Genomic DNA, 72,089 nt, shown 5'->3' with positions numbered 1-72,089 from the left:
TTTGATCAGACGATTTGGTAAAAAAAAAAGGGTGGGCGAGGAGGCCTAGTTACCCTCCAATTATTGGTTGCTTAAAAATGCAACTAGATTTTTTTATTTTTTACGAACGTTTTTGTTAATAATAAACATAGGTACCTTACGAATTAACTTACGTAACGAATTTCTATATTTGTGTGTTTTTATTACGTAAATGAGGGGGTTCACCCCCTCGTCAATACCTTGTTCTTAACGCTAAAGCTTGAGTTTTGTCCCAAATCTTTAAGAATGACCTCTGAATCACAAAGGCCTTAGAATAAACAGTTGAACTTACTAAAAATACTTTAGCGTAAAGAGCAAGGTATTGTGGAGGAGACGAACCCCCTTATATACGTAATATTTTATGTTTGTTTTAAGTTTTAATTCTGATCGTTACTTCCAGTTTTTAAAAAAAAAAATTTTCTCATTGTTTTTTTTTTTAATAATGCTAGAAAATCATGCGTCCCCTTCATAGAAATTCCCTTCCCTCATGAAAAATTCCTCCATGGAAAGATCCTCCCACGTGACCTCCTTGCTGCGATCCATCCCCACCCCAACGTGAAAAAGTCCCCCTGAAAATGTCTGTACACTTCATAATTAACAATTGGAATACGTAAACAATGGTGAAAGTTTGTAACTTGTAGCCCTCCCCCAGGGACTGGGGGGGGGATACGTCATCCTCAAAGACATATTTATTAGGTTTTTGACTGAGCTGGACAGAATGACTATCTCAAAATTTTGATCCGGTGACTTCGGGGGAAAATGTGCCGTGGGAGGGGGACTAAGTGCCCTCCAATTTTTGGGTCACTTAAAAGGACAGTAGAACTTTCAATTTCCGTCAGAATGAGTGCTCTTGCGAAACTCTAGGACAACTGGGTCGTTACGATAACCCCTGGGAAAAAAAATAAACACGCATCCGCGATTTGTCTTCTAGTAAAAAATACAAAATTCCACATTTTTGTTGATAGAAGCTTGAAACTCCTACAGTAGGGTTCTCTGATACACTGAATTTGATGGTGTGATTTTTGCTAATATTCTATGACTTTTAGGGGATGTGTCGCCCTATTTTCTAAAATGAGACAAATTTTCTCTAAAATGAGACAAAATTCTCGTAACTTTTGATGGGTAAGACTAAACTTGATGAAACTTGTATATTTAAAATCAGCATTAAATTATATTTCTTTGGATGTAATTATTGGTATCAAAACTCCATTTTTTAGAGTTTCGGTTACTATTGAACCGGGTCGCTCCTTACTACAGTTCGTTACCACGAACTGTTTGATATTTTTACATTTGATAATTACCTTAATACCCGTACTATTTTGAATGATACATCTAATCATTGTGTTGACGTTTCAGACTTCACTAGGTAAGGAATGGAACCTGAAAAGATACCAAATAAAAGTTACAAAGGGTAATTAACCAAAAGAAAATGAGATGAAAATAAAAATAGGAGATAAAAATTGGTCTGTTATCTTAAGATGACAGTAAGTCAGTTACTTTCGTGGTTTGATAAAGGTAGCTGCAAATTGCAAATGTAATTTTATATTAAATATTGTATGTAATTCTATTCTATATTTATTTTTTTAGTTGCGTTTTTAGTATTTTTTACGCCAAAGACGCCTTGTTATATATGGGCAAAATATTCGTTGGATTTTTGTTGTTTCTCTTCGGTTTTATTTACTGGCCATAAACCCTTTTGTCGTCATTACATGCATTTTTTTTTTGTTAATATATTTAAACATCAGATAACCCTATTGTAGAGGTTACGATGGTTTCAGCCACGTAGAAAATCTGAATTCACGAAAAATATCCATAAATATTACCAACAATACCCCTCTCCATTCAACTGAAATTCTGTAGTAAAAAAAAAACTATAAGGAACTTGTTTACCAAAACTACTGATCATTGGCAATTTCGACTAAATATTCAAATTTTCTCCAATATTTTAATTTATTAGTAGAACAACTGAAAAAGTGGAACACTACTAATCAACTCACAGTTGTTGATGTATACAATTAAACAGCAAGAAACCAGGGGTTATGGAGATAGTAGCCTACTACATATTTTGGTTAGGCCTGGACATTATTAGAAACGACCAGAAATTAAATTTTAAAAAGCAAATCGCATTTTTTCAATTGAAAGTAAGGAGCAACATTAAATTTTAAAACCAACAAAAATCAATCTGTAGGCTATATCAGGGAGCTGTCCCCTCCCCAACCCTTTGGTCTATACGCCAAAGTTTGACTTTTCGCCTCAATCATTTAAGAACAACTCGTAAAACTGGTTGGAACAAGGAAGCTTTTTAAAGAAACAAAAGGCTTTGAGGTAAAGAATGAGAGATTAGGGCAGGAGAGATCTCTTCGTATACAGAATAATTTAGGTTGATTTTAACTTTTAATGTTGTTCCTTACTTTCTGTTAAAAATTGTTTTTTTATACTGTTAAACTGTTATTTTGTTTTATATAGATATGTAAAAGCAATGTTTCCAGAGCTGCTTTAATTTTCCTTTTGATTGCGCAGTCTCACATCCTGATCATGTCTGACTGGAAACCTCAAAAGTATTGATTTAGTTCAAATGCAATGTAAGATCCTTGACTTACAAATAAACTAAAGAAGAAAGCATGGATACATTCCTTGTAATAATGTTATTTTCTTCCTTTGTTTTTGGTGATTTAAAAGTGTATGCTTCTAACTGGAGGAATGATCATAAAACAAGAGAATGTAAATCCCGGGCTGATATTCATGCTAGTACCATTATTCGCACAAAAGATAGTAAAGCGAATGGAGCAGTGTTTATAAATGAAACAGCGCTGAATATTAACAATCGTGACCAGTGCGTTGAGATTTGCTGTTTAACTCCACGCTGTACAGTTTCTGTTTACGAGGAAAAAGAAGGTGGAAATTGTTATTTATTTGACTGTGGCGAAGGTGAAGACTTTCGGTGCAGATTTACTGACCATTCCTATTACACTGTTGCAATATTACAAAAACCTATTGAAAATTCTGAAGAACGGGAGTTGTATTCCAATCGAATCATGCCTGTCGAGAGTCACGAGGATGACTTAATACAACTAAAAAAACAACGTACAGAGCAAACCCGAGAAAGATATTTTCCTCGACCTGTTCTTACTACAGGGAAGACTCCTACGACAAGAATATCAACGACGCAAAGACCTAAGTGTGGTCGCTTCCAGTTTTCCTGTCATAGTGATGGTGAGTGTATTGCTATTTACAATGTTTGTGATGGTATTCCTCAGTGTGAGGATCAAAGTGATGAAGACCCTAGGGGTTGTACAAACTTTATCTTGGCACCCAATCATAGACGGGAAGAGAGAGTTGATGAAGTAGCTCAGACGACATCGACATTAAGTACTGCCTTTTCTAGTCCATCAACTCTGGGTTCAACAACAGCTAATACTATTACAAAAGAAATTGAACTAAGTGCAACTGTTAGTGATCCGAAAATTGCGAAGGCTCGTTATGATGTGCTACATGTTGATTCGTCTAGAGTAAAGAAAATAATTGCACAACAAGCTCATGAAACAACAGGAGCCATATGGGCGCTAGCTCTTGGAATAAATGTTCTTGTTATATTCCTTATTGTGATTGTGTTTAGATTCAAAGCCTTAAGGAGAAAATCAGAGCTGTGGAGAAGCTTGCAAACAAACGAATGTGATAACGATGACGATGAAGACCAGTTCAGTGGTCTAAGGCTATAAAATTCAAGAATAATTTGAATTAGCATTCCCAAGTGCTGGTTTTTCTCCCTCCATTTAACGCATGTTAAAATCAATATCCAAACTATCCATGAAGCTGGTGTTGGTTATATTAAAGGAGTTTATACAAAAACTGCACAAAGTGAGATAAAGTCCCAAGATCAGCATGAAAAATTTAATCCAGCAGGAATTCGGTGAACCGACAATAATATGTGTGAAAAATCGTATAACTGATCCAAAATCACATTTTCCCCATGAGACCTACCTCTGAAAAGGAGGTCTGAGAAAGTTATTATTATATACCACTTAAAGGTTGACACTGTGTAAACCTGTTGTTATTTACCCTTGTTGTGTTTTAAATTTCATTTGTTTACATATTCACCCAAAATTTTTAGAATTGATGGGTTAGTTCGAACAAGGCCTATTTAGATTAATATGAAGTTTACTTGATTGGGTAGGTTTTTGTATGATGTAAATAAATAGTGCAAAAGCGCAAGAAAGAAAATTTTGTCACTTTAGTAACAGATAACTATAGCTCGTGTAATTAGACAAAACATGCTTGGATCCTGCAACCCCAGTCACCTTTTCCCCCAACTACTCAACTTCCTGTAAGTATGTTGCGTATTTTAGATCAGTAAACATGGTTTAAAGAAGGGTTCTAAATTGTTAGATGCTTATTATCAAAAGTAAATTATACTAATGGATTAATTACTTAGTTAGGTCCAGTCACAATGTCACGTTCGACCAAATTTAACTGTTTACAACCGTGCACCACCTCGCAACAGCATAGTGCTGTATAACGCTGTTGTTGCCCTTAAAGATGTTACCCTTAGAGATTGTATCTGATAGCTCTCCACTTCTGAGATAATTGCCAACGATCGCTTCTTAAGTTGATTAGCAGGCCAAGTTAACCAGTAGGGCTAAAATTTGACTCATCGCAAATAGCCCTGGAGATTCTCCTTTTGACTGTGAACTAGTAAATAGTTTTTTGGGAATTATCTCAGAAGTTTGGTCACCTTCAGGCGTGATAGTGACAATAAAAAGCTTCGCAACAGCTTTAAGCCGGTTGATTATTAGGCTATCTCTCTGTTTTCCTCATTTTGCTCAATTTCGGACGGTATGCAAAAAAGAAACAAGCAAAAATGGGGTTTTTGCGATAAAAATGTGGCTCTTCCATTTGTATTCTTTTGCCCTCGGATCCTTTAATTAGTGCAATAATTGACATTCTAGGGAGGGAGGGGGGTCACTTTTTTGAAGTTATTTTGGTCTGGATATGCTCACTTTACATGCTTAGTGATTGGTAAACAGCTGATAAAACTTGTTTAGGATGTCGAAACAATGCTTAAAAATGATTTAGGTTACAAAGAGGATAGCTTTACATTGAAGGGAAGTTTTCAAATCGCCATTTCAACCCTAGTACGTTTTAGGCCAAAGAAATATACTGAAAAACCGAGAACGAATATTTCAGTAGGATAACGGCCTCTCTTTTTCAGAGCGAAAAAAAAAATCATATTTAAGGAAATTGCCAAAAAGCAGACAAAGAAAAAAACTAAAAACAAACACATTGTTAATGTGAAAAAACAAAGCAATAAAACCAATAAAAAAACTAAATTAAAAGATGAGTAAAATTCAACAAAGGCCAAAATTAGAAGAATCAAAACCAAATGATGAATGACCAAAAAGTCATTCACCATTATCCACGATTTGCACAAAATCCAAAAACTCTTGAACTGCCATCAAGGGATACTAGCGAACGACTCTTTTTCATCAGTTTCATCTTTTTCAAATATGCTAGACCTGATCATTTTTTTTAATTGAGGTTTCTTGACTTTTGGGGTATTTCCCCCATTTTTTGAAAATCAGGCAAATTTTCTCAAGCCTGTAGCTTTTGTCATGTAACATAATATTTAATATATCAAGCTTGTAGCTTTTGTCATGTAATATAATATTTAATGACGTTTCAGACAGTTCGTGGTAACGAACTGTAGTAAGGAGCGACCCGGCTCAATAGTAAACGAAACTGTAAAAAACGGAATTTGATACAAAAAGATACATCAAAAGAATTGAATTTTTATGCTGATTTTAAATATATAGGTATTATCAAATTTAGTCTTACGCATCAAAAGTTACGAGCCTGAGAAAATTTGCCTTATTTTGGAAAATAGGGGCACATGCACCCCCTAAAAGTCATAGAATCTTAACGTTAATCACATCATCGCATTCAGCGCATCAGAGAACCCTATTGTAAAAATTTCAAGCTCTTATCTACAAAAATGTGGAACTGCGTATTAAAAAAATACGAATATAGAAGCATACGAATATAGAAGTTCGTTACGGAAGTTACGTATAACTTTTGACAGTAAAAACGTTTGTAAATATTAAAAGTTCTAGTTGCCTTTTTAAGTAATCGAAAAATTGGAGGGGAACAAGGACTCCTCCTTCACTCCTTTTTTCTCAAGGTCTTCCGATTAAATGCAATTAATTAATATGCAAATTTTGTTTTAATTATTTATCTACGGAGAGCCAAGATCAAAACATGCATTAATTCAAAATCGTCCAGAAATTAAATTTAAAAAAACAAGTTTTTTAAATGAAAGTAAGTCAAAACTTAAAACGAACAGAAATTACTCCGTATATGAAAGGGGCTTTTCCTCCTCAACGCCCCGCTCTTTATGCTAAAGTTTCTTACTGTTTAAAAAGTAGAGTTAAGAGAAAGAATCAAACTTTAGCGTAAAGAGCGGGGCGTTGAGGAGGAAAAGCCCCTTCCATATACGGAATATTAATTCTATTCGTTTTAAGTTTTAATGTTGCTCCTTACTTTCATTTAAAAAAAACTTGTTTTATTTGTTTAATTGCGATTAAAAACCTTAGTCCGTATTATTAAGGCCAAAAAAACACGGATTTTATTTCGTTTGAATGAATTTATCATCTCGCATCATTTTATTTATCAATCCTGGTTGAACTTTGTTTATGTGAGGATGCTAGGTTTTAGGTTTGTTTAAGTAATTTGTAATATTATTACAAATTGTTAGAACAAATACAAATCTTTTTTTGATCGGAGTCTATCACTATTAATATTAACAAGAGCTAAGAGCTCATATGGCACTTGTGACGAGGCGAGAAGAGCTAAGAGCCAAGAGATCATATGGTATGAGCTCTAACAAAATTCTATGAATCAATAGATTGATTTAAAACGGAAAATAAGAGGCTTAATGCCGGTCAAGATTTAAAATAAGAGCTCTGAGTCACAAAGTCCTTCTAAATATCAAAATTCATTAAGATCCGATCACCCACTCGTAAGTTATAAATACCTAATTTTTTCTAATTTTTCCTCTCCCTTTTACCCCCCAGATGGTCAAATCTGGGAAAACGACTTTATCAAGTCAAATTGTGCAGCTCCCTGGCACGCCTACCAATTTTCATCGCCCTAGCACGTCCAGAAGCACCGAACTCGCCAAATCACTGAACCCCTCCCCCCAACTCCCCAAAGAGAGCGAATCCAGTACGATTCTGTCAATCACGTATCAAGGACATTTGTTTATTCTATCCACCAAGCTTCATCCCGATTCCTACACTCCAAGTGTTTTTCCAAGATTTCCCCCTCCAAATCCCCACAATGTCAAAAGATCTGGTCGGGATTTAAAATAAGACCTCTGAGACATGAATTCCTTCTAAAAATCAAATTTCATTACGATCCGATCATCTATTCGTAAGATATAAATACTCCAATTTTCATGTTTTCCAAGAATTCCGGTTCCCCACTCCAACTCCCCCGAATGTCACAGGATCTGGTCGGAATTTGAAATTAGAACTTCAAAGCACAAGATCCTTCTAAATATCAAATTTCATTAAGATCTGGTCACCCTTTCGTAAGTTACAAATACATCAATTTTCAAAATTACCCCCCCCCCCAATTCCACCAAAGAGAGCAGATCCGGTCCAGTTATGTCAGTCACGTATCTTAGACAGGTTTCTATTTTCCCATCCAGTTTCATCCTGATCTTACCGCTTTAAGTATTTTCTAAGATTTCCGGTCCCCCCAACTGCCCCCCCCCCCATTACGTTCGATCCGGTTGAGATTTAAAATAAGATATCGGAGTTACGAAGTCCTTCTAAATATGAAGTTTCATGAAGATCCAATCACTCCTTCGTAAGTTAAAAATACGTCATTTTTCTTATTTTTCAGAATTACCCCCCTCCCCGCAATTGAGCAGATCCGTTCCAATTATGTAAATCACGTATGCAAGACTTCTGCTTATTTTTTCAACCAAGTTTCATCCCAATCCCTCCAATCTAAGCGTTTCCCATCATTTTAGGTCTCCCCACCCCAAACTTCCCCCAATGTCACCAGATCCGGTCAGGATTTAAAATAAGAGCTTTGAGACACGATATCCTTCTAAAAATCAAATTTCATGGAGATCCAATCTCCCGTTCGTAAGTTAAAAATACCTCATTTTTTCTAATTTTTCAGAATTAACCCCCCCCCCCCAACTACCCCAAAGAGAGCGGATCCGTTCTGGTTATGTCAATCATGTATCTAGGACTCGTGTTTTTTTCCACTAAGTTTCATCCCGATCCCTCCACTCGTTGGAGGTGTTTTCCAACTTTTAGGTTTCTCCCTCCCAACCCCCCCCCCCCCCCCCCCAATGTCACCAGATGCGGTCGGGTTTAAAATAAGAGCTCTGAGCCACGATATCCTTCTAAATATCAAATTTCATTGAGATCCGATCACCCGTTCGTAAGTTACAAATACCTCATTTTTTTCAGAAATAGCCCCCCCCCCAACTACCCAAAAGAGAGCGGATCCGTTCCGTTTATGTCAATCATCTATCTAGGACTTGTGTTTATTTTTCCCACCATGTTTCATCCCGATCCCTCCACTCTTATGTGTTTTCCTAGTTTTAGGTTTCCCCCTCCCAACTCCCCGCCCCCATCACCAGATCCGGTCGGGATTTAAAATATGAGCTCTAAGACACGATATCCTTCTAAACATCAAATTTCATTGAGATCCGATCACCCGTTCGTAAGTTGAAAATACCTCATTTTTCTAATTTTTAAGAATTACTCCCCCCCCCCCAACTACCCCAAAGAGATCAAATCAGTTCCGATTATGTCAATCATGTATCTGGGACTTGCGCTTATTTTTCCCATCAAGTTTCATCCCGATCCCTCTACTCTAAGTGTTTTCCAAGATTTTAGGTTTCCCCCCTCCAACTCCCCCCAATGTCATCAGACCCAGTCGGGATTTAAAAATAAGAGCTCTGAGACACAATATCATTCCAAACATCAAATTTCATTAAGATCCAATCACCCGCTCATAAGTTAAAAATACTTCATTTTTTCTATTTTTTCCGAATTAACCGGCCCCTACTCCCCCCCAGATCGTCAAATCGGGAAAACGACTATTTCTAATTTAATCTGGTCCGGTCCCTGATACGCTTGCCAAATTTCATCGTCCTAGCTTACCTGGAAGTGCCTAAAGTAGCAAAACCGGGAATTTAGGTTTTCCCCCTCCAACTCCCCCCAATGTCATCAGATCCGGTCGGGATTTAAAATAAGAGCTCTGAGACACAATATCATTCCAAACATCAAATTTTATTAAGATCCAATCACCCGCTGATAAGTTAAAAATACTTCATTTTTTCTATTTTTTGCGAATTAACCGGGCCCCCACTCCCCCCCCAGATGGTCAAATCGGGCAAACGACCATTTCTAATTTAATCTGGTCCGGTCCCTGATACGCTTGCCAAATTTCGTCGTCCTAGCTTACCTGGAAGTGCCTAAAGTAGCAAAACCGGGACCGACAGACCGACAGACCGACAGAATTGGCGACTGCTATATGTCACTTGGTTAATACCAAGTGCCATAAAAACTAAAATCAAAGCTCTGCTAATGAGTAAATATTAATTTGCGAGTAGCTCCCGGCCATTCAGCTATCGGATAAATAATGACAATAATTTTAATGAATGTTTTTATGGCAATTGGTATTAACCAAGTGACATATAGCAATCGCAAATTCTGTCGGTCTGTCGGTCCCGGTTTTGCTACTTTAGGCACTTCCAGGTAAGATAGGACGATGAAATTTGGCAGGCATATCAGGGAGCGGACCAGATTAAATTAGAAATAGTTGTTTTTCCGATTTGACCATCTAGGGGGAGTGGGGGGCCCGTTAATACGGAAAAATAGAAAAAAATTAGTATTTTTAACTTACGAACGGTTGATCAAATCTTAATGAAATTTAATGTTTGAAAGGATATCGTGTCTCAGAGCTGATATTTTAAATCTCGACCGGATCTGGTGACATTGGGGGGCATTGGGAGGGGAAAACCTAAAATCTTGGAAAACACTTAGAGTGGAGGGATCGGGATGAAACTTGGTGGGAAAAATAAGCACAAGTCCTAGATACAAGATTGACATAACCAGAACGGATCCGCTCTCTTTGGGATAGTTGAGGGGGGGGGCTTAATTCTGAAAAATTAGAAAAAATGAGGTATTTTTAACTTACGAACGGGTGATCGGATCTCAATGAAACTTGATATTTACAAGGATATCGTGTCTCAAAGCTATTATTTTAAATCCCGACCGGATTTGGTAGCATTGGGGGGAGTTTGGGGTGGGGGAACCTAAAATAATGAAAAACGCTTAGATTGGAGGGATCGGTTATGCAACTTGGTGGGGAAAATAAGCAGAAGTCTTAGATACGTGATTTACATAATTGGAACGGATCCGCTCTATTGGGGAGGGGTTAATTCTAAAAAATTAGAAAAAATGACGTATTTTTAACTTACGAAGGAGTGATCGGATCTCATGAAGGTTCATATTTAGAAGGACCTCGTAACTCAGATCTCTTAGTTTAAATCTCAACCGGATCCAGCGTCATTGAAGGGGGCCGGAAATCTTAGAAAATACTTAAAGCGGAGAGATCAGGATGAAACTGGATGGGAAGAATAAAAACTTGTCAAAATTCCGACCAGATCCTGTGACTGTGGGGGGAGTTGGAGGGGGAAACCGGATTTCTTGGAAATCGTGAAAATTGGAGTATTTTTATCTTACGAACGGGAGATCGGATCTTAATGAAATTTGATATTTAGAAGGAATTTATGTCTCAGAGCTGTTATTTCAAATCCCGACCAGATCTTTTGACATTGGGGGGAGTTGGAGGGGGAAATCTTGGATAACACTTGGAGTGGAGGAATCGGGATGAAGCTTGGTGGATAGAATAAGCAAATGTCCTTGATATGTGATTGACGTAACCGTACCGAATTCGCTCTCTTTGGGGGAGTTGGGGGGGTCAGTTATTTGGCGAGTTCGGTGCTTCTGGACGTGCTAGGACGATGAAAATTGGTAGGCGTGTCAGGGAGCTGCTCACATTGGACTTGATAAAGTCATTTCCCCAGATTCGACCATCTGGGGGGCTAAAGGGAGAGGAAAAACTAGGCATTTATAACTTACGAGTGGGTGATCGGGTCTTAGAGAGAGAGAAAGAGAGAGAGAGAGAGAGAGAGAGAGAGAGAGAGAGAGAGAGAGAGAGAGAGAGAGAGAGAGAGAGGAAGGACATCGTGACTCAGAGCTCTTATTTTAAATCCTGATCGGCCTTAAGCCTCTGATTTTCCTTTTAAATCAATTATTGATTCTTAGAATTTTGTTAGAGCTCATACCATATGGGCTGTTGGCTCTTAGCTCTTCTTGCCTCGTCACAAGTGCCATATAAGCTCTTAGCTCTTGTTTGGCATTTATTTTTTGGGTGTAAGATAAAGTTTGAAGTGTGATGACATCCGTTTCTTCAATCAATCAATCAATCAATCAATTTATTGATATTAAAATAAAAACTATTTTTTCTTTTTTAATTTTAAATAAATTATCTAATAAAAATAAAGCGGTTACTAGGCCCAAGAAGCTTTGCTTGTAATGGACCACAGAGATCAAAAATAAAACACTTATAAAATATATACAAAAAAAAGAACAATGGAACAAGACAAGGACATTGAACAGATAGAATATTTAACAGATAGAAGATTTAGAAGGAGATTTAACATATAACTGAAAATGATTTTAAAAGAAGTGAAGAGAGATACAAATTAGGAAAGAATTAATAAAGAGAGAGAAAAATTATTGAATTGGAAAGACCCGACGAAATAATGCCTTTGCAGAAAGAAAAAAAGGGACATCCGAAGGGATAGAGCTCCATAATAGAATTGATTGATATACAGGAGACCTCTGGGCTGCTGTAGAAGATCGTTTTGGTAAAATAAATCGTCGAGAAGAATTGCGTAAAGAAGAAAAGTACCTACCTGAGCCTATCTGTAAGAAAAACTGCTGTAGGGGCGGTGGGAGAGTACCTAGAAAAGCAGAATGCGCTAAATAAAGAGTACTTTTACCTATAATATGATCCAGCGGAGCTATTCCAGTATCATTATAAAGATCAGAGAAAGGGTAAAGCTGAGGGAGAAGAAAAGTAGCCTTCACTGCCCTATTTTGGGCTCTTTGAAGTGAGCAGAGAAGAGATTTATTAGTATCACCCCAGACAGAGCAGCAATAAGAAAGGTAAGGATAAATCAAAGCATAATAAAAAGAAACCATAATATCAGGAGGAAGAAATCAGTTAATCCAGTGCAACATTGAAGACTGGTGTAGGATTGAGGAACGGGTGTGAGTTATATGCGGTTTAAAAGAAAGAAAACAGTCAAGATACACACCAAGAAATTTCACCATAGTAGCTTGTGGTATAATATCGTTCCCAAAAGTCAGGGTAATTGGCTCCTGTACGTCTCTCATACGGTAAGGGGTCCTGAAGTTGACAATGGCACTCTTTCGGCTGTTAAGAGCCATACCATTTGACCAGCACCAATCCTTTACTTTATCAAGAAGACCTTGAGCTACAGAAGTGGCAGACGGCACGTCCACTGCAGCAATGAAAAAGTTACTGTCATCAGCAAAAAGAACAGGGTGAACATGGGGATGAAGACCATCAACAAGATCATTAATGTAAATTAGAAACAAAAGTGGTCCAAGCACAGAGCCTTGTGGGACACCTTTCAATACAGGCAAAGTAGAAGAAGAAGTACGGTTAACCAAAACATAATGAGATCTCTCTGAGAGGTAGGATCTAAACCATTCTAATGGGACTCCATGCACTCCAAATAAAGATAGTTTAGACAGAAGAACATTGTGGTCAACCATATCAAAGGTCTTTGAAAAGTCAAGCAATAGACCAAAAACACGCAAGCCCTTGTCCAGATTAACACGCACAAACTCTGTTGCATCAGAAAGTGCATGCAAGGTGGAGAATGAGGGACAAAAACCATACTGATTGTAAGTGATGAGAGAATTTCCATCTGTCAAATTAGTGCTAAATACAAATGAAGAGAGTCAATGATACACTATTTTTTCAACAACTTTTGAGATGACAGGAAGAAGAGAAATAGGTCTGTAGTTTGAAATTAGAGATGAATAACCTTTTTTATGCAAAGGTACAAGAGTGGCAACTTTAAATAAATGAGGGAAAATACCAGAAGAAAGAGAGAGATTAGTTATGTGTGAGATCGGATGAGAAACAAACTGACTGATTTTTTTAAGGACATTATTACTCAAACCAAAACTATCAACTGAACAACTGCTTGGAAGTTGAGAAATAATACTAGTATTCTCAGTAGTACTACATGGGGAAAGGAAAAAATACTTCTCTGTCAAAGGAAAACAACTTACTCTACTCGGGGGTGGAATAAGAACTGAAGGAAGTGTGGTGAAATACGAATTGAAGGCACTTGCTAAGGATTTTTTGTCCACAACAGATCCATCAGCTTTCCTATAAAGACACGGGGAAGATTGTTTGAGTTTCTTGCAGGAGAGAGCTACATTAATTACAGTTAAAACCTTGCGCAAATTCCCCTTACACCCATTCATTCGACGCGAAAAATACAGCTTTTTCGCTAAACGAACTGAAGAAGTGAGCACATTTTTGTTATGTTTATACTTCAGAAGAACATCCTGTGTCTTACTTTTACATGCAGCCTTGAACAAAGACGCCTTCGTATGGGTTGCATTGATCAGACCTCTAGACATCCATGGGCATTTAGGTGTAAAATTCCTTGGCCTCTTTCTAAGAGGAAAATGCCTATCCAACATTGTTCCCATATGACACAAAAATAATCTAGTTGCACAATCAGCATCATTAGCTTCAAGAACACTAGACCAATAATTACTCTGAAGACTATATATTAAATTAGAAATTTCTTAATCTGTAAAAGTTCTAAAAGAAGACTTGCCTTTTTCATCCACAGTAATCTCTGTTTTAGGCACAGATAGTGATAGATAAATAGGGAAGTGATCAGAAAAATCAGTGAAAATATTATCTATTAAAGTGGCAGAATTTCTTGAAGGGTCAACAGGAGAAGGAAAGAAAATTGAAGGAAGTAGCCCAGAAGAAGAAAATACATAAAAAAAGATGGTCACATTCATCATTTGATCCAACATTTAACAAATTACAATTAAAGTCTCCCAAAACACAAATCTGTTTTTTAGAGAAAGTTCCCACACCAGAAAGCTGATCAAGCAAATCACAGAACAATTGTATTGGAAAAGGAGGGGGCTTATACAACAAACAAACAGTATCACATGCAAACTGACTTTTCAGATCAATAACAAGATAAAGTGTCCTGCTATTAGACACCACCAATGTAAACAAGGATTCAAGGTCAGATCTTCTACAAAATTCAATACTAGATTTTGTAAACAAAGAAATACCCCCAGAACACTTTGTTACCATTCTAGGGACATGAATAGCAAAATAACCATGCATATCATAGGCTGTAAAATTATCACAATCAGATAACCATGTTTCCGTCAAGCCTATGACATCAAAAAGGGAAGAATAATCAGACCACAAATACAATTTAAGACTGTCCCACTTATCTCTTATCCCACGCACACCCAAACAAAAAACATTAAAGCAACTATTTGAAAAGAGTGAGGGCATAATGTTATCACAATAATCGATGGTGCTGTGATAATTACAGATAGAACTAACCGTAGATTCAAGGAGAGGGTCAAGAGAGTGTGCCTCTTGTTTACCAGCAATACTTGTTGATCGAATATAACTGAATTAAGAATAGAAGAATTCAAAAGGAAAGAGAAATCATCTATATTTATCTCACATAACAGGGGCATCCAATACCTTAACAAATGACACAATATCCATAGTGCACTTGAAGGTGATGGGATCATAAACAAAGATAAAGAAATATCAGTGGGATGGCAAATATTACCATATAAATATTTACAATATGGGACCAGTAAAATTTATGTGAGCTGTAAGTGTTCTGACATGACAAAAGTGTGATAGGAAAATAGCATACATGAAGGTGATAGCAACACAAACAAATATAAATAAATATCAATGGTATGACACACAATGTTCAAAGTATTAGACCAAAACAGATAAGGGCTATCAAAATTATGTGATCTGCATGTGAACACACAAAAAAAAGATATGGTAGAAGTAAGGCTAAATGAAGGTGATATGATCACAAACAGAAATAAGGAAATAATAGTGGGATGGCACATATTTATCAAAGTATTAGCCCAGAGTATAATGTGGAACCGGTCAAGATTATAAGAGCTGCAATTATGCTGACTTGACAAAAATAAGATAGAAATTAGCCTAGATGAAGGTGAGAGGGTCAAAAACAAAAATAAAAAAATTCCAGTAGGATGGCATATATTAATCATAATATTGACCAAAATATAATATGGGACCAGTCAAAATAACATGAGCTGCAAGTGTACAGACATGACAAGAACATTCTAGAAGCCAAGCAACATGATGGTGATAGGATCACAAACAAACATAAAGAATAATCAGTGAAAAGGCACATATTAATTAAAGGAGTGGCACAAATTATAATGTGTGTAGCCAGTTAAAATTATGTAAGCTATAAGTATGCTGACATGACAAGAGTATAACAGAAAGCAAGCTACATGAAGGTGGTAGAATCACAAACAAACATAGAGAAATATTAGTGGGAAGGGACATATCATCCAAGGTATTGCCCCAAAGTGTAATATAGCACAAGTCAAAATTATGTGAAGACAGTGAAGAGTGAAAGAGGAACAATGCAAGAACATAAAATAAATTCATACAGAAACAATTCAACATATTATAACAAAGTGAACTAAAATCCATCATTTTAATTCTCTGCATTTGCAGCAAACAAATCAATTTTATTCTGATCACTGAACTTAACCACTCTTCCAGACTGAGTTTTATACAGGATATCCTCTTTACTGGACCAAACATTACATAAACCAAGCTTTGACTTGGCATATGAGAGAAGCTGTAAGCGTGGTTTTGTAAGCATCTCAGAAAATAGTGTCCCAGATCCTTTCAAATCCTTCTTTTGTCTGAGAAGCAGTTGGCAAATTTGTAAATTACAAAATTCAACAACTGTGGGTCTGGGTTGTCTGCCAATTCTTTTGGCTGATACAACATTAGACTGGGTAATTGGTATGCCAGGAAATTTCCTAGCACATAGTGACATGAACTGACTTTGTATTTTCAATGGGGCATCTTCTTTCACCCAAAAGACAATAATTTGGTTGCCTAAGGCCTGCTATTCAAAATGGTCATTTAATCTTGCCAGGTTAGACTGAATAGGCTTGAAAGTGCTCTCAAGGTCTTCCATTGATGACTCTAGAGTAGTCAAAGAAGATTCAATTGAAAATATGTGTTTATTATAGCTTTCAAGGGTTTTATCAACTAGACTACTAAGATCTAGATTGAGGCCAGCATACACATCCTGCTTGATTGCATCCAGCTTATCTGAAGAAATAGTAACATCATGTTGCATGAATGCCTGTTCCTCTTTCATTTTGGTCACTCCCTCATCTACCTGGGTAGGGATCTTAGCCAATATGAGGTCATCAAGTAACCTTTTCACCAAAGATTTAAGTCTGTCAGGTTGCAGTGAATCTGCTAACATTTTGTGTTTGATTTTTATATTATTCATGTGGTTAGTCAGCATGAGTATTTGCTCTGAAACAGATTCTGATCCAGAGAATTGGAATGAGCTATCTGATCTAAGTTAATGGGGTGGCTTGATTTTACTTTTCATTACTTACTTGACATAAACAAAAAGAAAGGTACAGAGTAAGCAGTGGTATATGGCAGGTTGGGTATAAGGCAGGATATGGTTCATAATCTAGCTGCAAATTTCAAATAACAAAGCAGGAGAGTTTGACATTTGAAGAAAATAAAGCATTCAGCACAAAACATAAACAGTAGCAGTGGCATTAACCCATGGGTAGATTACTCTAGGTGATTTACAAGTTAAAAATTGCCATAGGTCTCACCTGATGAGTCCCCCCTTACACCCCAGGGATGGGGGCTGCTAATGCCTGCCCTTACCCACTGGTAGGCAGGCAAAACCAGTACTGCAGGCTGCTTAAAGCGTTGTTGGTTAAAACAAAAAAAGGAAATAGACAAGAAAACTTTAAATTAATCCAGTTAATATCCAGTTCCAAAAATTGTAGGGAGGTATATGGACTAACAACAAGTCCTTTCACCTCTTTGACTTCTTCTTCAGAAAAACTAGCTGCTGGAAGCGCTATTCTCCTCAAGTCTGCAAACAATGAATATATACAATTATGAACAATAATACACTGTTATTGATTGTGGGAAGTACGAGTACCTGAGCTACCTGTCCCCAGCAGTTTAAGGCACTAGGCTGGCCAGTACCAATACAGCTCTTCCTACTCATTCCCGCTCTCTTTTGCACAATCAAAAACTATGGATAAATCGCGTCCTTTTAAAAATTGACTTCTTCAAGCTTTAATCTTTATTAAACAATATTTCTCTTCTTTAAGGTATCAATTGCTGCTTTAAATATCTTACAATCAATTTCCCATGGCAGGTTAGAATCCAGGATAGCTGTATAAGTATTTGGAATCTTAGCCAAGGAGCAGAAACGCTTAAGAGCAACAGTCTCCTCACTCTGAGCCTGGCAATCAAATAAAATATGCTGGATTGTTTCCTCTGTTGAAAAGCAGATTCGGCATAAAGGGGAATAATGTAGCTTCCAATTAAATAACAAGCTATTTAGAAGTAGGGCACCTGATTTCAGCCGGTAATATAGCACTGTATTTAATCTTGTATGAAATGGAGATAACATTAACATACTGTGATTAACTTTGGATCTTTGTCTGATAATATCTTGTGAATTGAGGTCAGAGGAAGGACTAGGAGATAACATGGAAGCCTTTGCTGCTAGAGAATCAGCCATATCATTATATTTTATACCTTTATGACTAGGAACATGTTGAAAATAAACTTCATTTTCCTTGATCTTAAGATTAAGAAGCTGTCTTCTAATATTATATAAATCTTTGTCATTAGCAATTCTATTAATATTTTGGATCAGTAGTAATGCTGATTTAGAGTCGGAGAGACAGAGTATATTTTCAGATTCAATGTTATAATTTATAAGTGCATTCAAGGCCAGGCAGATGGCACATAATTCAGCAGACAAGATAGAAGATCCCAATGGGAGAGGAGAATAAATGTTCAGATTCAGGGATGGGATGCATGCTCCTGCTCCAGCTCTTTCCCTCTGGACGGATCCATCTGTATATATTTTTCTATAGTTGGGGTAAGCCTTAAAGATGTGTTCAGCCAAAATAGTCTGGATCTCATAATTAGGAATCAAATCTTTACTAATAGAGATAAGTTCTACTTGACAGCTTGGAGGAATCATTTCCCATGGGGGGGGGACTCAGTAAAGGGATATACATAAAGCAAATGTTGATTCCAGTTTGGGACCTCCAGTTGAAACTGATTCCATGATGAATGGGCATTGGGACACGCTGACTTCTCAGCAAAGGTATGTGCATATACAGCATGCTTGGCTCCATAAGCCTGGATTTGCGAGAAATACTTTATCCTTAGACCAGATGCTCTTTCACTTAGGGACACCAATCCCGACAGTGTTCTTAACTTTGACAGAGGAGTATGCTTATGCACACCCAAAGCTATTCGAATAGCAGAATTTTGTAAAGATTCAAGGATTTTGAATGAGGATGGGGACGAGCTGAGAGAATTTGAATCCCATATTCTATATTTGAACGAATATATAATTTGTAAAAATCCAAAATAATATTAACACATCTTTTCAATTTTTAAATTTCGAGTTTGTTTGTTTATATCAGTGTTGCCTGATTGTTAACGCAGAAAAACGACCTGGGGCTTACAAAACAAGCCCAAAAAAATTTTACCGAAATAATCCATTTCAGTAAATTTTTTTCACTTGTTTCACGAAGAATGCTACGTCTAGATGCAGAATTAATGCTTAATTTTCAGTCCAAATGCAATTCTCATCGTTTTTTCTTTAAACTTCAGGAGGAGTGTCAATTTTGTTGATCTCCCCTCAACACTTGCAGGGAAGAAGAATAAACATACCTGGCAGACGAGAATACTTGACATTTTTTGCTGCTTTTAAGTTTGAAATATAAAAGAATTACCTTAAGCTGTATGGCAGCCCATAGCTCTGGCCTCTCCTCATATCGAGTTAATCTTTTGTTTCTTTTTTAAGCTGTATGGCAGCTAAATATTTTGAACTCGTGTTTTTTTCTGACGCTAAGCTTTTGAATTGACAAACTTATGGTGCGAAAGTAAAACTGTTTGCTTGGCAACGAGTTCGTCCATGGAATTTTCAAACTCGAGACTTTTGAAATCAAAGATTATGTGTTCAGACTTAGGATCAAAGTTGGGCCATTTAATTGTGACTGCTGATATTTTAGATGAAAGCTAGATAAAAAAGAAAAAGTGGCCATTTCCCAGCCGAGCCCTCGAGGCGGATCATAATATATTATTATTCCATACAGTTTTAGTTTTCCCTCCGAATTTACACCTTTCAACAGAGTTGCCGCCTCTCCAGTCCCTTCCGAAAGCTATACCATATACAAATAAAGCCACTTCCCCATGTCCTACTGCCCTAATAAGTGATAATTTTTTTTATTTGTCACTAAATATTATATTTTCTTTATGTTTGTCTCTTTAGAAACCTATTTTGAAGCAAGATTATTTAATCTAAAAATTACCTTCAGCTACGTGGCAGCTAAATATTTTGAACTTTTATGATTATTTCGGATGTTAAGACTTTTCACTGAAAACCTTCTTTTTTTTCTTGTCACCTAGTTTTAATGGACGCGGTTCTCAGCTAATTCTTAGTGTATTGTCTTCGTAATACAACAAAAAAAAATCACAAGTAACAGAAAACGCAATTAGATCTCTTCAATAAGCAAAATAATTTTATAAACTTTATACCGTTTGTATTGTCACCGGGGATGTTATGCGAATAGTTTTAAATATATAAGGTCAAAGAATACTAAAGAACTAGGGCTGTTTCAAAACTTTTTTTTAAAACTTTTTTAGTTTTAAAGTTTGTCTTTTAATGTTAGTTATATATATATATATATTTATATATATATATATATATATATATATATATATATATATATATATATATATATATATATATATATATATATATATATATATATATATATATATATATATATATATATATATACCATTATGATAAAGACGGTCATTGAAAATGGAGCCAAAATATTCACTGAATTAAATTCCACTGACTTGAGAAATTTTCTCTATTGTTTCTAAGCTGTGTTTGTTTGGGGCATAACTTATTATCTTTACCCCCAGGCTCGGCGGGGTTAATATAACCCCGAAGTCATTGTTATACAACTTTTGAACTATTTTGAAAAAAATGGCTTTTTCTAATTATGATCGGAAGGGTTTGGAGAAAAGAGTGCGTGTGTGGAAGGGGGGGGGGTGCTAGTTATACTCCAATCTCTTTTGAATTTAAAAAAGGCTACTGAAACTATCAGTTGTCAGTCAAACAAACCCCTACCAAATTTTTCAAGACCACCCCTTCTATTAAAATCCTCATGTGCCAATGAAGCATAACTTACAATCATAGTAACTTAAAATGATTTAATTTTTGAGGTACCCATTTTGTTAAAAAAAAGTCCCAGCAACATATAACGATGCTTCCAGGGTTGACAAAGCCCCCTAGAGCCTGGGGTCATAGGGTTGTGATTTATTCTTTGGAGGGATAAGGGTTTTCATGGAATGGGTGTTCATAAAAACTTTGGACGGGGCGAAAAATTGGAAGTTCCAATGCCGTTTTGAAGATTCAAAAGTGATTAGAAGACAAACAATCCGCCCACACGCTCAAAATTTCCCAAAACACATCCCAAATCAAAATTTTGGTACACCTATTTTGCTCAACATCAAACAGTTCGTGGTAAAGAACTGTGGTAAGGAGCGACCAGGCTCAATAGTAGCCGTAACTCTAAAAAACTGATTTTTGATACCAATAGTTATATCAAAGAATTGCATTTTAGTCCTGATTTTAAGTATATAAGTTTCATCAAGTTTAATCTTACCACATCAAAAGTTACGAGCCTGAAAAAATTTGCCTTATTTTAGAAAATAGGGAAAAATAATGCCTAAAAGTCATAGACTCTTAACAAAAATTACACCATCAGATTTAGCGTATCAGAAAACCCAACTGTAAAGGTTTTAAGCTCCTATCTACAAAATGTGGAATTATATATTTTTGGCCAGAAGACACATCACGAGTACGTTTTTATTTGTTTGTTGTGTTTTTTTTCCAGAGGTGATCGTATCGACCCAATGGCTCTAAAATGTTTCCAGAGGGCTCATTCTAATGGAAGTTAAAAGTTCTAGTACCCTTTTTAAGAGACCAAAAAACCGGAGGGCACCTAGGCTCCCTCCCACGCACATTTTTTTCCGAGGCCATCGGATCCAAATTTTAAAGATAGCCATTCTGTTCAAATTAGTCGAAAACCTAATAACTATGTCTTTGGGGACGACTTAATCTCCCACATTCCCCGGGGGAAGAGCTGCAAGTTACAAACTTTGACCATTGTTTTAATATAATAATGGTTATTATGAAGTGTAAAGACGTTTTCAGGGGGAATTTTTCGCGTTAGGGTTTTATTTTATTTTTTTAAAGTAGAGTTGTGCAATTTAAAATTTAGCGTAAAGAGCGAGGTGTTGTGGAGGGGACAACCTCTTTCATTTACGGAGTAATTTCTGTTCGTTTTAAGTTTTAATGTCGCTCCTTACTTGCAGTTAAAAAAACATGTTTTTTTTTAATTAATTGTTCAAAGATATAGTAATTATTCCTATGAGGAAGTCAAATTTTCCACAAAAATCAGAAAAAGGTCTGTAAGGTAGGGAATTCGTGCATATTTAGCATATGGTATATGTTATTGCAAAAGCTGGCCATGTTTGACCTTTACTTTAATAAAATACGAAGAGCTTTCAGAAGTGCCTTCCACAGATTATTTAGAAAGTGTTAAACCAAATTAATACACGCTATTTGCATACGGTTTGAAAAAAGGGGGTAGCTCAGGAATCACTAAGTATGTTACTTTGGAACATTTAGGATATAAGAAGTGAGATTATCAATTGACCAAAAAGGCCATATTTACACCTACTAATACTACTACTACAACTACCAATACTACTACTGATATCAAAAGCACCATTAAATCTATCACGTCTGTAGCAAGTATTATCAAGGTTAAGAATATTGAAATAAACATTTAAGGTATTCTTCAGACTTATTTTATTTGCAATAAAATAACTCTAAGGAGTTATTATAATAAAATAACTCTAAGTCGGTTAAAATTCAAAATTCACATCAAGCCATAGAAACAGGTTTCAAATTCCCTGTGTATGTGTCCAGGAGGAAGTTTTTGGGGAATAGGATCCCTCTTCGGAAGGCCGTATTTATCTGCAGGCTTTATTAACCTAATATCACTCTATGTTTCCCAATGGATCATTTTTAATAGTTTTAGAGCTTTTAGGCCCTTCAAGTTTACTCCAAGAGTTTTTGAACAGGAAATTTATGGCCTCATTTTTAGATCATTATTTTAGAAACATGAATCCCTCTTTTTTTCGGACGGACAAATTTATCAACTGACACATCATAGCGAAAAGTTTAAAAGCTAAAAATGAGATTTTACAGGAAATACAAAATGCTGCTTCTGATTACCTTTTCAATGCTTGTTTTCGCTGTTTATGTGACTGTGAATATTAAAGCAGTAAAAAGATTTCTCAAATATTCTTTAAAAGTACCACGAGGTAAAATTGGTTGAATAGGCTTAGCTGTGCATAGCCTACTGTGGTAGCAGTTAATTACACTTAGGCTACTATGAAACATTGCTTTTTTGGTTCCTTACAATGACCAATCATATATTCGATTCTATAGAATATATAATTAGAATAAAATTCTAGTTTAGTGACTTCTTGCTATCTTGGAAAGGGGTTAGGTTAGGAAATTGAAACTTTCAGGGATGGATCTACAGGCTAAAGTGTGTCATGGAAGATATTTTAAAGTAACCAACTCCACTCCTTCTCCCTTTAGAGGGCCCTGAAATCTGCCTACATGACAGGTCTATACCTATTGAAGTTTTGACAAAACAACATTTTGCCTTAATTTTCAGTTAACAGTTGCTTTTTCTCTTCCTTTAGTTCTGAAAATGCAATTTCTGTTATTTGAGTAGAATTCTGAGCCAAATCAATGTTTTTAGGTAAAATTTTAGTTGATTGACTTCTTGCTATCTCAGAATGGGTTTAGGTTAGGAAAATAAAACTTTCAGGGATAGGTCTACATGCTAAAATACATCACGGGAAGGTATTTTAAAGTACCCAACTCCACTCCTTCTCCCTCTAGAGGGCCCTGAAATTTGCCCTCTGGCAGAGAAAAAGCAACTAGTAACTGAAAATTAAGGTAAAATGTTGTTTTGTCAAAATTTCAATAGGTATAGACCTGTCATGTTGCAAATTTCAGGGCCCTCTAGAGGGAGAAGGAGTCAAGGTGGGTTCTTTAAAATACCTTCCTGGGAAATACTATAGCCAGTATACCCATGCCTGAAAGTTTCATTTTTCTAACTTAAACCCATTCTGAGATAGCAAGAAGTCAATTAGCTAGAATATTACCCAATTTTGTTGTACTGCATTCAAGCAGAAAATATATTTTGCAAGATTTCACTTTTATAGAACACATATTTTTAAAGGTCATCAAAGGTTAGGACCCTCTAGAGGGAGAGGTAGTAGAGATAGGTACTTCAAAATATCTTCCTGGGACATTATTTAGCCTGTAGACCTGTCCATGAAAGTTTCATTATCCTAATAAAACCCCTTTCCAAGATAGCAAAAGTCACTAAACTAGAATTCTACCTCTAATTATTATAATTTTAGATGAGGGGATATTGAATTTCTTGGAAAGTAATTGAGGAAATTGAATGAAACTCAGGATGCAGGCTAATCCTAAGCACCAATAAATATGTTTGAAGATATTTAGAAAAATATATCTTCATGTCCTCTTCCTGTAACAGCCACAGACATTTTATGACCTTTTAGGCTACAATCTTTTTTTTGTAAATGCAGCCTAAGTAAAGTTGCTGATTATATCTCCAAAAGGATACATACTAAAACAAAAAGAGAGGCATTTTTAAATTGTTTTTTCTAATGCTCTTCTTCTATGGCTAAAATAACATATAAAGGAGTGTAACCTCACTTTTCAGTGGTCCCAGATAGAGCCTGGCCTTATGATATATTGGTAAATAAATAAAAAAAAATATGACAAGACAATGAAATTCTTACTTTGGAATGTACAACTGATTAACATTAATCAGATTATCAATTTTCTCCTAATATTATTCATAATGGCCTGCTTAATATAAAGTAGCATACTGGTTGATTTGTTTTCAACTTAATTTAATATACAATCAACCTAATTAACCTAGTTTTTGGCTATCTTGGGAAGGGGCGTGGTTAGGCAAATGAGACTTTCAGGGATGGTTCTACAGGCTAAAGTATTTCCTGGGAAGGTATTTTGAAGCACCTACCTCCATTCTTTCACCTTCAAGAGGGGCCTGACTTCAATGACCTTTAAAAGTCTGTCGGTTACAAAAGTGAAACATTGCAAAATAGATTTTCTGCTTAAATGTAGTACCAAACAATTGTTTTCAACTTCACAATTTTTGTCAGTCCTAATTTACAAGGTTTTAAAGATATGCAAATACATTTCCTAAATTTTGAAAAAAAACATTGATATGACTTGAAATTCTACTCTAATAACAGAAATTGCATTTTCAAAACTAAAGCCAGAGAAACAGAAACTGGTAACTGAAAATTAAGGTAAAATGTTGTCTTGTCAAAATTTCAATAGGTATTGACCTGTCATGTAGACAAATTTCAAGACCCTCAAGAGGGAGAAAGAGTGGAGGTTGGTACTGCCAAATACCTTCTGTCAACATATTTTAGCCATAGACCCATCCCTAAATGTTTCATTTTCCTAACCTAGCTCATTTCCATTATAGCTAAAAGTAGCTAAAGCAGAATTTCATCACATCCATCACTTGATGCCTTTTTTAATGATCTTTTATGTCTTGATAATTGCTTGTGGGGGAAATCATAAGCTATTTTGAATCCTCAATTGGACCCAAAGGCAAAACAGTCCATAGCAACCAAAAGTTAAAAAAAACATTAAAAAAAAACTGTCTGTTGAGGAAAAATTGGCATTTGTTGGTGGATTAGGAATAGCAATTGTTATTTTCCTTAGTTTTAATAGTAAAATGTTACTGTGCAAACAAATTTGTATGAATTTTTAAAAAGAGCCCAAAACCCCTTAAAAATGGTGTCACAGAAAACTGACATTGTTTAAGGGGTTTCAGACTCTTTTTAGCAATTTTAGAAAATTTGTTTTCATAATAACGTTTTACTAATGAGACTAATAAAAATAATTGCTACCATTTCTGAATCAGCTGCAAGTGACATTTTTTTCCCAACAGACAGTTTTTTTTTTTTTTACATATTTTTAATCTTTTGGTTACTATGCGTTGTTTGAGCCCTTTTAAGAACTCAAAATGTGATTACCCAAGAAGCATTTATTGAATTATAAAAGAGCAAAAAAAAATTTAGTGATGTATTACCTTTCATCTTACTATGTTATGTTGAAAACTGTAATTTTAGGCTGCTGTGTTTTTTATCCAATATATAGTAAACTTGAAGGTTTCAAAATAATTCTATTGGGATGAAAAAGAATACATCACTTGATGCCTTTTTATGCTCGTAATTCAATAATTGCTTTGGAAAAAATATATTTTGAGGCTTTAAAAAGACTAAAAGTGTGCAAAGTAGCCTTAAGTTACCAACAGTTCAAAAATATTACCCTAAAAAACTTGGCTATCAAGAAAAGTCGTTTTCTCTCTAGGGGTTTCATGCTCTTTTTAAAAATTAGGTTAGCTTATAGCCCCATTAAAGGCTGAAAATGTAATTTCTCCTTGAAGTAATTATTTAATTATGAAAGAGCATAAAAAAGGCATCAAGAGATGTGTTCACTTCTATCTTAGCTAAATTGTGCTGAAAACTGATATTCAGCATGATCACTCAGGCTAAACTAGATATCTTGGGTCTGTGCAGAAAAAAAACAGTTTTACAAAGGATCAATCAATTGAAAGAACAGCAAATATGTCCATCAGGGTGGAGAGTGGTGTGTATTTTCTGGGCCATGACTCAACTGCAGAAAGCATGAAATAAAGATTCCAATTGTAGCCTACCATTTTCATTTATTGTTAGTTTTATATATAGCCTGATGTTTATGTAGTTTTGTTGTTAATAGTTTATGTTGTTATTTGTTGTTATAACAGTTACTGGTTTATTATAATAGCTCATTGGTGGTGATGATACATGAATAAGATAAATTTTAAGTTGTTTTGATAAAGTTAAAAAAAATGTAGCCTTGTTTGGTAAGCAATCACCAGATCTTTTAGATTTCATGTTTTAATGACAAAGAATTGTAAATTTTAACTTTTCCTAACTAATTCACTAGCTAGTCTGGAAGAAAAATGTACCACTAAACACTTTCCAAGTTCTATTTTGAGTCCCAAAGTGACTCTTCAAATTTTCCTTCTTCCTTTTGTTGTTGCAAGTAGAAATAAGTAGAAACTGTCATTATATATATATATATATATATATATATATATATATATATATATATATATATATATATATATATATATATATATATATATATATATATATGTATATATATATATATATATATATATATATATATATATATATATATATATATATATATATATATATATATATATATATATATATATATCCATGGAATCAAATGGGGGTTCTGGAATCAATTTGTTGTGTTCTATCCATGGAATCAAATGAGGAGGGAAAACGCTCCTGGACTTATATTATGATGATTTAAGCATATTAGATGAAAGTACGAGCAAAATGAGTGAATTTTTAGAGGTTTTGCAAGTTCAGGGTGCTAAAATAGGATAGAAAATTAATTTAGGGTGTTTTTTCACAGTTAAAAAAAGTTTGGAGGAATAGAAAGATAAGTCTGCTAACCAAGATTAGAATACTGGAAGCTACAGTAATGACAGTGGTCAAATATGGCTCTGAAGCATGAGCAGTCCAAAAAGCAGATGAAAACTTACTAGATGTTTACCAGCGAAGTTGCCTATGGATTGTTCTGGGTACCTGGCTGACTGACCATATTTCAAACAGTAGTTTGTACAAAAAATGTGGTTCAATCCCACTTTCTAGGGCTATAATGAAAGAAAGGTTGAGATGGCTAGGCCACACTCTACAGATGAAGGATTACAGATTACTGAAGATTGTCCTTTTTGGCCAACCGGCTGGGGCTACATGGAAAGCAGGTCGTCCTTGTCTGGGTTGGGAGGATGTCACAAATAAAGATTTAAAAGAAATGGGAACTTCCTAGGAGGGTGTAAAGATTGAGGCTTTAAATAGATTAGGTTGGAGGAGGAGCGTGCGTAGCTATGTTGGCCTCAGGCGGCTTGGTGCTGCAGTGAGTTAGTAGTAGTAGTAGTAGTAATATATATATATATATATATATATATATATATATATATATATATATATATATATATATATATATATATATGTATATATATATATATATATATATATATATATATATATATTATATATATATATATATATATATATATATATATATATATATATATATATATATATATATATATATATATATATATATATATATATATATATGTTTTTTGTTTTTCTTTATGTGCTTTGTTTAATTTAACTTTGCTATATTTTTTTTTCCTGTTGATAAAAGCTCCCAGGCATTGAGTTGAAATATTTGGGTCTTGTTTAAATATTATACTCATTTTTCTCTATATATTTCCACTAATTAAATTCTGTAAATGTACTATTGTAGGGTGGAAACACTCAAAATGCTTATAATAGACAAAATAGGAGTAAGCAAATCATGATAAAATATGCTAATAAAGTAGTGCCAATAAAACGAAATAATAGTGTGGTGGTAACAGGCAGGGGCACATCATGTATTATTTGTCTGGGAAGGGGTATAAAGAATGTGCTGACAAAATTGTCCTGTGTGCCATCAAATATTGACACATATACTAAATTCCTTGGAGTTGGCACTTCACCCTGAGACCCTGGAATTTCAGAGGAAGTCTCTCTCCCTCCTTAGCTGCTCCCCTGGTAAGAGATACATTACCTTATGAGTACTTCTTTAATTCTGAGAATAATACCAGCATGACTTAATAGTCCTACTCAAATCATTGTAGTTCTGTTGGATTTTTTTGACAAAGCTGGAGCGGTTGAAACTTTTTTTGGCACAGTTAGAGCAGTTACAGTACATTCCCTCTATGCTGAATTATTTTTATTTTCTTTTTTTGTTTTCTTGTTGCTGTCAGGTAGCCAAACAACATGATTTTCACTTTTTTTTTTGATGGGAGACAAAGGCCATCAAATATTGACACATGTGCTAAATTCCTTGGAGTTGGCACTTCACCCTGAGACCCTGGAATTTCAGAGGAAGTCTCTCTCCCTCCTTAGCTGCTCCCCTGGTAAGAGATACATAACTTATGAGTACTTCTTTAATTCTGAGAATAATACCAGCATGACTTAATAGTCCTACTCAAATCATTGGAGTTCTGTTGGATTTTTTTTACAAAGCTGGAGCGGTTGAAACTTTTTTTGGCACAGTTAGAGCAGTTACAGTACATTCCCTCTATGCTGAATTATTTTAATTTACTTTTTTTTGTTTTCTTGTTGCTGTCAGGTAGCCAAACAACATGATTTTCACTTTTTTTTTGATGGGAGACAAAGGCTCTTACTATCCTTCAAATTTAAATTTGGGTGCTATATATCAGAAAACAGTGCTATATATACCAGTTAGTTTTCTATTTTGTAGAAATTAGAACTATATGACTAAAAAATATAATTTTGCCCAGTTATTTGGTTTCTGCTTGTCACTTTGTATGTACATATCATTGGTTTTTGTCAACAGATTGGCTTAAGAGCCAATGTGGATGTTGACAAATTATCAAATGTATTTGCTATTTCCATTGCATACATGAGGTATGTTTATGCTGTGTAAATATAAAGATACAGATCCATTGTCTTCAGTCCCTGAAAGTCATTTTGGTTTACAATTATGTTGTTTTGAAAGTTTATTTTTTTTATGCTCTGCTTTTTTTGTACATTTTGAATTGAAAATTTCTTTTCTTTATTTAACTCCCATAGCACTGCACTTTGCTATTGTCATTACTGTTGGCATGAATGCTCTAAATATTAACTTAATAGATTAAACCCATTGAGGCATGTCTTATGGGTGTGTGTGTGTTGTAGCTGATAATTAATTGCGTGACATGGATGCAAAACTAAAACAGTATCTTTGGGTGGCATTTTGTAATGATTGAGAAACAAATAATAAATCCTCTCAGTTGTGGAGTATTTACGACAACCAAATAAAATGCAGCAAAGCTGACTGAGCATGAAGACAATGTTGAACGTTTGTCCTCTGTGAATATTGGTTTTTCTACCATAAAAATGCATTTGCCCATTATTTACTCTCAGTCTTGAAATTTGGAGCCAAATTTAAAATTGCTGTGCATCTGCATCTCCTACTCCCCTGATTTGGCTCCTGTCAGTGTCGGCCTGTTTCCTAAATAAAAATTGTCTGAGAAGGATGAGGTTGGATGCACCCGATGTCATCCAGGCAAATGTGTAGAGAGTTCTTTATACCCTTATGGGAGACAATATTAAGAAATGCTTCCAGAAGTGGAAACAGAATTAGAATTGGTTTTTTCATTCAGCAGATGGGAATTTTGTAGAAGATCCATTGCGCTAGCTTCTAAGTACTGCCAGTTTTAAAATACACACCCAGTCTCAAAATTTTTTATTGCACCTTTTTATTTCTAATTGAGCTTTGTTTTTCCCTAGAAAATTTATCAACTGATAAATATACATACATTTTTATCCCCTTAATCTTAGTTTTGAGGTTTGGAATCAGTACCTTTTCTGTATGCTAGTGGTCCATCTCTGTTTAGATGATTGAGAAAACCACATATTACTTCAGATGCTCATTCCTCATATATGTTTTAATTTTCAAAATTATTGCATTATAAAAATTTTCAAAATATTTTTGTGTGGTTCTGATTTAGTGTGTCTTTTTTTCAGGACTACAAATTTTCCCTCCTGCTCCTAAAGCATCATCAAGTCAATCTATATTCATCTATAACAGAATACCCAAAACTGGATCAACAAGTTTTATGGGTCTTGTATATGATTTATGCGAGAAAAACAACTTCTATGTTTTGCATTTGAATCTATCAAAGAATTCTCATACATTTACTGCAGCTGATCAAGTAACTACATTTTTTTAATTTATATTTATGATCATCAACCATTTTTTGAACCATGTTTTATTAATTGATAATATTGAGGATAGCAATAGAAAATATTGTGTATATTAGTGTAATGCTTTATTAGAGTTTTTTTTATGATAAACGTGAATTCCTAAAGCTATTTTTTTTGTTGAAAAAAAGGCATAATTCAAAATTTATTCATATCTAACTGAACACATAAGGCAACTGATAAAACCGGAAATAAAAATAACGACAATTCTTTAGTGAAAGTTATAGTATTAGAAGGCAAATTTAAAGAATTAAGTTAAGGAAGCAAGTGTAAAAGCTGTTTTTGGGTATCTATCTGTTTATATTTGGTTGCCTATTTATTTTGTGGTAACTAATTTACATATATATATAACTTAACTACAACTAAACTTATTGGCATAGAAGCAGCAAACAGCTAGATTGGTTTGCTCTCAAAACAGAAAAAAAAAAAGCTGCTTCAAAATCTTGAATAAGAAAAATCAGAGTTCCCAAATCTAGCTAATGAAGCATCAATCTAGTTTCTAATCTTTGACAATAAAGCTGTATTTTCTCCATGGTCTGTGATTGATATCTATGTGCTGATGAACTCGATGTATAGTAAGATAGTCGTTTATTACAAACTTATATATATATATATATATATATATATATATATATATATATATATATATATATATATATATATATATATATATATGTATATATATATATATATATATATATATATATATATATATATATATATATATAAATAATGGAGTAGCCTACACCAAAGAATGTGCTTAGGGTTTTGCTGTAATCTACTGGAGCTACTATTAAAGACAAATTTTAAGCATAAATTTGTCTGTAAGTAAAATTTGATTATTCAATTAATGTCATTTTGTCAGGAATGGTAGCACTTATTCTGGACACTTATACTTTGAACATTCTTACCTTTGAACACTTATTCTGAAACCTAATTGAATTAATCAGTCAGACTAAATCAATGGCAAGAAGATTCGCACCTATCTTGTCAGGTTACGCGTATGTAACATCTATTATATTGATGGAAAATATCGAATAAAAAGGAGCGCGACTTTAAAGTCAGACAAATACATACGGAATGGTTATTTGGACTGTTGGTTCATTCATGTGGCTCCACCAAGAAGGTTATTACACTATACCACTACCATACTCTACATACTCTCAACAGTTATACATCATCCTAGATCAGCCACAGAAGAACAGATCACTATACTTTAGCAGTCTAATAGCACATTGTTGTATTAAAGTTATCATATGTCTTATTGATTTTTTTTTTCAAAATATAGTGGTTCTATATTTTTCTGTTGAGTGGTTCTATATATTCTTGTAACTCCTTTATGCTAAGACCTTTTTATAGTAAGCCGAAAAGACGGATCTCTTTTTTGAGCTATTGCTGCTTTGCTTCAAATGGGTTGTTTCTTTGGTGGCTAAAATGGTGAATATTAGGACTTTTCTGTTGTGTGATTTCTTTTTAGATCTATTCTCTAAAAGAATATTTATTCTGTTGTGTGATTTCTCTTTTCTGAGCTATTGCTGCTTTGCTTCATATGGGTTGTTTCTCTGGTGGCTAAAATGGTGAATATTAGGACTTTTCTGTTGTGTGATTTCTTTAGAGTCACTGCTGAATTTCAGTGACGCAATGCAAAAGTGAGCCAATTCTTAACTTATTAATTCTTAACGTCCTGTTTTTGTGCAACAACTAGTAAAATCCAAGCTGCAGAATTTCTATATCATGGCGAAAAAGTGAGCAGTTGTGTCTTTCCATGTGACTCGGTGCAGAAAGGAGTGACTTGGTAATAAAAAATGATTCAAGTTCATATTTGGTACAAAAGATGAGCTTATTTCAACCACAATCCATATTTTTTTGGGTGGAGGGAGGGTGGTGGTGCAAAGTTTTGACTCTATGCAAAAATGAACAAAGCCTAAGCTCTGGACTGACTCAGTAAAAAAAATGAGCCGAAACTCGGTGCAAAAGCAATCTAAGTTCTGATTTGGTGGGAAAACGATTTAAGCCTACACTTGTTGTAAAAGTAGCTCGAACCTGATTTTGGTAAGAGTAATTTGAGTTCAAGCTCTGGAGTTTCAATTAGGCATTGCAAAAATGTTTTCAGTTCTGTCTCAATCCCCAAAAAAGTCCAAGCTACACCTAGCCCTCAAGTAGGGATGCCTCAACATATGAGCCATTTTGAACGTAAACGCGATGTGAAGTGTCCGCTACCCTTTTGCATACTAAATATGGTAGAAAAGCGCTTTTGTTTATGCCCTTTAAATCATCACCCCCCACTTGGCTTGCTATCTGAAAACGTCTGAAAAAGCCTCAATAACACTTTTTGGAAAATTTTATGCCTTTAAAAATTTATACAAACGGCAATCATTTTGTTCATTTTCAGCGGGACATGTCAAGAATCTTTTACTTTGCTCACGAATGATGCATTAGGTCTACAGCACTTGATAAAACTTCAGATAAATTTTCTTCTTCTTTTTTTGGTGCTTTCAAAGTTTCAAAACTTTTAGAAGTTGAAGCTTGATCAGTGATATTTACTTTGAGTGGTCTTTCACGGTAGGGTTTATACTTATCGACGCGTCGAAGGGAATTTTGAAGCAGAATTAATTTTTAATAATCGGCAATATAAGTTTATCTTCAAAGTGTTCTTTTGGTGAAACAGTGAGCTCAGTTGACGTTAATTTGTAAGGTTTAGCCATTTGTAGAGAGAAGTGTTTACGATTCCCGTGATTATCGTGCGTAACCATGAAAAGATACTAGCACCTGCTTGAACAAACCGTTTTCTTTTAAAATCTTTTCCTTTCTTTTTGCATGCAAGTGAACAATGTTGCTTTGTCTTTTGTCTAACATCTTCTGGCAGTTGAACTTTGCCTTCAGTTAAATTTAAACAAATCCCAGATAGGATATTCGTGAATTCATTTTCAATACTGTTTTTGAGTATAGCCTACCTAAACTGTGGTTCTGAATTAGTTGGGGATGGAAAATAAATGTTTGTTTTCATATTGTTTCTTCAGCATCATGATGGTGACTAATGACCTTTTTACTTATCACGGGTACATATGCTGTAATATACTGACCAAGCGTAACTCTTCGGGGTTGTTTTGATTAAGATCCAATAGAATGTAACTATAGGGTTTATTAGTAGCTTGATTGTATGCCGAGAACAAAAATTTCTTTTCAACAGGATATATTTGCATGTTTAAGGTGATAAGTGAACTTGAATCGCGAACAACCCTAGATGATATAGTAAGTACACTGAAAGCAAGTGTTCGCATACATTTGCTCTGATGCAAGATATTATGGAGAACGACAGTTACAGGAATTTTTTAATGATGAGATTGGACCGTAAAAAATTGTAGCATCTCCTGAGACCATTCTTCAATAGATTCAGCTAAATCCTCAATAATCAACCACGAGTTTGGTTCAATAATATTTAGCACGTCAAGCCCTCGCATAAATTTTATGTCTATGCAATAGCCTTTATATTTTTTAATAGATATTTTCAGGTTTACAAAAAATATTTTATCACGATTTTGAATTATATTCGTTAAAAGTTTTGTTTTGACAGACATTGAACGTTCGCAAATCAATGATTTGAATGGGATTTTAAATTATTACGTACTCCCCCAATGTCAAAATACAATTAATCAAACCTAACCCCAATCGGTTGAATAAATAGTAAAAAAAAAAAAAAGAATACATGGTTTCTTTGAAACATAAATAAATGCATTACAAAACATATATACATAAGCACTTGGAAAAAAGCAACATAAAATAGGCACTTGAATATATTTACATGAACATTCAAATGCACTTGGGTATGCCCCATACTCCATACCCATCTCATATTCTAAAAGGAAACTCAAAGGCTTAATGCCGGTCGGGATTTAAAATAAGAGCTCTGAGACACGAGGTCCTTCTAAATATCAAAATTCATTAAGATCCGATCACCCACTCGTAAGTTAAAAATATCATATTTTTTTCTAATTATTCCTCTCCTTTCAGTCCCCCAGATGGTCGAATCGTGGAAAACGACTTTATCAAGTCAATTTGTGCAGGTCCCTGACCTGCCAACCAAATTTCATCGTGCGAGCGCGTCCAGAAGCACCAAACCCGCCAAAGCACTGGAGCCCCTAATTCCCCCAAAGAGAGCGGATCCAGTCCGGTTACGTCAATCACATACCGATATCTCCACTCTAAGTGTTTTCCAAGATTTCCGGTTTCCTTCTCCAACTCTCCCCAATGTCACCTGGTTTGGTCGGGATTTAAAATTAGAGCTTTGAGACAAGAGTTCCTTCTAAATATCAAATTTTATTAAGATCTGGTCACCCGTTCTTAAGTTAAAAATACCTCAATTTTTATTAATTTATTTTTTAAATTACCACCCCCCCCCCAACTCCGCCGAAGAGAGCGGATCCGTTCCAATTATGTCAATCATATATCTACTACTTGTGCTTATTCTTCCCTTCAAGTTTCATCCCGATCTCTCCACTCAAAGCGTTTTTCAAGATTTCCGGTTTCCAAGATTTCTGTTTCCCCCCTCCAACCCCCCATGTCTCTGGATACGATCCGAATTCAAAGTGGAGCATCTGAGACATAAAATTTTTTCTATATATCAAGGTTCATTAAGATCCGATCACCCATTCGTATGATAAAGATACCTCAATTTTCACGTTTTCCAAGATTTCCGATTTCTCCCTCCAACTCCCCCCAATGTCGCCGGATCTGGTCGGGATTTAAATTACCTCATTTTTATCATTTTTCCGAATTTACCCCCTCCAACTGCCCCAAAGAGATCAGATCCGGTTATTTCAGTCACGTATCTTGGACTTGTGCATATTCTTCCTACCAAGTTTCATCCTGATCTTTCCACTCTAAGCCTTTTCCAGGATTTCCGCCCCCCCCCCAACTCCCCCCAATGATACTGGATCCGGTCGGGATTTACAATAATATATCTGAGTTACATGGTTCTTCTAAGTATGGAATTTCATTAAGATCCGATCTCTCCTTCTGACGTTAAAAATACCTCATTTTCTCCTATTTTTCAGAATTAACCCTCCCCCCTCCAACTTCCCCAAAGAGAGCGGATCCGTTCTGGTTATGTCAATCACGTATCTAGGATTGTGTATATTTTTCCAACCAAGTTTCATCCCTATCCCTCCACTCTAAGCATCTTCCAAAATTTTAGGTTTCCCCCTCCAACTCTCCCCAATGTCACCGGATCTGGTCGGGATTTAAAGCAAGAGATCTGAGGCAGAATATTCTTCTAAATATCAAATTTTGTTAATATCCGATCACTTGTTCGTAATTTAAAACTACCTAATTTTTTCTAATTTTTCCGAAATAACCGTCACAGGTAAATACCAAGTGCCATTAAAACTCGACCGCTTGAAAGATATATAGCTTTCAATAAACTTTTTAATGGTTGATTCAAATTGAATAAATATTACAAAATTGGGTAACTATTAAACACCGATTCTTTTTAAGAATATATTGTTCACAAACTTCTGTGTTTCAGAGCTTCGGTTTCTATTGACAATGGTCGTTCCCTACTTATTGTTCAGTAGGTCTACCAAGAATAATTTGAATATCAGACGTTCCTCAAGAATAGTGCCATTTTATTGTCAAATCGACTAATCGCTAACGGGTTTTTCCTTTCTAAGAAAAAATCAGCTTGTGATATCAGGAGAATACAGCGGAAACTGTAAGGCTGACTGAAAGTCGAAGCCCTCTGCTTTACATGCTTAACTTCTCTGAATCGACCGGTGGAGTGTCATCTAAGAATCGAATGCCCCGAGAGAAGTATAGGATACATTATCCAATTTTCTACACATTTATCCGTCCAGCATAGAAATATTGTTGGTTTCTCGAATGTTTTCTCCAGAAGTAATCATCGAAGTCTTTATTATCTTTAAGAATAATGCATTGAAACAGATCTTCAAACATGCCCGAATGTTATTTGGGAAAATTCAAGGGGTCTATTAATGTTCTATAAGCGAAAGAAATTTGTACGATGAAATAACTAATAAGGGATTTTCTTTCTGTTTTGCCATCTAGATGATTCTTGTCTCCCCGGGAGAATATGTTTTTTTTTTACAATTTTGTTCTAGGCACATAGCACTAGGAAGTTGTCAATATAGCATAGAAACTTTAGTGTGGTGGTTAAAAGTTTAGTATAGCTTCTTTTACTTTTGTTTGTTTACGCGGATTGCTGATCATTACAACCAAAAAAGCATAGTGAATTTGAGCCTATCATGCACGAAATTTGTGTCAAAGAATTAAAATATATACAAGTGTTACCATAACTGTTGGGATGTGCTACAATAACTTGTTGGAGGGACACTCCCAGGAAAACCTATTGCTTTGACAAAAGGTATTGTTTTTATTTAGTACAGTTATGTAGAGTTTGTGTCCATGTTTTTTTTTTAGTTAAACCTACTTTTGTTATCCCTTGTACCTCTCGGTTGATACCTCTTTTGTAACCCCTTAAAGCTCAATATTTTAACTTCCAATTTTGAGCATTCAATCTTAAAATTTATTAAATGAACCTACCAGGTCACGCAGTCTTACGGCAAGCAATTAGCTTCTCTTCTGCTTTGACTTTCTAAACTCTTCCTTTCATAATAAAAAATTATTTCGGAGATTAAAATTTTTTTTATGTGGGGGGTATCAAATCACAGAAAGCCAGAAAGTTTTTCTAAAGTAGTAAATATTATTGCAGGTAAGATTTACAAAGAACATTACTGAATGGACTGAAAGAAGATCTGCTTTTTACCATGGACATGTTGCATATCTAGACTTCCGAAGGTATATTCTCGGAATAATCAAACAATCCTTTTCAAATCATCGAATATTTTTGTATCGTTGAATTTTCAGGTTTTGTATGTTTTTATTTAGAAATTATCCTGCATTACCATACTGTCGAAGGGTAAAAAATATGTATAAAAAATTAGATGCTGGCTAAGCAGCGTTTGACGAAGCTGTGTAGGGGGAGGGGATGTTGTCTCTATTTGATGTCGTGTTGAAACAAGCACAACTTAAAAACAATAGGGACATGTTTCAAGACAGTTCAATTCAATTCAGTGGACATTTCGGCCATATTTCCAAACTTATATTAAAATGTGAAAACGAAAACTAAATTGTTTATAATTTTTTTTTCTAAACAGCCCTAGCATCCTTACTTGAACCAAGTTCAACCAGGACTGATAAATAAAATGATGTGAGATTATAGAATAGAATAGGTTTTATTTGCACAATCTCTCGTAGTCATAAAACTAAATGGCGCTTGTGCTTACAAAAAAGAAAAAAGGATTAAATCAAACGACAAAAAAAAAATCAGAAGACAAATAGTTTAAAATCAACAATTGTTATACTTTGATACAAAGAAAGGGATGAATGAGTTGGAAAAACGATTTGTGCGTGAAGGAGGTGCTGCTAATCTGTCAAATTTCTTCAACCTAGTACTTCGATGTTTCACTAAAACTGGTGGTAGTATCGATCTGTATTTATCACTTCTGAGAAGATATTGGCCAAATTCAAGAATCAAACTGAGACGACGCTCTTGAAGAGAGGGAATTTGTAAAGTGGATAATGCTAACTTATATTCTATAAAAGCATCGCACAATATTACTTTGACTGCTCTTTTTTGTATTGACTCAAGCTGGTCACTTAGGTAAATAGTGTTATTGACTTGTGGGCCCCATACGGGACATGCATACTCTAAAATTGGTCGAATGTAAGTAAGATAGGCTATCCTTAGTTGTGTCACTGAAAAACCAAATCGACGCATTAGTATAAGTGTCCGCATCGCACTATTTGCCTTTTTGATAATTGTATCGACATGGAGGCTGAAAGAGCAGTCGATGCTAAACTTGACACCAAGCACTACTGCCGAAGATTCACTAGGATAAGGAGGAGGAGGGCACACAAAGTCTCTCTTCAGGGGATTAAAGCGAAGGATTTTAGTCTTTCCTTCGTTGATTTGGAGGCTGTTCGCAGTACATTCATCTTTGAAGTTTTTGATTATTTCGTTACAGAATTGGGGGACAGCCTCAGACTTCTCAACAATGTACTTCAGTAGGACTGACAAGTCGTCTACATACTTAAATCTTTCTTCATAGCCGGAAAGGATGAAATTTATCACTGCCAAAAACAGTAGACTAGCGAGCTTAGTACCTTGTGAGGCTCCGCATGTAAGCTCGACCCATTCGGAGTCGGTATCTCCTGGGAAAAGACTGTAAACGCACTGATAGCGGGCTTGTAAAAAATTGATCACTAAAAGGAGAATATGTTTTTGCGCACCCATGGTGCGTAGATTTGTGATAGCAACGGAATGGCGAATAAGATCAAAATCCTTTCGGTAGTCTACGAGGAGAAGGTCGACTATAGCACTTCCTCGGTCGAGCCACTCGACAATGAGATGGTACATCCGTACTAAATAAACAGTTGTGCTGCTGCCTCTTAAGCATCCATACTGATACGGGTCTAGATGTGCAGAGACCTGTGACATAAGTTTGCGGTAAATAAACGTTTCTGCAACTTTAGAAAGGTTCGGAGTTATTGATATAGGCCGGAGTTGATCACAAGATTTTGGACACCTTACTTTTGGAATAACGCGGACATATGCTCTTTTCCAAGTACTAGGGAATACTTGCTGAAGGAAACATTGGTTGATTATAGAAGAGAGTGGCTTAGCAAGAAAAATGGCGAATTCACGTAACAGCTTTACTGGAAGCTCACCTGGGTAGGACGCACAGTTCGCTTTCAGTCTTAGGAGTTCCTTATAAACAGTGAATTCAGAGACCTCACATACGTCCTCAATCTCTGCACCAGCAATGATAGTATCAATTTCTGATTTGGTGATTGATGGAAATGAGGTACAAATGTCAGCAAAAAAAGAATTGACTTCATTAGCTGAGGTTAAGGTACCGTCCTCTTTGAGGAGCCTTAGATCTCTGAGTGTTGTCTTACCGGTAAGTCTTTTTACTGAGGAATGCCATTTGTGGGGGTCTATTGTGAGTAAGGGAGTAATTTTATCCCTCACATACTGCCTCTTGGCACGCTTGTTTAGTTTAACAATATGATTACGCAACTTGGCTGAAGCTACGGTATCACCAGAGATATGAAGGCGACAACGGGTTTTTATTAAATTCTTTAGATCATTGGTTATCCACGGTTTATCAGTGTCACTCACAGTAATGACTTTTACGCGAAAACAAGTCTGAAATTGCTCCTGAAGCAGAGTATTCAGCTTATTGACTTTAATATTAATATCCTGTTCAGAGCAAATGTCCTCAAACTGATAATTACCGATCCAGCGACCAAATGTAGATATCGAGTCCTCAGTAAGTGGTCGCACCGTATACTTGACTCGTTTTGGCTTCGGAATTGCCGAACTGGCTTCCCAGAAGATGATAAATTCATTCAAACAAAACAGAACAAAATAATTAAATACAAGTTTTAAGGCTAATTTTGCTTTTTTGTCAGCTTGCCTCAAAGGCCTTTTTGAAACTGGTTCAATGCTATTATAAATTGGTTTAATAAAATATTTTGTTTGATCGTTTTTAATTAAATTTGAGCATAAAGAAATTAGTGGATACTCCCCCAAGTCCTTATTTAAAGAAATATTATTATAGATTTTGAGACTAATTTCGATTGATTCCCGAATCACCTGTTTTATCCCCAAATCATTACTAATGAGAGAAAATTTTTCAAAAAGTATTGTGTGGGAGGGATTATTAAATATATGCCAAGCTAAACCAGAATCAAAGGAATCATTAGAACTATTAGAAATTAATGCTTTTGTTTATATCTTCTTTATACTGGTATAGCCGTTTTTCTAGATTCTGATGGGTCCTGACACCATAGTTATTGCCACAGTCGCATGGTATTTGATAAACCCCTCTTTGGTGAGGGGGTTTTATCCTTACCGGAGTTTTAGAAACTCATTTTAAAATTATTAGTGAAAACTACACACAGATTATTTTTTGGGCAAACGTTTTTTAATTTTGTTGTGATTTGTGGGATGTACGGAAGATGGATAATATTTGAGGGCTTATCAGGAGCCCCACATTGTGACATGTCTTCAATTTTACAGGAATGTCTTTTTAGTCTACGGTTAATTATATTATCGACAAAAGGAATGTGGTATCCATTTCCAAAAAGAATATCTCTCATAAAATTTATTTCTGCATTTATATACAAATCGGAGCAAACGTTCAGGGCACGATCAATGAGAGAAGTTACAACTGCTCTTTTAACTTGTGGAGGGTGATTTGAATTAAAATGGAGATATCTATGGTTATGTGTTGGTTTTCTATAGATAGTAAAAATCCAGTTTATCAGTATTAAGAATAATTAACGCATCTAAAAACGGTAGTTTATTTTCAATTTCAATTTCCAGGGCAAACTGCAAATTTCTGTCATAAGCATTAAGAAAATCTAAGAAACCCCGAAGTTCAACTTCCCCATAATTCCAAAGTGAAATACGTCATCCATGTAAAGACCCCAATAGACGTGTTTTGAAAAATAAGAATTTAATGCCCAATTTTCAAGGTTCTCGACATAAATACTTGCCAGTAGCCCGGATAAAGGTGCTCTCATGGGTAACCCATTTATTTGCTGATAAAAAAAATCACGAAACTGAAAACACATAGAAAACTTAAAACAAATTTAGACTAGAGTCATTAAATCTTCACAATCAATTCCTGTTGTCTGAAACCTTGATTAAGTGATAATTTTCTTCTATTTTTTTAATAATCACTCAGAAATAGCCACATCTACATTCATATTCATGGGAAAAATGTCAAAACTACTAACTATTGTTTTCTGAAATACTTCTGTTGCTAAGTTTTTTAACTAAGTTTGCCAAACTACTAAGAATTTTGGGAATACAGTAAAGGTTTGAAAGCTGTGCAAAGCCATTTTCCAGTATTGGAAGCGGGGGCTTTAGTACATGCTACGATAGGAGAATATATTGTTTATGTATTTTTGGTAAACCGTAGGATTTGGGACAGAAACTACCACAGGGGACAAATTTATTGTATTATTGTGGGATGATTTTACCATTCTGTTGTAGCTGCTTTAATTCATTCATAATATCATTAGCAAACTGATCAGCAGGATCATGAGTTATTGTTATGGCACTTGGTATTTGCCAAGTGACATATAGCGATAGCAAATTCTGTCGGTGTGTCCCGGTTTTGATAGTTTGGGCACTTCCAGATAAGCTAGGACGCTTGGCAGGTGTATCAGGGACCATACCAAATTAAAAATAGTCGTTTCCCCGATTTGACCATCTGGGGGCGGTCTTGGGACGGTTAACTCGGAAAAATTAGAAAAAATTAGGTATTTTTTAACTTACGAACCGGTGATCAGATCTTAATAAAATTTGATATTTAGAAGGATAACGCGTCTCAGAGCTCTTATTTTAAATCCCGACCGGATCCGGTGATATTGGGGAGAGATGGAGGGGAAAACCTGAAATCTTGGAAAACGCTTAGAGTGGAAGGATCGGGATGAAACTTGGGGGGGGGGAATAAGCACAAGTCCTAGATACGTGATTGACATAAGCGAAACGGATTCGATCTCTTTGGGAGAGTTGGGGGGGGGGGGTTAATTCGGAAAAATTAGAAAAATTGAGGTTTTTTAACTTACGAATGGGTGACCGGATTTTAATGAAGTTTAATAGTTAGAAGGAATTCATGTCTCAGAGCTCTTATTTTAAATCCTGACCATATCTGGTTACATGGGGGGGGAGTTGGATGGGGACACCGGAAATCTTGGGAAACACTTAGAGTGGAGAGATCGGGATGCATCTTGGTGGATAGAATAAGCAAAAGTCTTAGATACGTGATTGACGTAACCGGACTGGATCCTCTCTTTTCAGGGAGTTAAGAGAGGTTCAGTGCTTTGGAGAGTTCGGTGCTTCTGGACGTGCTAGGACGATTAAAATGGACGATAGGCATGTCAGGGACATGCACAAATAGACTTTATAAAATTTTTTCCCCAATTCGACCAGCTGAGGGCTCATGGGAAAGGAAAAATTTGAAAAAATGAGGTATCTTTAACGTACGATTGGGTGATCGGATCTTAATGAATTTTGATATTTAGAGGGACCTCGTGTCTCAGAGCTCTTATTTTAAATTCTGACCGGTAAAAGCCTCTGATTTTCCGTTTAAATCAATCTATTGATTGTTGGAATTTTGCTAGAGCTCATGCCATATGAGCTCTTTGCTCTTCCAACCTCATCACGAGTGCCATATAAACTTTTAGCTCCTGTTTATATGTAGTTGTGTCTTTCAGATATGAAAGGATTTTGTTGTCATAGTCTGTTGTATCCATGACAACAAGTGAATTGCTTTTGTCTACTTTGGTTATTATAATAGACGGGTTTTTGCGGAGATTAGACAGTATTTTTATGTCGTGCAAATTTTTCTGTGTGAATGTGGCATGAGACTTAACCTTTGTTTGACTGTCATAAAGGGTATTTATGAGATAAGACCCTACTTCATTAGGGTTAGAAACAGATTGATAGTGTTTATGCCAAGCGGAGTCTAGTGAGGAAACTATATTTGCCACAGGAACTTTTTTCGGTAGAAAAGAGAATTTTGAACCTTTTTCTAGTGTTGCGATTTCCTAGGGTTCCAACGTTCTAAAAGAGAGGTTAACAATAGCGGGTCCAGGAGTGAATGTTGGAGAATAAATACGGTTTACCATCGAAGATTTATTTCTCAAGTTTTCCAATTTCTTATAAAGTCGTTCCTTTGACAAGCGAAAATCATTGCTAAACAAATTCCTTTCTAATCTAGCAACTTGAGAAAAATCAACAGTGGACAGGTTTTCCAACAAAAGCAACAAGTCTTCATCACTATTGAGGTGTTGTTTTACTACTTGTTCTGGGATAATATGGTATTTAGCCTTAAATGTAGACTTGTGTGTATAACATCTAACCCTCAACCCCCCTAGAGTGTGTCAAACTTAATACTCCAAGCCTTAGCAGTCGTAGTAGTAGGAGTAGTAATATTATTCACAGTAGTGGTGGTAGCAGTAGATGTAGTAGTGATAGTATGCACAATACTAAGCCTTAACATAGTAAGTTATGATTTAATTCAACATCACCCGTAGCATTTTCTGAAAATTTCACCGTAATAGCCTTAGCAGTATTGGTATGTACTTTACTGAAAACTAAATAGACGATAAATTTGCTGGCCTTTGCTATGCTCAGACTCATATTTCTTATAAGTTTAATGATTTTCTACGCAAGAGAAAAACGAATCCTTAGTGACTAGAATTGAGGCTAGATTCTAATAGGAATCAAATATCTCTTTACAAGCCAGACTTTGTCTTCTGATGTAAGACAAAGTGACTGGAACTGTGACTAGATCCTGATAAGAATTGACTATCTCTTTTCAAGCCACACTTTGTATTCTTTTCCAGCAGGACTTTGTTTTCTGATGTAAGACGAAGTAACTGGAACTGTGACTAGATCTTGATAATAATTGACTATCTCTTTCCAAGCCAAACTTTGTCTTCTTTTCCAGCAGGACTTTGTCTTCTGATGTAAGAAGAAGTAACTGGAACTGTGACTAGATCCTGATAAGAATTGACTATCTCTTTCCAAGCCAAACTTTGTCTTCTTTTCCAGCAGGACTTTGTCTTCTTATGTAAGACGAAGTAACTGGAACTGTGACTAGATCTTGATAATAATTGACTATCTCTTTCCAAGCCAAACTTTGTCTTATTTTCCAGCAGGACTTTGTCTTCTGATGTAAGACGAAGTAACTGGAACTGTGACTAGATCCTGATAAGAATTGACTATCTCTTTCCAAGCCAAACTTTGTCTTCTTTTCCAGCAGGACTTTGTCTTCTGATGTAAGACGAAGTAACTTGAACTGTGACTAGATCTTGATAATAATTGACTATCTCTTTCCAAGCCAAACTCTGTCTTCTTTTCCAGCAGGACTTTGTCTTCTGATGTAAGACGAAGTGACTGGAACTGTGACTAGATCCTGATAAGAATTGACTATCTCTTTCCAAGCCAAACTTTGTCTTCTTTTCCAGTAGGACTTTTTCTTCTGATGTAAGACGAAGTAACTGGAACTGTGACTAGATCTTGATAATAATTGACTATCTCTTTCCAAGCCAAATTTTTTCTTCTTTTCCAGCAGGACTTTGTCTTCTGATGTAAGACGAAGTGACTAGAACTGTCACTAGATCCTGATAAGAATTGACTAACTCTTTCCAAGCCAAACTCTGTCTTCTTTTCCAGCAGGACTTTGTCTTCTGATGTAAGACGAAGTGACTGGAACTGTGACTAGATCCTGATAAAAATTGACTATCTCTTTCCAAGCCAAACTTTGTCTTCTTTTCCAGTAGGACTTTTTCTTCTGATGTAAGACGAAGTAACTGGAACTGTGACTAGATCTTGATAATAATTGACTATCTCTTTCCAAGCCACACTTTGTATTCTTTTCCAGCAGGACTTTGTCTTCTGATGTAAGACGAAGTAACTGGAACTGTGACTAGATCTTGATAATAATTGACTATCTCTTTCCAAGCCAAACTTTGTCTTCTTTTCCAGCAGGACTTTGTCTTCTGATGTAAGAAGAAGTAACTGGAACTGTGACTAGATCCTGATAAGAATTGACTATCTCTTTCCAAGCCAAACTTTGTCTTCTTTTCCAGCAGGACTTTGTCTTCTTATGTAAGACGAAGTAACTGGAACTGTGACTAGATCTTGATAATAATTGACTATCTCTTTCCAAGCCAAACTTTGTCTTATTTTCCAGCAGGACTTTGTCTTCTGATGTAAGACGAAGTAACTGGAACTGTGACTAGATCCTGATAAGAATTGACTATCTCTTTCCAAGCCAAACTTTGTCTTCTTTTCCAGCAGGACTTTGTCTTCTGATGTAAGACGAAGTAACTTGAACTGTGACTAGATCTTGATAATAATTGACTATCTCTTTCCAAGCCAAACTCTGTCTTCTTTTCCAGCAGGACTTTGTCTTCTGATGTAAGACGAAGTGACTGGAACTGTGACTAGATCCTGATAAGAATTGACTATCTCTTTCCAAGCCAAACTTTGTCTTCTTTTCCAGTAGGACTTTTTCTTCTGATGTAAGACGAAGTAACTGGAACTGTGACTAGATCTTGATAATAATTGACTATCTCTTTCCAAGCCAAATTTTTTCTTCTTTTCCAGCAGGACTTTGTCTTCTGATGTAAGACGAAGTGACTAGAACTGTCACTAGATCCTGATAAGAATTGACTAACTCTTTCCAAGCCAAACTCTGTCTTCTTTTCCAGCAGGACTTTGTCTTCTGATGTAAGACGAAGTGACTGGAACTGTGACTAGATCCTGATAAAAATTGACTATCTCTTTCCAAGCCAAACTTTGTCTTCTTTTCCAGTAGGACTTTTTCTTCTGATGTAAGACGAAGTAACTGGAACTGTGACTAGATCTTGATAATAATTGACTATCTCTTTCCAAGCCACACTTTGTATTCTTTTCCAGCAGGACTTTGTCTTCTGATGTAAGACGAAGTAACTGGAACTGTGACTAGATCTTGATAATAATTGACTATCTCTTTCCAAGCCAAACTTTGTCTTATTTTCCAGCAGGACTTTGTCTTCTGATGTAAGACGAAGTAACTGGAACTGTGACTAGATCCTGATAAGAATTGACTATCTCTTTCCAAGCCAAACTTTGTCTTCTTTTCTAGTAGGACTTTTTCTTCTGATGTAAAACGAAGTAACTGGAACTGTGACTAGATCTTGATAATAATTGACTATCTCTTTCCAAGCCAAACTTTGTCTTCTTTTCCAGCAGGACTTTGTCTTCTGATGTAAGACGAAGTGACTGGAACTGTCACTAGATCCTGATAAGAATTGGCTAACTCTTTCCAAGCCAAACTTTGTCTTCTTTTCCAGTAGGACTTTGTCTTCTGATGTAAGACGAAGTAACTGGAACTGTGACTAGATCTTGATAATAATTGACTATCTCTTTCCAAGCCAAACTTTGTCTTCTTTTCCAGCAGGAGGTGGTAATTAGTGTAATTGTTCATGATAAAAGTTAGCAAAATTGTTTCACTTTCGTTACCTGACAAATTTTCTGGAGGTTCATTGAAGTTCTAAATTACATTTCTTTTCATGTAATTGTTCTGTCATTCTTGTAAATTCCTGAATAATGTATATTTATATTCAAAAGATCATACTTTTGTTTGCTAATTGTAAAATAAATGGACTCACTTTTAGCAATCAATATTTTAGAGGACACAACCACATTGCAACTAATGAAAGTAAACCCCATTTACGGGATTACACAGTCTGTGTCAGTAGGGATTGGTTTTTTCCCCACAACTGCTTATTTTACCAATGCTTGGCTAAAATACTGATGAAAAACATTACTCCCGGGCTTAGAATTGGCGCTGGATCTTAAGAAACGAGTTTATTTAAAACATTGACAATTTTGAACGAAACAACAAGCTATAGTCCTCTCCCCTCATTTCTCTTAAATTCTATCACTGATTTGGCTCCCTGGAACATTTTAGGCAATCCCTAAATTTTTGTCTTCGTCTTTTTTCACGTTTTTCCTTCTCCTTTCTGTTGAAGACAAAACACGTTGTCGATTATATACGCGAAATGTCTATGGTTCTGTAAATTTTGAAATGAAGCATTCTTTTTAGAATAGGTATTAAAAGGAAACTATTACTTTACGAAGTAATGAGTAAGCAAGCTGAGTAGCAATCTTATGCAGCCAATATTTAATAAATAGACTATTGATAAAAAATATGCAGGTACTCATCAACTTTTGGAATGTAACTATCCTAATGAATTCCGATCTTTAACTTTTAAATAAAACCACCACTTGTACCACTGATGGATAAATACACCTATAGGCCTGGCAGGCCTGCTGAATGAATTCTCTAACTGTAGTTTTGGGCTAAAACATGTTGCGTGAAACCATAAGTAGAATATCGAAACGTCTTGGTATAATTAAAAACAAACTTTGACCGCCATGCTAGGTAGTTGGGCTGGAGTAGGGGTGAATAAAAATAAGCATAAGTGAGCGAAACTTATGACTGGAAGAGAGATTCCCTTATAGTCTTTTGTAGTAGCCCTTTGGCATTTAACTTGTCGAGGTATGCCGAAACTAACACTGGAAGTTCAATGTTCAGAATTTCCTTGCAAAGCAACAATCAAGAATAGAAATTTATCTGGAATGCCAAAATTATGGACTATTTTCCCCTATTATTGCTGATACAGTGACTCCAAATTCCAAACTGTCTTTGAACCAAAAAGGACAAGGTATATATTTTGCTCCCATTCATTGTATTCCTCGATCAATATGCATTGGACGTGTGCTCAGAGCAGGAGTGAGGATAGTGGAAGCCCTGTTCTTCGTTGGACTGGTGCTTGTCCATGACTGTCAGGATATGACGGAAAATTATATGTTAGAATATTTTTCAAGGCATGGAACTGGAGCTGATGTCCCTTGAGCTGTCAGTTTTTATGAGTTTTCTTCCTTAACAAGCTTGATGATTTTGCTCTTTCTCCATTACAATCCATGAGATAAGGTAAGATTTACTTCTGAAAAACGACTGCTACAAGCCCAGATGGCTGACTTTGGATGAAGGGGTAAAGTATTACTCAACAATGTTTTATTTCAAAGATCACAAGTTGGAGAAGAACTGTGATAAGCGTTTTAATGAAAAGCTCAAAACATTAGTAAAAGTGTGAAATATCTTTGGAATACCCAAATCAGTTTTAGTTAAATTTGTGGGCAGTTTAAAACGTAGAAAGGCACCTTGTCTTGATGGAATAACGTATATAAATGCAGGTCCTGATGGAATAACGTACATAAATGAATAAAGCCTCAAAAGAATCAAATCAGTCACATGAACCTTAAAAGTAATCGCCCTACTCTTTACGCTAAAGTTTGACTCTTTCTCTTAACTCTACATTTTAAAACAGTAAAAAACTTCAGCGTAAAGATCGGGGCGTTGAGAAGGAAAAGCCCCTTTCATATACGGAGTAATTTCTGTTCGTTTTAAGTTTTAATGTCGCTCCTTACTTTCATTTAAAAAACTTGTTTTTTTTTATTTAATTTCTGGACGTTTTTGAATCAATGCATGTTTTGATTTTGGCTCTCCGCAGAGGAATAATTAAAACGAATTTTGTATATTTATTTTTTTGGCTAAATGGCTTTCTCATAATTTTGATCGAATGATTTTGAGAAAAAAAGAGCGGAGGAGGAAGCCTAGTTGCCCTCCGATTTTCGGTTAATTAAAAAGGCAACTAGAACTTATAATTTTATTACGAATCTTTTTATAAGTAAAAGATATACGTAACTTATAAATTAGCTTACGTAAAGAACTTTTGTATTCTCATGTTTTTATTACATATATGAGGGGGTTCGCCCCCTTTTCAGTACCTCGCTCTTTATACTAAAGCTTAAATTTTGTCCCAATTCATTAAAAATGACCCCTGAATCACAAAAGCCGCAGAATAAATAGTTGAAATTACTAAAAATACTTTAGCGTAATGAGCGAGGTATTAGGAGGAGGTGAGCCCCTCATATGGGTAATAATTTCTGTTCGTTTTAAGTTTTAATGCTGCTGCTTACTTCCAGCTGAAAAAAACTTTTTCATATTTATTTTTTAATTGTTTTTTTTTAAGTAATGCTAGTAAATCCTGCGCTCCCTTCATGGAAATTTTCTTCCCCTATGACAAATTCCTCGATGGAAAGTTCCCCCAGCATATCCCCCTCTTCTCAACCCCTGCCTCCAACCAAAAAATCCTCCTGAAAACGCCTGTACACTTCCCAATAACCATTACTATATGTAAGCACTGGTCAAAGTTTTGAACTTGTAACCCCTCCCACGGGGACTGTGGGGGAGTAAGTCGTCCCCATAGACATAGTTATAAGGTTTTTCGACTACCCTGAATAAAATGGCTTTTTTTTGGATCAAAACGAATTTTGATCCGTTGACTTTGGGAAAATAATTAGCGTGGGAGGGGGACTAGGTGCCCTCCAAGTTTTTTGGTCACTTAAAAAGGGCACTAGAACTTTTCATTTCCGTTAGAATGAGCCCTCTCGCAACATTCTAGGACAACTGGGTCGATACGATCACCCCTGGAAAAAAATCAACAAACAAATAAACACGGATCCGTGATCTGTCTTCTGGCAAAAAATATAAAATTCCACATTTTTGTAGATAGGAGCTTGAAACTTCTACAGTAGGGTTCTCTGATACGCTGAATCTGATGGTGTGATTTTCGTTAAGATTCTATGACTTTTAGAGGGTGTTTCCCCCTATTTTCTAAAATAAGGCAAATTTTCTCAGGCTCTTAACTTTTGATGGGTAAGACTGAACTTGATGAAACTTATATATTTAAAATCAGCATTAAAATGCGATTCTTTTGATGTAGCTATTGGTACCAAAATTCCATTTTTTTTAGAGTTTTGGTTACTATTGAGCCGGGTCGCTCCTTATTACAGTTCGTTACCACGAACTGTTTGATACCTGCTGCGATAAAGAAACTTCTTTGTTTTGAGATTCTTAGATACGATGGAATTTGTCGACCTTGTGTCATTTTCTTAAAGGGGTGCTGAAATAAGGTGTTCGACACATTATGTGATTTCAACCTTTACGCCTAATTTCAGCGTCCGGATTTTGATGAAGTTGCTGTTTAATGTTTTTAGTGCTGAAGTGCTCTCGCTTTCTCTTTTTTTCTATTATATTATTTTCTTCTTTTTTTCTCTTTTTCTTTGATTTTTTTCTGTTACTCCACTTTTCTATTTCGTACGAGCGGGCAATAATAAAATTATTGTTATTGTGCAAGAAAATAATAATTTGTAACATTGTAAACTATTTTAATACCGTATTGTGCTGATAAGTGCTCACTTTGCTTGAAACCCCACCTACAGTCGAATTTTGCTTCAGCAGTCGGGTTTTAAATTACCCACTGAGACAAATTTTCTTTCTTAGGGTGAATATTTGGTTCGGTTCTGTTTTGAATGACTCTCGAAAAATGTGCCTTCAAGCCGACAAAGTTGGGCTTACAAACAATAAAAGCTTCTTGTTTATTCATTGTTTGGGGTAAATACCTCTTGCAATGAACACTTTATGGATATCTCGTTAGTAATTCTTGCATTATTGACCATGGCTTTGACTAACCGTGTGGAGAAGATGATGTTTTAGATGTTTATAAGCCTACCTGGTAACCCCTTGACCTATTTTTTCTTTTTCTTGGTTCTTTAGCTCCTTGTCTTTATGATGATTTTTTCTTTACAATTTTTCGGTGTTATCGATGTAGTCTCGCGTTAGTTCTATCGGTGTGTCATTGTACCGTGGTTATATTTTATCGCATTTCACTTATTTGTTTCTCTTCGTAATTTTAATTATTATCTTATCTTATGTATTATCGTATGTATTCAAATAAGTCTTTTTTTTAAAGTTTTATGGGGAGGCTTTAAAAAATGTTGTTGTTTTTTATCAGATACACCTGCCGCAATTTATGAAGTGCTACCTTTCGTTCTTTTTACCATGACGAGAATGTACTTTCTTTGTCATAATCTACTTATATCTTAAATACTAAAGTAAAAATACACTGCCTAAAGTCTACGCAATGCAGTCAACTTTGAATAGCACTCGCGGATTATGGTTAGAAATTTTATTGTCCCCATACATTTTATTAGAGTTTTTTCTTGTAAAATTAATTTATGGGACATATCGTAAAATGTTTTACTTTTTAGGATTGGATCTAATACTAGCCCTGTCTACCTCAATTTGGTGAGAAAGCCATTGGACAGGCTGATTTCATATTTCTATTTTCTCAGATATGGCGATGATTTCAGGCCTCATTTAGTGAGAAAAAAGCAAGGTGATAAAATGGTTGGTACTAGTTTGTTTTCTGTCATTAAATGAACCGCTCAGAAATCTATTTGATGATTTGCTTTTTTAATTTTGAAATTGACATGACATTAACATGAAAGCGCTTGATTTACTCTCAAGATCGTATCTTCGTTATTAAAAATGCAAAACAGCTGTTGATAAAAAAAAGAAAATGCAAAAACAAAGAAAAATTACCGAGTTCACTAAAGAGAAGATTGGTAAATCGGAATAAAAACTTGTAATGTACCTTTTTATCCTTCTTCTGATCTTTTCTTTTGTGTGGAGTCAACTGGGTTTGGATTAAACCCATTCATATATGTTAAACCGCTGCATAAACCACCACCTGTTAAGCGTAATCGTATGTTTATGTCATTTTATTATCTGGAAAATTTGTATATTACTACTACTACAACTACCATTAGTTACTCAGTACAATACCAAACCGCCTGAGGTGAACACAGCTACACACACTTCTCCTTTATCCCAATCTATTCAAAGTCTCCCTCTTTACACCCTCCAAGAAATTCCCGTTTCCCTTAAATCTTTCCTTATGGCATCCTCCCACCCATTCGGTGGTGACCGGCTTTGTGTTTGGCCTTAGACGGTTACCCCAGAAAGACGATTTTGGGAAATCTGATATCCGTTATCCGCAGAACCTGTCCTAGCCATTTCAAACTTTCTTTCATTGTAGCCCTAGAAAGCGAGATTGAACCATATTTTTCGTACAGTTTGCTGTTCGAGATACGGTCAGTCACTTCTGGTACCCAAATCAATCCGTAGACAATTTCTCTGAAAAGCATCTAGAAAATCCTTCTCCGTTTTCAGATTGCCCAAGCTTCAGAACCATATATGACCACTGTCATCACTGTAGCTTCCAATACTCTAATTTTGGTGCGGAGACTTAATCTTCCTATTATTCCAAACTTTTTTTTAATTATGAAAAGACGCCTTGGCATGGGCTATTATAATTTTAACATGTTCACTGCAACCACTGTATTTACTAATAATACTACCTTGGTAAGTGAAACTTTCCATTCGATCCATCATCTTGTTACCCAACATCACCACTTCGCTTCACCACCTTCACTTGTTCTTAGTCTTAGCGACTTACTACTACTACTACTACTACTACTACTACTACTACTACTACTAATAACTCACTGCAGCACTAAGCTACCTGAGGCCAACACAGCTACGCACGCTCCTCCTCCAGCCTAATATATTCAAGGCCTCCCCTTTACACCCTCCCAGGAAGTTCCCATTTCCTTTAAATCTTTATTTATGACATCCTCCCAACCCAGACAAGGACGACCTGCTTTCTGTGTAGCCCCAGACGGTTGACCAAGAAGGACAATTTTCGGCATTCTGTCATCCTTCATCCGCAGAACGTGGCTTAGCCATCTCAAGCTCACACTTTCCTAGCCATTGCTCGCGCTTTCATCTAATATGCTTAAATCATCAGCATAATCTAAGTCCAGGAGCGTTTTTCCTTCCCATTTGATTCCGTGATCTCCAATTGCCTTTCCTGTGCTCCTTAAGACGGAAGTCCATCAAAATGATCCATAGAAGGGGGATAGAACACAACCTTGCTTAACTCCTGATTTAATACAAAACCAGTTGTTAACCTCATTTCCTACCTTAACCGCAGCAGTATTATTCTCGTACATAGCACAAATCACTTTAATGTATTTTCTGGTATACCATATAAGGGTAAAACCTTTGCTAAAGCTCTTCTATCAACAGAATCGAAAGCTTGTTCATAATCGATAAAACTGATGACCAAAGGTGTTTGACAACGAAGGGAGTTCTCAATTATTAACCTAAGAATGAAAACGTGGTCGACACATCCTCTACCTTTTCTGAAACCGCACTGTTCTTCCCTTAAGACTTTATCTACAGCATCTCTCAGTCTAAAAAGTATCATATTACTAAGTAATTTGCTACCTACAAAGACCAGACTAATGCCTCGATAATTACGACACTCACTCTTGTCACTTTTCTTATGCAGTGGTTTAATTAAGGTTTTCCTACAATCATTAGGTACTTCCCCTTTTTCAAAAATCTTACTCATAATATTCAATAGCTTATTCCTAACCTCAGAGCCACTATACTTAAGTCATTTAAACTCATTTATCACACTATCACACTGTCGCTAATTCTTCCTCACTAAACAAATCTTCCTTCACATCCAAGGTACCACAAATTTTTTCATTTTCATCTATATCTTTTCCTCCAACTGTATCTCGGCTTAGGACATTCTCAAAATGTTCCACCCATCTTTCTTTAAGTTTTTCCTTATCATTAATTGTGGTCCCATTTCTATCTTTAACTGGGATTAGTCCGGATTGACTACTCCCTTTCAATTTATTAATATGTCATTATAATATTTTACTATTATGCCGTCTAGCTGCATCTTCCAGATCCTCAGCAATTTTATCCATAGCCCCCACTTCACATTTTCTTAGTTCATATTTTAATGCTTTCTCCACTTTCTTTACATTCCTTTTGTTTTCATACGACCTATCACTCAGATAATTCTTATACAAACCCCTTTTACTCTCTATTAAACCTAAAGCTTTTTCACTAATATTCCTAGTTGCAGTTTAGCACTCTCCCCTAAGACACCGTCAGCAACTTCACAAATTGTTTTTCTAAAATTATTCCATCCATCTTCCACATTGTCAAATTTTATAACTCTCAAGTTTAGTATTCAACTGTTCCTGGAAGGTTTTTCTCATATTTTCATCCTGGAGTCTACCAACATCATAACTTTCCGGGAGGTAGTTACCCTTCCGAAATTTCAGCTTTAAATTAACCTTAGACACTACTAGATGGTGATCTTTACTTTTAACATCAATAACAGCACTCCTATACACCCTAGTATCTTGTACTGATCCAGCTAGTCTTCGGTTTACAATAACGAAATCAATAAGGTTTGCTGTCTTGCCATCACGTGAATACTATGTCAACTTATGGGCCATTTTGTGACCAAACACCGTATTGGTTATAACTAGGTTGTTATACCTACAAAATTGCAAAAGTCTATAGCTATTACCGTTTTCTTTTCCTACATCAAATTTATCTAGGCTAGGATACCATCTATCCCTATTTCTACCAACCTGAACTCGCAAAAACTCTAAAAATTCATTCATTTTGATTCATCTAGGATGCTTAAATCCTCAGCACAGTCTAAGTCCAGGAGAGTTTTTCTTATCATTTGATTCTGTTCTTTATATAGAGAAGAAATATAACTGAAAGTTATATAAGAAATATAACTGAGAAGCTCAATATATTGTTTTTGATACTTTTAAATCGATTGGACATCTCAGAATTTTTAACCGATAGCGGCCTGACCTTCTTCACGGCAAAATCACAGGCTGGCACCACAAAGTGGCAGCAAATGTCACTTTCTCGGGGACAATCGTCTTGGCTAAAGAGAGCCCTAGAATTTTTAATTGCTGTTTGAATGAGCCCTGTCCTGAATTTCTATAAGCATTGGTTCGATACAATCATACACGAGGTAAAAACAAAACAAATAAACATACATCCATTATCTTTCTTCTGAAAACAAGAATTAAATTTATATCCTATCTAGTTTATTATCTACACTTAATTACGTATTCTGTCATGGGTTATAATTAACTCAATACTTATCTCTTGTTGACTATCTCAATATTTATTTGCTTTGAAGGGAGCCTGAAAGTGACTGGACCTTAGAGGAAGCAAAACGAAACTTGGCGGAAAAGTACTTTCTCGTTGGCATTACAGAAGATTTTACAAATTACATTTGTCTTTTGGGATGTTTCGCCCAGTTTAAGGAAATCCAGCAATTTCCCTTAAGCTCGTAGATTTTGATCAGTAACTGTAAACTTAATGAAATTTAAAAGTTTGGTCAGCATAAAAATCCAATTTTTGTTTTTCCAAAGCATTCCATAAACGTTGAATCAGAAATCTGGTCTTAGAAAGGAAAATTCTTTTTCTCAGGGAGTGAAACTGTATTAATTCATGCAGCGTAGTGGTAGTTTTAGTCTCTCTTTTGCCCATGGCAAAATCTTGATTAGTACCCCAACCCTTGTCTCCCAAAAATTTGCAGACCAAATTGTAACAAAATTTTGATTTATTGAAAAAATTGTTCATTTATTTAAACCAGCTCATCTTACTATATGAAAAAAGATATGGGAAAGATGAAATATTTCAAGTTCAATTTGCTTATAATTACTGCCAACTGCGCCCTCTACTTTGTCTTTAATAAAAAGATTTAAAAAATATGCAAGTGATCATACATGTTAGATTATTCATTTGAAATTCTATGTCCCTAAAAGTTCTCTGCCCAGGGCAGGGACCCTCTTTGTCCCCTCTAAAACCACCTCTGGTGTAGTATCGGTATGGATTGCCCCTCTACGGCAAAAGATCCATGATAAACTCCCTACAGTCTAGAGAAAAAAAATGCCATAATTGTGTTAAGATTCTTTCGCTCGGCGAAAACTGAAACTGCAACAGTGATTTTCTAAATGTCTTGAACGTGCTGTCCAGATGGAATCGTTAAGATGTTTTGAAAACAGTCGTCCGGAGTGTTTGACCTTTATTACATCCTGCGTCTGCAAATCGTTCAAGCTTACACAGCCTATTTATCCAAGAAATTTGTAAACTTGTAATATGTTCACAAACGGATAGCATTTGACTATTTCTTTTTTAGAACACTTTTGATAAAGTACCCATACTAAATATGTACTACTTTAAAACGAGTGTTGAACCATGTCATTAAAATTTTCACCTCTGCTAATAACCTGATTGCTGCTTCAAACTATCAACCATCTCAACATTTACCTCAAGTTGTTACTGTTTATTGTTTCTTAAATTCATTCCTCTTCGAAATTTCTAATTAAATTTTCCAAATTGCTTATGTGGTATTGAAGAAAATGTATTATCAGAATAGTCAATGTATATGTGTCATAGGTTGGATCTAAGTTTAAATCTTAGTTACTTCTATAAGGACTCCTCTTCTGATTTAAGTATTGTATGGTATAATAGAGATGTCTCTATTTTATTTATCTGTTTCACTACAAATTAAGCGTTTTTATCTTTGATTTGATATTCTAATTTAGCTCGTTTTTTTTTGTCGATTATTTTGTTTTCTTTTTCTCATTCATTTTGTTTGTCTTGGCTGTAGTTGATATATTTCAGCTAAGTTCTCCTATTGAGAGTTTTATTGCTCAATAGATTCATAAGTATCAGTATAATCATAGTGAATTTATGCATCTAACTTCTTGATGTAGAAGTACGCAGGTTTTTGAGAACAGGTTAAATCCTCGATTTAAAATGCAATTGGTACATCTTGGGAGGTCTAGAGAATGAAGCTTTGGAGGAACTTGTGTGAAGAGCATGCAGAGCTTTGTTTGCCTAGTGGACTCAAATGAATTATTTTTTTTTGCAGTAGCAGTATTTTGGCAGAAGACATTGCGAAGCAATTTATTCAATAAGTTACTGTGCATGTGTGCAATTATTTGTTTATTCTTCTTTAATGACGACTGTGGCTGGCGAGCCAAGCGTAAAAAAGTTTGTCATTGCCTTTACAAGTGCCCTTGTGTACCACTGTATAATGCCACAACCTTAAAAATCTAATTTTTCCTTTGAATGGTTGTACATTCTAAAATGTCATTAAAACGTATATGGCAAAAAATTTTATTGATTCGAGTGAATATATATCACCTGTCTTATTTGCTCTTTTAACTTTCACTGTTGAGCCAAATTGATTAGCTCCAGTTTTTGTTTTTAAGGCTTTAGTGTTTGAAGCAGTATAATGTTTTGAAGCACCATTTATCGCACTATACTATCAACTTTGCAGTTCAGATTGAAACGTCCTTAAAAAATAAGGATTAATCCCTCCTCTAAAAAAAACACAATAACAATAAAGACGCACACACGTTCTATTGATTCAATTTTCAATTCTTTTTTCACCCATCCATCCACTCAGTTCTATTCTAGAATTTTTTGAAACACACAAAAGAGTCCTGGACTTTTGTCCGCTAAGATTTGGGTATTAACGTCAATTTCAACAATAAATTTTTATTTTGAAGAGTTCATCTTGTTTTGTTAAGTCCTTTCATCAAATGAGTAAAACCAACAAGTTACCTTCTTCCTCTGTTTCCCCAGTCTTCTTTACATGAAGCCAAACTTCATATCCTTCTAGGCTATCTTTGGCTACGAAGCCAAACTTGTCTCGATTCTAAAAAGTTCCACTAATATTGTCCCAGCACAGCCACCAAAATTTAGGAAAATGGAAAAAAAATCAAATCTTTTAAGAGTATTTCTTAGATATGTAGCACATTCTGCCTGTCGATAGTTGTAATCTCTCGATCTCTGTGTCATACATTTTTTTTTCTTTTGTAGACATTTGATGAATGTGTAAACCAATCACTGCAAGATTGTGATCCTGTAAACTTGTGGTTGCAAATACCATTTTTTTGCGGACATGCAGCGCAATGCTGGTGAGTTCTCAGTAATATTTATAATTTACAGTTTTCTTTTAAAACCAGTTAAGCATGGAGGAGGACAATTTGTCAAATTTGGTTACATTTGAGAGTATAACTGTACACAAGGACTTTGATCTTAATGTTTAGTACAGTGTTTCGGATCACAATGGATTACAATTAGTGTTTTAAACTGAAAAAAAAAATCGTCTGGAAAATTTGTCAAAGCAACATTTCAGGGTGAATAGGCTACTAGCTTTTTGAGATTGCAATCAGGGGTGCCAATTCATAAAAATTCAGGGGGGGGGCAATTTTCAATTAAAATACCTAAAAAGTATTATTCAGTGGTAGCAAACTAGACGTATTTTTCAGAACCTAGGGGCAATTCTCCTCTTCTCATGCTAACCTCCTAATTGGCGCCCCTGGGCATGATCGATGAATATCCTTGTTCTTATGCTACAAAATATTCTTAAATTTTTCTTGATTCATGTCTTATGGATACAATGCAGGAATATTGTCGAGGTTGTAGAGGGGGTCTAAGAAGTCTGGCGACTCTCTGAATACCCTGAGCTCGTAACACCCTTGATGCCGTAGTCAAAACATCCACACTGGAAAGCTTTAATGCTTTCTATATATATGCAATCAAGGCTATAATGTCTTCAGATTCTTAAAGTAGTCAATTAATAAATTGACTGCTATGTGTTTTTTTGCATTCAAAGCATCTTTGTGTGGAAGCTTTTGATCCCCTGTGACTGTTAATTATCAGCTCTTTGAAATATTTATAAATTTGACTCCAAATGACTAAACTGTGGCTAATATTTTCCGGGATTGTTGTGCTTTGTGTTTTTTCGTTTTCGAAAATAACTATTGTTGCTGGTGCTATGAGATTGAATTTTCATAATGTGTTTTTTTTTTCGTATCACCTATTTGATTTAATCCTACATGTTGACTAGGACCCTTAGAAGCTCTTGCATACCTGTATACATGAGAGGTGATTGATAGAAGAGTAAATATTTCCGAGTTTTGTCCAAAGTCTCTCTTTCTTAACTCTCTCTCTCTCTTTTCTCTATTTTTTATTTTTATCTGTCTCTCTCTCTCTTGCTTTTATTTGGTGTACGTTTTAGGCATTAGATTTATTTCCTATCTAGTTCCGTATCTACAGTTAATTATGTATTCTGACATTAGTTATAATAAAATCAATAATTATCTCTTGTTGAGTATCTGAATATTTATTTTCATTAAAGGGAGCCTGAAAGTGACTGGGCCTTAGAGGAAGCAAAACGAAACTTGGCGGAAAAGTATTTTCTCGTTGGCATTACAGAAGAGATAGAAAGTTTCATAGAAATACTGGAGTTTTCATATCCAAATATATTTAAAGATGCTTTAAATATATTTAGAACGAGTAAGTTATGTTTTTATTCCGTTTAGTTTAATATCAAATTGCTTTCCTTTGTTCTGTTTAAGCCTGATCGTATAGAACGCATAATTGTAGAAAGTTGGGGAAAGCGCTCATTCAGCCGTGAATTGAAAATTCTAGTACCTTTTTTAAGGTACAAAACAGATCAGTGAGTAGCCAATCACCCTCAGAAAAACCCTTTTTGCTACCGGTCGGTATTTTAACTCCCACATGTCATCGAGGAAAATTTCTAAAAAAGTCATTTAATCAAGATGGTAATAATGTCCCTAAAATTTGCTTCTTAACCCATTTGAAACAAAGGCTCTGTGACTTCGCTTTAAAGGGTAGGTATATTTGTTTAAAATAGGATTATGCAAGTGGGCTGGTCCACATAAATAATGGATTTTCAATGGCCGTAACTGCTCCACCTCCCACTGCAGCTAATTAGACCGGTTGCAGGAATCATTTAGTGTGTGGTCCAAAGACTTTGGGATGATTATCCAAGTCAAAACATGACAATGTTGGTCGGCTTTCCAGGAATCATTAAGGAGTGGTCCAAAGACTTTGGGATCCAAAGTCAAAACATGACATTTGATCCAAAGTCAAATTTTGACAATATTGGCCGGTTGTCCAGGAATCATTAAGGTGTGGTCCAAAGACTTTGGGATGATTATCCAAGTCAAAACATGACAATATGGGCCGGTGGTCCAGGAATCATTAAGGAGTGGTCCAAAGATCTTGGGATGATTGCTTAAAACTTGACAAAGACGTAATTCGCGCATGTTGTGTATTTTCCGCAAAACTAGCATATAAGGGTTTCTGATATCAGTAATTACAAATTTGGTGATGACATTGAATGTTTATCCCAACACTTACCTGCTGTTTTCCAGACAAGAGCCATATTCTATGAAGATATTCTAGAGCCATATGCTAAGCTATCGTAAAGCAAAGGCCTTATTAGTTTATCCTAGCCAGCGGTAGGTTTGTTGTAACTTATCAAAATCGCGACTGTGCAGAGATATCCGTTTTAATGTATGCAGAGTTCTGGGTTCAAAGATTCCCCCCTTCTTCCTGTCCCTGCTTCATAAATATAGACATATTGGATCTCTTTCGATGTGCTATTGTTTGGGGATTGTCTTGGGAATGGTCTTAAATTGTGGGATAGCTATCGTAAACCAAAACACAGTAAGTAGACATATCTCAAATGCAAAGCCAAAAGAAATTTGTTATTCCCTCAGTCATAGTATTGTGATATTAACTTTCTCAAACCTTCTTTAAGGCTGGTTCCATCTGTACTGCTAAAGAAAATAATTAATTAAAGTAATTTTATCTTCTTTTATGATTTTACCCATCTCCCTAAGTCTTCTAAAGCCTAGAGTTTATTTGCGAAACGGACTCCCAAATGGAGTCAGTGGAGTCACAAAGCTGACCCCAAAGCTTCAAATCGTATTTAATGTAGATTTAACATCTGTTTTAGTGAGAAAGGTCGGAATATCGAACAATGTCTTTTTGGGGAAACTTGAAAGGGGCAGTCGTTGGAGCCTCAAAAAATTCAAATAAACAATTCTTTATAAATACATTGCAGCAGAATCAGAGTAAACATGAATTTCCTACCTTTATTGTTAAAGGGCACAAGATTTGGTTTTTACGTCTAGGGAAGATATGTCTATTTAAATATATGTCATGCAAGGATTTTCAATCTATATTAATTAAGGGTACTAATTGGAGTCCCTGAACCTATGACCCTTCAACAATGGCTCTCCTTCTCCCAAATTCGTGCAGATCATACCACGCATGTTTTACCATTTTTAGCTGGTGATAATCCAGTTTTTTCTAGGGAATGGTTTCTCATAATTAAGTTTTAAACGTTAAAAATCTTCACATTTGCAGTATGACAGTCGTCAGCCCAAATAAGATTTTTTTTTTTTGTCTCAAGAATTGGGTGTTCTAGCACATATCCTCTCAAAATACTTTCAAAGACGTAGATATAAATAAATTCTTCTTCTTTCAAGTGTTAATCAAAATGGGATTGTAAGGAAATCGCCGAAAAGGGTAAACTGCTAATCACTAAATAGCATTAATTTCACAGTATAATAAAAAATGAAACCACACCCTAAAATATATTCTATTCCCTTTAAAATGGGTTCACAACCGTTTGAAGCTTGTTGATTACACATTTAAGGCCAATAGCTCAATATAGAAAACACAATTAAAATAGGTAAAACAAGTATTTCGCAAATATTTGATTTTCATGAAAAACGATGATGAAAAAAAATCTTCACTTGGTTGATTACGAATCTTAGGCTGGTCTCTCATCCTGTTGAAATCACAGTAAAACAAAAATTCTTAATTTGCATCGCCTCGGGGTACTTGTTTGGTTAAAATAAAGAAACAAGAATATATAAATTTTAAGCACCATATTAGGCACTGATTAAAATATGATTTTGTCGCAATTTTTCAGTGGGAGGAGACTTAAAACTTACGTTTTCGGTTTTTAATGACGGTGTTTCTAATGAGGGATTTATTTTCGATTTGTGGTCATACTTTGAAGGTTAATATGTAAATCACGCCATAAGTTTGGTTTTGACAAACTAACGTTTTCGCATTTTACATTATTTTTATTCAGACGAATTTACAAGAAACCTTTAGATATAGGGATTAGTATTCCTCTGAGCTCTTAAAAAGCTCCCTACGAAGTTTTAGTGTTTCTCTAACGGTGCTAACAAAAAGCGAGACAGGGACGCATCAGCTACCCAAGCAAATGGGATTTTCTGCGATTTTTTAGATGGATGGATGAAAACCCCCTTGACCATGGTAATTGCAATAGCAATCCTTTATTTATTTCCGCTGCAATTTTCGAGGGTTTCCAAGCTCTTTTCGAAATTTCTATAAATTTGTTTTTGCCATCATTTTTTACATCGAAGCTTAATATGGGTAATAGTTGCCAATCCTGCGTCAATGTCAAATGGTGGTTATTTTACATTCACAAATTTGCTGTGTTAAAGATGTGTATTTTAATTCCCGATTGCTGTGGGCGGAGTTGCACTGCTTACTAGGTTGCACCTATCGTTACAAGAATTATTAGGCTATTTTTCTTTCCATTGACAATATGCCAAATACTCCAGTTATTTCATTTAGGGAAATTGGTACAAAAGTGCTCAACTAGGAATCTTTACATGCTGTCCACCAAATCCTCGTAGAAAAAAACCTAGATCTTATGGATCCATGAAAGTGAGAAAGTGTAAGAAAGCGAAGACAAGCATTTTTTTTATTATTATATTCCTTAATCAAACTTTTGGTTACCATGTGTGAAAAATCAGTGACAATATGTTTCTGCATCACATGTTAAAAAATTACGTTCGAGCTTCGACAAAGTTTTCGACCAAGTGCTCTTTTCTTCGAAAATAAATTATCATTTCAAATTGTGAAATAAAGCTAAAATAGCTAAAATAATATTTTTTTTTTATCTGGAATCAGTGCTACAAACCCTCCGCAAAAACTTACATAAATCTAATTTATAAATCTATATCTATATCTTTTTCAGGTAACAAAACCCATCTTCGACGGACGAATAAAAAAGTACTTCCTTCATCAAAAACACTACAAAAAATACAAGAATCGAAAATATGGCAAATGGAAAATGAATTCTACGAGTTTGCTGCCAGTAATTTTTACCGTGTACGAAAGAAAATGAAGGAAAGTTTGGTAGATGGTAAACCAGAGCCGAAATTTTTCTATGAGAAAGTTAGACCAAAATAATGCTATATTGCCCCGTACATTAATGAACAAAGAGATGTGGCAGTTTCTGTCTTCTCTTATAGACAGTATGTTTAACAATATAACAGCGTTTGATTTAAAATATAAAGCGTGTTTTAAATAGCTTGAAGATCCATATCTTCATTCGATGGAAAAAAAATTAAAATGGAGGAAAGTTTAGTAGGCTAAATGATAAACCAAAGAAGAAGTTTTTCTATGAGAAAATCATACTAAGTAACACTATGCTTATTGCTCTATAGATTAACGAACATGCAAACGGGGGACGTCTTGTCTTCTCTTTTAGAAAGAATGTTTAACAGCGTTTGGTTTAAAATATAAAGTTACTTCAAATAGTTTGAAGGTTATATCCTCATTTGACGAAAAGAAAATGGAAGTTTAGTAGGCTAAATGATAAACCAGAGTAGTTTTTCTATGAGAAAATTAGTCCTCATTGAGAATCCTCATTGAGGTTATATCCTCATTTGATGAAAGGAAAATGGAAGTTTAGTAGGCTAAATGATAAGCCAGAGTAGTTTCTTTATGAGAAAATTAGACAAAAATACGGCTATGCTTATTGCTCCATAGATTAATGAACATGCAAACGGGGGATGTCCTGTCTTCTCTTGTAGATATAATGTTTAACAGCGTTTGGTTTAAAATATAAAGTTTATTTTAAATAGATTGAAGGTTATATCCTCATTTGATGAAAAGAAAATGGAAGTTTAGTAGGCTAAATGATAAACCAGAGTAGTTTTTCTATGAGAAAACTAGACCACAATAAGGATATACTTATTGCTCCATAGATTAATGAACATGCAAACGGGGGATGTCCTGTCTTCTCTTGTCGACAGAATGTTTAACAGCGTTTGGTTTAAAATAAAAAGTTACTTCAAATAGTTTGAAGGTTATATCCTCATTTGATGAAAAGAAAATGCAAGTTTAGTAGGCTAAATGATAAACCGGAGTAGTTTTTCTATGAGAAAATTAGACCACAATAAGGATATACTTATTGCTCCATAGATTAATGAACATGCAAACGGAGGATGTCCTGTCTTATCTTGTAGACAGAATATTTAACAGCGTTTGGTTTAAAATAAAAAAGTTACAGAAAATGGAAGTTTAGTAGGCTAAATAATAAACCAGAATAGTTTTTCTATGAGAAAATTAGTCCTCATTGAGAATCCTCATTGAGGTTATATCCTCATTTGATGAAAAGAAAATGGAAGTTGTAGGCTAAATGATAAACGAGAGTAGTTTTTTATGAGAAAATTAGACAAAAATACGGCTATGCTTATTTCTCCATGGATTAATGAACATGCAGACGTGCCCGTTTCTGTCTTCTCTTGTAGACAGTATGTTTAATAGCGTTTAGTTTAAAATATAAAGTGTGCTTTAAATAGTTTGAAAGTTATATCTTGATTTGGTGAAAAGAAAATGGAAGTTTAGAAGGCTAAATGATAAACTAGAGCAGTTTTTCTATGAGAAAATTGGACAAAAATACGGCTATGCTTATTGCTCCATAGATTAATGAACATGCAGACGTGCCAGTTCCTGTCTTCTATTTTAGACAGTATGTTTGATAGCGTTTGGTTTAAAATATAAAGTGTGCTTTAAATAGTTTGAAAGTTATATCTTCATTTGGTGAAAAGAAAATGGAAGTTTAGTAGGCTAAATGAAAAACCAGAGTAGTTTTTCTATAAGAAAATAAGCCTAAAATACGACTATACTTATTGCTCCATGGATTAATGAACATACAGACGTGCCAGTTCCTGTCTTCTCTTGTAGATAGTATGTTTAATAGCGTTTGGTTTAAAATATAAAGTGTGCTTTAAATAGTTTGCAAGTTATATCTTGATTTGGTGAAAAGAAAATGGAAGTCTAGTAGGCTAAATGATAAACCAGAGTAGTTTCTTTATCTGAAAATTAGACAAAAATACGGCTATGCTTATTGCTGCATAGATTAATGAAAATGCAGACGTACCTGTTCCGGTTTTCTCTTGTAGACAGTATATTTAAAAGCATTTGGTTTAAAATACAAACTGTGCTTTAAATAGTTTGAAAGTTATCTTCGTTTGATGAAAAGAAAATGAAAGTTTAGTAGGCTAAATGATAAACCAGAGCAGTTTTTCTATGAGAAAATTAGACCAAAATAAGGCTGTTCTTATTGTAATTTGGACTAATAAACCCACAGATTTGGTAGGTTTTGTGTTTCCTATTGATAGTGTGTTTAATACCGATTAAATAAAAAAAAAACAAGTTTTTTTTAACTGAAAGTAAGAAGCGACATTAATACTTAAAACGGACAGAAATTACTCCGTGTATGAAAGGGGCTGTTCCTCCCTCAACGTCCCGCTCTTTACGCTAAAGTTTTACTCTTTCTCTCAATCCTTTATTTAACAGTAAATAACTTTAGCGCAAAGAACGGGACGTTGAGGGAGGAACCGCCCCTTTCATACACGGAGCAATTTCTGTTCGTTTTAAGCTTTAGTGTCGCTCCTTACTTTCAGTCAAAAAAAAACTTCTTTTTTTATTTAATTTCTGAACGTTTTTGAATTAATGCATGTTTTTATTTTGGCTCTCCGCAAATGAATAATTAAAACGAAATTTGCGTAACAATTCTTTTTTGCTAAATGGCTTTCTCTTAGTTTTGATCAGACAATTTTGAGAAAAAGGGTGGGAGAGGAGGCCTGGTTGCCCTCGAATTTTTCGGTTACTTAAAAAGGCAACTAGAATTTTTAATTTTTAACGATGGTTTTATTAGAAAAAAAATATACATAACTTACAAATTAACTTACGTAACGAACTTCTATATTCATATATTTTTATTATGTATATGAGGGGGTTTGCCCCCTCGTTAATGCACCGCTTTTTACACTAAAAATTTAATTTTGTCTCAATTCTTTAAGATTGACCCCTGAATCACAAAGGCTGTAGAATAAAAAGTTGAAATTACTAAAAATACTTTAGCGTAAAGATTGAGGTATTTAGGAAGAGATGGACCCCCATATAAGCAATAATCTCTGTTCGTTTGAAGTTTTAATGCTGGTTCTTACTTTCAGTTGAAAAAACTTTTATTTTTTTATTGTTTTTTTTTTAATAATGCTAGAAAAACCTTCGCCCCCTTCATGGAATTTCTCTTCTCCCATGACAAATTCATCCAAGAGAAGATCCTCCCATGTGGCCCCCTCCCCTCAAACCCCCCCCCCCCCTCAACCAAAAAATCCTCCTGAAAAGGTCTGTACACTTCCAAATAGCCATTAGAACATGTAAACGCTGGTTAAAGTTTGTAACTTGGCTATTTCAGAATTATGATCCGTTGACTTTGGGAAAATAATTAGCGTGGGAGGGGGCCTATGTGCCCTCCAATTTTTCTGGTCACTTAAAAAGGGCACTAGAACTTTTAATTTCTGTTAGAATGAGCCCTATCGCGACATTTTAGGACCACTTGGTCGATGCGATCACCCCTGGGGGAAAAGAAAACAAATAAACACGCACCCGTGATCGGTCTTCTGGCAAAAAATACTAAGTTCCACATTCTTGTAGATAAGAGCTTGAAACATCTACACTAGGGTTCTCTAATACGCTGAATGCGATGGTGTGATTTTCGTTAAGATCGTATGACTTTTAGGGGGTGATTCCCTCTATTTTCCAAAACAAGGAAAATTTTCTCAGGCTCGTAACTTTTGATGAGTAGGACTAAATTTGATGAAACTTATATATTTAAAAAAGGTAAAAGGTAAAGGATACGGCATTAGACTTTACAGTCCCTACCGGCGGTGCTGATCTCCGTTTCTTAGCCCTTCAGCCAGGAAGTGCAATGGGGGGTTGGGGGCCAGCCATCCTGTGCTTTCACACACCCTTCCTGTTTACCTTCCCCAGATTTCTCCAGGTACCCATTTAGAGCTGGGTCGACTCTGGCTAAGCTTACAGAGTCACGCCACTGACCCCCGTCCCAACTGAAGAATTGGGTACACTGGGATTCGAACCCGCGTCCTCTCTGACAAAGGATCCCGAATCCAGCACACCAACCAACTCGGCCAGGACGGCCAAAAGGAGCTCAGTTACCATTACCCAGTTGGGTGACAAGTAAAAGGGTGATCCACAAGAGGCATAGCCCTGGGCCTTGTCTTACTTGATGAGATCACTTGCACTCCTTGTGCTATTGATTCCCCTAAACCAATAGCCCACAACAAAGAGGGAAATGAGACCAGTAAGCGAGACCAAATTTACCTCTCACCAAATCCTCTCAACATAAACAGTTGACACAAAACTTGACGAGATCGCTTGCATTCTCTATAGGCGTTGACATCAACGGCCCTATAGAAGCAAGGAGCCTCGCAGTGACGGTATATATTTAAAACCAGCATAAAAACACGATTCTCTTGATATATCTATTAGTATGAAAGTTCCGTTTTTTAGAGTTTAGTTTGCTATTGAGCCGGGTCGCTCCTTACTACAGTTTGTTACCACGATCTGTTTGATTGGTTTAGAACCTTAACTATCTTTTTATTAGATTGGAGATCCTTTCCTGATTCAGTGACAATAAAATTATTTTGCAAGGTTTATTCTTTTGTTTTAATTTATATTAATCAATGTATAATTCATATTGTCTTTTTAAATTGATCTCCTTTTGTTTTATCAAGTATTATGATGTGGCTAGTAGTATTTCAATAAAAAATTCAATTCAGCTAAAGAAGGTTTTTTTTGGTCCGAAAATTCGATCAATCAGATATTCGTGAAATTCCCTGTAGCATGGGCACTAATAAAATGTTTATTAGTCTTTTTTTCCCATACCCAGCAATGTCTGGATTTATCTTTTTGTCTCTTTTTTTTCAATTAGCAGCAAGCAAAAATAAAAACTTTAATTAAAATTAGTGATTTTTTACTCTGAAGAGTTCAGGAATGAATTGCTGTGCTGAATTGGTGTATGCCTCGGGGTTTCTCAGGAAAACCTCTCTCCGCTCAGGGAAAAGCTTGGATTTTCAGTTCTCTCCTTAATTGACCGAAACTCATGTTTTAGGATTTCCCCGTTTCTCTTTCTGTGACATCATTGCTGGCCAGTGTTTTGAGTTTGGGCCCTCAATATCAAGCATGATGCTTTGCAGGTCCCGGTTGCAGCGGTAGCTGCAACCGGGTAAAAAAATCGAATAAAGGATCATTGTAGCCCTTCTAATAAAAATTGGCTATTAAGTAAAAATTTTCATTTGTAGATGATTCAGGAAAAGTAACTATCATCTTGATTAGTTTTAATTACAAAATGTTATTTTAAAAGCAAATTAATGGGAATTTAAAAAAATAGCCTAAAACCCCTCAAAATGGCGTTGACAAAAACTAGATCATTGGAGTCTTTATGGCTGAAAAATTCATTCAGGAGACTTACAGTCTCTTGGCATGAACAACAAAGAAAATAGCTTTTTTGAATGGTTACCACTTTTGTGTTCTCTTTTTTTCCGTTTTTTTTTTACTCCACATACAGCGGGGTACTGAATAATGATAGAGGGCAGTTTAAGGGCTCATAATAAAGTAATTGTCGGTTTCAGTAACAAAATTGGATATGTAAGAAATTAAAGCCTTTTCCTGCCAAAAATACTGCATATTTATATATAAGATGATGAATGGAGTCATACTCGCAGATTACAATCATAAATTACGTTGTCACAAAACTATATGATGACAGTATGATGATCAGCTACAGTGACGTCAATACCAATATGAAAGGTTAACTGGTCAAGTCAGCTTAACAGTTCAAGTTTGTAAAGAACGATTTCTACCTTAAACTCACTGAAATATTAAAATGAAATGCAGTTTTCGACAAAACTGGATAATCAGATATATTTTGTGCACATGTATCTTTTGACAAGAATAAAATAAAATAAAATAAGTTTCTAACTGAAAGTAATTTTTTTTATTTCTGAACGTTTTTGAATTAATGCAAGTTTGGATTTTGGCTCTCCGCACGTAAATAATGAAAACGAAATCTGCATATTAATTTTGTGTTGGCTAAATGGGTTTCTCATAGTTTTAATCGGAAAATTTTGAGAAAAAGGAGTGGGGTAGGAGGCCTAGTTGCCCTCCAATTTTTTGATTACTTAAAAAGGCAACTAGAACTTTTAATTTTTTATGATGGTTTTCATTAGTAAAAAATATACGTAACTTACGAATTAACTTACGTAGTGAACATCTATTATCGTATGTTTTTGTTACGTATATGAGGGGGTTCACCCCCTCGTCAATTTTTCGCTCTCTACACTAAAACTTGAATTTTGTCCCAATTCCTTAAGAATGACCCCTGAATCACAAAGGCCATAGAATAAATAGTTGAAACTACTAAAAATACATTAGCGTAAAGAGCGAGATTCCTCCCATGTAACCTCCCTCAACTTCTTCCCCCCCACACCAAAAAAAAAATCCCCCTGAAAACGCCTGTACACTTCCCAATAGCCATTAGTATATGTAAACAACGGTCAAAGTTTGTAACTTGCAGCCCCTCCCACGGGGACTGTGGTGGAGTAAGTCGTCCCCAAAAACATATTTATTAGGTTTTTATGGGACTTGGTATTAACCAATTGACATATAGCAATCGCAAATTCTGTCGGTCTGTCTGTCGGTCCCGGTTTTGCTACTTTAGGCACTTCCAGGTAAGCTAGAACGATGGGATTTGGCAGGCGTATCAGGGACCGGACCAGATTAAATTAGAAATAGTCTTTTTCCTGATTTGACCATCTGAGGAGAGTGGGGAGCCCGTTAATTAGGAAAAAATAGAGAAAATGAAGTATTTTTAACTTATGAACGGTTGATCAGATCTTAATGAAATTTGATGTTTGGAAGGATATCGTGTCTCAGAGCTATTATTTTAAATCCCGACCGGATCTGTTGACATGGGGGGGGGGAAGTTGGGAGGGGAAATCTAAAATTTTGGAAAACACTTAGAGTGGAGGGATCGGGATGAAGCTTGGTGGGAAAAATGAGCACAAGTCCTAGATACATGATTGACATAACCAGAACGGATCCGCTCTCTTTGGGGTAGTTGAGGGGGGGGGTTAATTCTGAAAAATTAGATAAAATGAGGTATTTTTAACTTGCGAACAGCTGATCGGATCTCAATGAAATTTGATATTTAGAAGGATATCATGTCTCAAACCTCTTATTTTAAATACCGAACGGAGCTGGTGACATTGGGGGGAATTTTGGGTGGGGGAGCCCAAAATCATGGAAAACGATTAGATTGGAGGGATCGGGATGAAACTTGGTGGGAAAAATCATCAGAAGTCTCAGATACGTGATTTACATAATTTGAACGGATCTGCTTTATGGGGGGGGGGGGGGTAATTCTGAAAAATTAGAAAAAATGACGTGTTTTTAACTTACGAAGGAGTTATTGGATTCTCATGAAATTTCATACTTAGAAGGACCTCGTAACTCAGATCTCTTATTTTAAATCTCAACCGGATCCAGCGTCATTGGGGGGGGGGTAGTTGGGGGGACTGGAAATCTTAGAAACTACTTAAAGCGGAGAGATCAGGATGAAACTCGATGGGAAGAATAAAAAACCGTCTAAGATACGTGACTGACATAACTGGACCAGATCTTCTCTCTTTGGTGGAGTTGGGAGGGGGGAATTTGGAAAAATGAGGTATTTGTAACTTACGAAAGGGTGACCAGATCTTAATGAAATTTGATATTTAGAAAGATCTTGTGTTTTAAAGCTCTAATTTTAAATTCCGACCAGATCCTGTGACATTGGGGGGAGTTGGAGGGGGAAAACGGAATTCTTGGAAAACGTGAAAATTGGGGCATTTTTATCTTACGAATAGGTGATCGGATCTTAATGAAATTTGATATTTAGAAGGAACTCATGTCTCAGAGCTCTTATTTCAAATCCCCGACCAGATCTTTTGACATTGGGGGGAGTTGGAGAGGCAAATCTTGGAAAACACTTGGAGTGGAGGAATAGGGATGAAGCTTGGTGGATAGAATAAGCAAATGTCCTTGATACGTGATTGACGTAACCGTACCGGTGTCGCTCTCTTTGGGGGAGTTGGGGGGAGGGGCTCAGTGATTTGGCGAGTTTGATACTTCTGGACGTGGTAGGACGATGAAAATTGGTAGGCGTGTTAGGGAGCTGCACAAATTGACTTAATAAACTCGTTTTCCCAGATTCGACCATATGGAGGGCTGAAGGGAGAGGAAAAATTAGAAAAGGTTAGGTATTTATAACGGATCTTAACGAATTTCGATATTTAGAATGACATCGTGACTCAGAGCTCTTATTTTAAATCCTGACCGGCATTAAGCCTCTGATTTTCCTTTTATATCAATCTATTGATTCTTAGAATTTTGTTAGAGGTCATACCATATGAGCTCTTGACTCTTAGCTCTTCTTGCCTCGTCACAAGTGTCATATGAGGTCTTAGCTCTTGTTTGACTATGGTGAACAAAACGGCTATCTCAGAATTCTTGTTATGTAAATTCATTGTATTTGTAAATTCTTGTAAAAAAATTGAGAGTTTTGGTTACTATTGATATATATTCCATATATAATATTCGTTAATATTCGTAATTTGTTTTACATTCGTAATTTTATCATTTTATCATTTTATTTTAAATAATCCGAGGGGGTTGGTCCCCTCGTTAATACCTCGCTCTTCACACTAAATCTTGTTTTGTCCCAATTCTTTAAGAACGACCCCTGAATCAGAAAGGCCGTAGAATAAATAGTTGAAATAACTTAAAATTTTTTTAGCATAAAGAGCGAAGTATTTATCTCCTCCTAAATACCTCGCTCTTTATGCTAAAGTATTTTTAGAACCCCTCGTATGCGTAATAATCTCTGTTCGTTTTAAGTTTTAATGCTTCTCCTTACTTTCAATTTAAAAAAACTTTTTCATGTTTATATTTTCATTTTTTTTTTTTTTTTTTTTAATAGTGATGCTAGAAAATCCTGCGCCCTTTTCATTGAATTTCTCT

General features: G+C 35.4%; 3 protein-coding genes across 3 annotated transcripts in view; 2 read left to right on the top strand and 1 right to left on the bottom strand.

The window, feature by feature from the left end:
- Positions 1 to 18,872, bottom strand: part of LOC136039942 (arylsulfatase G-like) — a 47,718-nt gene extending 28,846 nt beyond the window's left edge. Inside the window, exons 1-2 of the transcript XR_010620596.1 lie at positions 17,082 to 18,872; positions 1,320 to 1,398 (exon numbers count right to left, since the gene is read on the bottom strand). The gene's annotated coding sequence lies outside the window, so the exon portion shown is untranslated. The remainder of the gene's footprint in view (positions 1 to 1,319; positions 1,399 to 17,081) is intronic.
- LOC136040029 (low-density lipoprotein receptor-related protein 11-like) lies at positions 2,661 to 3,737 on the top strand. The gene has a single exon (XM_065724095.1). It carries the CDS (start codon positions 2,661 to 2,663, stop codon positions 3,735 to 3,737), a length of 1,077 nt encoding a protein of 358 aa, XP_065580167.1.
- Positions 18,873 to 22,763: 3,891 nt separating the features above from the next.
- LOC136039941 (heparin sulfate O-sulfotransferase-like) lies at positions 22,764 to 65,321 on the top strand. The gene is made up of 7 exons (XM_065723943.1): positions 22,764 to 22,923; positions 30,358 to 30,545; positions 37,322 to 37,407; positions 51,362 to 51,500; positions 57,891 to 57,988; positions 59,215 to 59,372; positions 62,911 to 65,321. Exons 1-7 carry the CDS (start codon positions 22,794 to 22,796, stop codon positions 63,123 to 63,125), a joined length of 1,014 nt encoding a protein of 337 aa, XP_065580015.1. The 5' UTR covers positions 22,764 to 22,793; the 3' UTR covers positions 63,126 to 65,321.
- Positions 65,322 to 72,089: the final 6,768 nt, after the last annotated feature.

Source organism: Artemia franciscana, chromosome 20, assembly GCF_032884065.1.
Source record: "Artemia franciscana chromosome 20, ASM3288406v1, whole genome shotgun sequence".
In the NCBI taxonomy this organism is placed as follows: domain Eukaryota; kingdom Metazoa; phylum Arthropoda; class Branchiopoda; order Anostraca; family Artemiidae; genus Artemia; species Artemia franciscana.
Note: the sequence above shows the minus strand (reverse complement) of the source record. Positions and strands in the feature narration are given on the sequence as shown.

Bases quoted from the DNA above. Each gene is read 5' to 3' on its own strand.
- LOC136040029 (XM_065724095.1), top strand. From the start codon at position 2,661: ATGTTATTTTCTTCCTTTGTTTTTGGTGATTTAAAAGTGTATGCTTCT.
- LOC136039941 (XM_065723943.1), top strand. From the start codon at position 22,794: ATGAGATTTTACAGGAAATACAAAATGCTGCTTCTGATTACCTTTTCA. The intron at 30,546-37,321 runs GTAACTACATTT...ATATTATTGCAG, and splicing joins CATTTACTGCAGCTGATCAA to GTAAGATTTACAAAGAACAT. The intron at 57,989-59,214 runs GTGAGTTCTCAG...TTTTCATTAAAG, and splicing joins GGACATGCAGCGCAATGCTG to GGAGCCTGAAAGTGACTGGG.